We start from the raw sequence: 69,572 nt of genomic DNA on the forward strand, positions 1-69,572 counted from the left end.
GCAATTGCATGCCAACCCATAAGGTGCGGCAAGATAAACTGCACAAATAATGAATAAACATACAGTCTACCAATTATAATCACAAAATTTGTAAGAGTAGAGGGATCATCAACCGACGTGGGAACTCACAATCCATATCTGCTAACGATAAGCTTGAGCCGTTACACAAACACAAAGTGATAAAACTGAATCAGCCGACTAATTGTCAATTTTAAACTTAGTGAAACTGAACCAGACAAATATGTGTTTCTTAAACCAACCGAACCAATTCAATTATAGTTGTTTAGTAGTTATTTTTCTGAAATTTTGCAGTTTCGAAGTGACCCAAATCATACACGCCAGTTTATCACTCTATGGTCTCGATCATGCGTCCTAATCGAATCAAACAAGCTTGAGAAGAAAGATAAGCATGTAAACTGGAAAGAACTTTACCTTAAAAGCCTCAACAAGTACAGTATACTCTGCTTTGGTGATGGGAATATAAATGCTCTCATCCACGTTGGTTAGCTTGTTCTGAACGCCTTGTGCAACAAAATAGAACAGAAAAGTTAAGGGGATAAAATAAAGACTTTCTCTAGCATCATTGCAGTTTACATTCAACCTCAATGGATCATGAAGGTTTCAACACAAGACTTACTGAGGTTGAAAAAACGGCCAGAACCATCCGGAAGAGGCTCCACTTTTAGTATCTTTCTGACCTTCCCTTCATCACTGTAGAACAAATATTTTGTCTCTTGTTATCATAACATACTATGTTTTCAAACCTGCAGACCTTTGTTTACAAACAACTTACGACCTAAATATTTGGCTATTAAAAAGAAAATGGTCAGCATGTACACTCAAGAAGGGGGTGGTTTGTGCTACGAAAAAGATCGATGCGTCATTGTTTTCAATGTTAAAATCAAGCAATTTTGAGATCTAAGAAGAGCAAAATATTTGAGGAAACCAAAGATGCACAATACCTAAACATGAATACGACTCAACGAATGGTATATGTTGAGGATTGTTGGAAGAGGAGTCTCACATCGGTTCATTAAGGGGTTGATTATGGGTTTATAAGTAACGAATACTATCTCCGTTGGTATGAAGCCTTTCAGGGAAACCAAAAACAAAGTCATGAGAGCTTATGCTCAAAGTGGACAATATCATACCATTTTGGAGAGTCATGGTTTCTAACATGGTATAAGAGCCATGTCAATAGAATCCTCAAGTGTCGAACAAAGAAGTTGTGAGGCTCGAAGGTGTAGTCAAAAGTGACTCAAGTGTCGAACAAAGGATGTACTTTGTTCGAGGGCTCTAGAGAAGCAGTCTAGCCTCGATTAAGGAGAGGCTATTCGAGGGCTCCATAAGCCTCAGGGGAAGCTCTATAGTGTACTTTGTTCGAGGGGAGGATTGTTGAGGATTGTTGGGAGAGGAGTCACACATCAACTAACTAAGGGATTCCAAAAGCAAAACCATGAGAGCTTATGCACAAAGTGGACAATATCATACCATTGTAGAGAGTCGTAGTTTCTAAAAGTACAAGTTTAGATGGTACCTTTTTCCCTTATAGGGATCGTGAAAGAGTTCACAAGATTCGCGTGGGCCCAGGGCAACTAGACTTCCCAATTCTGTCACTGATAAAGAGAATACCTACATACAAAACAAACTATAATCTAATTGGTACATATCAGAAAATTATTATAAACAATAAAGACAAGGGAATGGTTTTCACGAAAAGTTCTTCACTGTCTGATTTAGTGATTTCAATTGCACAATGATTTAATCTTTACAAGACAGCATCTATTTTTGTTCTTAAAAATAATTAGAAAAACGAATGATGAACACAGCTCCCCAAACATGTCTTGGTATTTTCAATCTCATCGACTCCATCATGGAAATGATACTACAGATGCCCAATATGAAACCAGTGGAATAGTAATCAGCATTAACCTAGAATTTCACTTAAGCTAAGTTAAATATCAGCTTGTTTTTTAGAACCTGTTTTCTGCTCCAATCATATTGACGAACACCAGCTGCTGGGGCAAACTGAAGCAACACAAATCCTTCCCTGGATATTTTGAACGCCCCTGACTGACAAATTTTAAAAGATTAATAACCATAAAGAAAGAACTAACGAGGAAAAACAGCCTATCATGATTTAAAGCTCAGAATTCAAGTCAAACATACATCTAGAGGTGTGAACTCTGGTGGCCTAGGCTCAACTGTAAGAGCAGCCTTCCCTTTGTATATTGAATGACCAACAAAAAACCTTGGTGGCAATGCTGCAGCAGCTACAAACAAGCCAAACCATAAACACTTCAGAACCCGAGAAATCAAAACAACTAACAAGGAATAAACAAAGAACTTCAAGAAAAATGCCCCTGGATTTGGAGAGCTCCTTGAAATTGAATCAGTTCTAAGTAATCCAGTAAAATTTGAGGAATAGGAGATAAGCAAAAAGAAAACAAGGTCATAATAATTCAGTCCATCCACGGTTAAACAAAATCAGTCACAAACGGAGCTATATACTACATTTTCCTTCCAACATGAACCAAAATTTCCAAATAGCATCAATACTACAGGATACACGAAGTTCTTCCCGAAAAAACTTGAAAGGAAAGGGATAAAGAAGTACCTCCGGCGCGAGTTTGTGAGGAAAATGAATCCGTCTGAGAGCCGGATTCGAAGGCCGCCTGATGCTGCTGCGTGTTCCAGGAGTATTGACACTTTGGAGAAGATTTTGGTGTAGTAGAGAGAGTGAGGAGTGGGCGAAAGGAGTTGAGGCGACATAGTCGGCGGTTCGAAGAGGTTTCCGGCGAGAGTTCGGGGATTAATGGCGGAAGCAATGAAGAAGAAAGGCATTGAAGACGCAGCATGGTTTCGGCTTCGTCTTCGCAGAGGATTAGAGAGACAACCGGCGGGAGTTAGAGCGCCATTTTTTCACCGCCAAAGCTCATGGCCCTACAAAGTTTTATATCCTTTCGTAACCAAAATGTTCTATGGATAAGCGTAAAAGGTGAACCTATTTATAAGGCTCCTGTGTTCTTTATTTATAAGCCCATGTTCTTAATTAGCGAGCCCTCACAAACGAGTGTAGTCCTCCAGCCGCTTAACGTTTCGAACTCCTTCAATGTTCTACGTGCTGCTAGATTCTTTTTGTGTACTCTCGAGATGTTTATTGCCCAAAAGAATGTGATTCCTTGTTCGTTTAAGGCTAGGGGAAGACGATTGAGCCAAATTTGTTCGTAACCAAACCGACTACGCCATCATCCTACTCGGTTTTGCAGCTCAGTGAGCGACTCCCCATTCAGCCGGCACCAGCTATCCGCCACCGCCAACAGGTTTGCAGTCGCTTCTCCTCCTTCCTCGTGCTATCTAGGTTGAAACCTAACGCGGATTGACGTTATTTTCTTCTCTTGGTTCATGTGCTATCTCTTTCACCCTAAATTCGACGTCCTTAACTTTTGGCATTGTTTATTGTAGGTTATGATTTGTTGATCTCAATCAAAGATTGTTTCTATTTTGTCTGATGTAGTTTATCTGAACTGAATTTCTCGATTGTTTAAACCGTTTGTTACCTTCTAGGTTTAAACAATCTGACATGTTATATATACAAAGAAGTTTGATTGTCTTCATTTGGATAAGAAAAAATTGCGGCTCTAGCTTTGGTAGCCATTCAACCTGTTCAAGCTAAGGAAATTCCAGTAGCCTCTGGTTCTTAAGAGGACTCTTGTTAAGGTGGTTCTAACCTAAGAGAGTCTGAATATTGATATTTTGGTGTAGATTGGTTCATTGGTTGTATTTGGGACAAAAAGTGGGTGGAATCGGAGATCCGGGGAAGTGTTTATGGTCCCCAAAGGATTAGAGACAGGAAGGAATTTTAGAATGAGTTGGGTTATCTTTATGGCTTTTGTGGCTCGATTTGGTGTGTTGTTGGTGATTTCAATGTCACTCTGTCCCAGCAGAAAAGGCCTATCCAGGTAGGATAACTAGATCAATGAGGCTCTTCAATGGCTTTATAGTTAGGAAAGCTATTCGACCCTCTTATTCTAAATGAGAAGTTCACTTAGGATCTGTATTAGGATTGGCAGGTTCTTGCTCTCGAAGGATTGGATCGAGAGTTTTGGTGAGGTTAGGTAGATGATGGGTTTGAGAGTTACCTTAGAAATGGGGTTCATGTCGCATCGTTTTAAGAACACGTGGTTAGAGCACCCCTCCTTTAAATCCTACTTGTCTTTGTGGTGGAATGTCACGGTCCTATGTAACTTGGAAGGTTATAGTTTCATGGTTAGAACACGTGGATAAAGAGGGGTTCATGAATTTATTAATATACGTATAGTTGTATACAACACGAATAACCTTGATGCCATGATTATTACTCTTATCATGAAGAAAAAAACGTTGATGTCATGTTTTCTTAACAAATACAACTCTTAGATTATTATTATTTTCTTTGTTAAAAGGAAACAATATCTTTGAACTCTTTAATTATTGTGAATGTAGTTTAGCTTAAGATGAGAAACTAGCATGATCAAATTGAGATATTAATTTACGCGTCCCAACTCCGTCTTTCAGGTGCATTTATGTTCGTACATATTGTCCATGAAGGCCATAATTTTTTGTTCTCGACAAATCTTAACTTCCAAAAGGTTTGGAGGTTCTGCTGCCCATGAACGTTTTAACAGTTCTAAAGTTGAACTTTTTTCCAAACAAGTGTGTGAGATAATATTGGACAAGTATCCTGACCTCAAAACATTGAATAAACTTCACTCCAAGATTATTGTTAATGAACATCTTCGGATTGATCCAACTCTTGCTATTAAGCTTATGAGAGCTTACTCTGCTAATGGGGTAACAAGAGTTGCCCGATACATATTCGATAGAACTCTTGAAAAGAATGTTGTGTTTTTTAATGTCATGATAAGAAGTTATGTGAACAACAACTTGTATGTTGAAGCTCTTTCCATTTATCAAGTCATGTCAAGTTGTGCTTTTAATCCTGATCATTACACATTCCCTTGTGTTTTGAAGGCATGTTCTGGATTGGATAATTTGAGGGTTGGGTTACAAGTTCATGATGCAATAGTGAAAGTTGGTCTTGACTCGAATTTGTTTATTGGTAATGCTTTGGTAGCCATGTATGGTAAATGTGGTCGTTTAAGGGAGGCTCGAAAAGTCCTTGATCAAATGCCAAATAGAGATGTGGTTTCTTGGAATTCAATGGTTGCTGGGTATGCACAAAGTGGGCAATTTGATGATGCTTTGGAAATTTGTAAGGAAATGGATTCTCTAAAGCTGAATCATGATGCTGGTACAATGGCTAGCCTTTTGCCTGTCGTGAAAGCTGAATCATCACCGGAAAATGTTCGGTATGTCCATAACATGTTCGAGAAGATGGCTAGGAAGAGTTTGGTTTCATGGAACGTGATGATAGCAATATATGTGAATAATTCTATGCCAAATGAAGCCGTTAGCTTATTTTCACAAATGGAGGAATGCGGGATGAAGCCCGATGCAGTTACAATTGCGAGCCTTCTTCCTGCTTGTGGGGACCTTTCAGCTCTATTTCTAGGAAGGCGTCTTCATAAATATATCGAGAAGGACAATCTTCTGCCGAATTTGTTACTGGAGAATGCATTGCTTGACATGTATGCTAAGTGTGGCTGTTTAGAAGAAGCTAGGGATGTATTTGATAAGATGAAGTTGCGAGATGTCGTGTCATGGACATCAATGATGTCTGCGTATGGAAAAAGCGGTCAAGGCTATGATGCCGTGGCACTCTTTGCGAAGATGCTAGACTCGGGTCTAAACCCGGATTCCATTTCTTTTGTTTCTGTACTCTCTGCTTGTAGCCATGCAGGATTGTTGGAGCAGGGGCGTCGTTACTTCCATATCATGACTGAACAATATAGGATAGTTCCTAGGATAGAACACTTCGCATGCATGGTTGATCTATTTGGACGAGCTGGTGAAGTGGAAGAGGCATATAGTTTCATCAAGCAGATGCCAATGGAGCCAAATGAAAGAGTTTGGGGTGCACTTTTGAGTGCTTGTCGAGTGCACTCGAAGATGGATATCGGACTCATAGCTGCCGATTCTCTTTTTCAATTGGCCCCTAAGCAATCGGGCTACTATGTCTTGTTATCGAACATTTATGCAAAGGCTGGTATGTGGAAAGACGTAATGAATGTTCGAAACGCAATGAAGAAAATAGGAATTAAGAAAGTGCCGGGCATTAGTAATGTCGAGCTTAAGGGTCAAGTTCATACATTTCTTGCTGGTGATCAATATCATCCACAGGCAAAGAGTATATATGAAGAGCTGGATTTATTAGTTGGGAAGATGAAGGAGTTAGGCTACATTCCTCAAACTGAGTCAGCTCTCCACGACGTCGAGGTTGAGGATAAAGAATGTCATCTAGCTATTCATAGTGAAAAGTTGGCGATTGTCTTTGCTATTTTAAACACGAAGCATGGTACACCAATTAGAATTACCAAGAACCTTCGTGTTTGTGGGGATTGCCATGTTGCGATTAAACTTATCTCGAAAATAGTGTCACGTGACATTATTATTAGAGATTGCAACCGTTTTCACCATTTCAGTAATGGAATTTGCTCGTGTGGAGATTACTGGTGAGCGTCCTAGATGTTTAAGTAACTTCGGAGATCATTTGGGAAATGGACAAGCTTGTGATGCCACCATTTTTCTTGCCTTCGAAGCTTTAGGTGATATGATTTATCTTCTATAAGTATCTGTTCTCATAGTTTCCATTTGCATTTTTGGTGTGAATTGTGATGTATTTAATTTGAACTCCTTAAGTAAGAAACATAACTTTGTTAGTATCTGCATTCTTGTACACCATAACTTTGTTAATAATCTTGTTTTGAGTAGCTTGTTTTGCATGTTGAGCAGGTCCTTGATGATGAGGCAGACAGGTTATTGAATGTCGACTTCGAAAAATCAATATATGAAAGTACAAACGAAATGGCTCGCGAGAGAGCATATCTATTTTCTGCTACTACAAAAAAGGTATATGAGAACATTTTCACAGAGCATATCTCTTTTGAATATTTACAATTTCACAGAGCTTCCTCTTTCTTTAGTTTTTCATTATCTGATTATGATGATGCTATACCTTTTTATTCGTATAAAATTATTTGTAGTTATTGTTCGTTTGGTAATACAGTTTGTCAGTCATAGAGATGTACCTAGATGATCGAGGAGTTCCTCGTCTGTCCGTCTCTTAGGGATAAGAGCTGTTTCTTGTGGCTTATGGGGTGTGTGATTTATCGTGGGGTTTGTGGGGTGAAAGGAATAATAGTGTGAGATCCCACATCGGTTGGAGAGAGGAACGAAGTATTCTTTAGGAAGGTGTGGAAACTTCTCCCTAGCACACACATTTTAAAAATCAAAAACCTTAAGGAGAATTCCGAAAGGGAAAGCCCAAATAGGACAATATTTGCTAGTGGTGGGCTTGGACTGTTACAGATGGTATCAGAGCCAGACACCGAGCACAGATGCTGTGCTCCAAAAGAGAGTGGATTGTGAGATCATACATCGATTAGAGAGGGAAACGAGTGCAGAATGAGTGCTAGTGAGGATGTTGGGTCCCAAGGGGGGTGGATTGTGAAATCCCACATCGGTTGGAGAGGGGAACGAAACATTCTTTCTAAGGGCGTGGAAACCTCTCCCTAGTTGTTACAATAGTGTTTAGAGGGTTGGAATGGGATCCAAGAGATGTGTTCCTTTTTTGGATGCTCGTGGGTTCTTTCATTTTTTTTCAAAAAAAAAACTCCATTCTCTATGAAATGATGTTTTTTTTAATTAAAAAGAAAAGGCTAAAGTTTAACAGATTGTTTCTGGACACTGATATTGAATTCTTTCAGATTGAAGCAGCAACCAAATATTGTAGAGTAGACACATTGAAGCAACAATATTATTCTATCACTGCAAAGTATAAGGTTATTCTACTTCTTGCTTTCTTACTTTTATTGTGTCCATCTAATAATGTTGATTTTTCATTTTTTAAGGATCATGTTTTCCCTTTCCATTCTCCCTTCCTTGTACAGGGTTCGTAACTTGATCGTTTTAGTTATCGGGGAGGAGAGGGGTTCGTGTTTTGGGTTTTCATAATTAAATGTCGTTCAAACACGGGAGTGTTATATGGTTTTCACTCGCCTTTTATCATTAGCTCTTCGAAATCCATGCATATTAAAGAAAAATATTGAATGTGACAACTTTCTTGGGACATTGTTAAACGTCGATGGGAAAACAAGGACACAACTAACTCCAATTTGGATCGTGAAGATTGAATGTACAAATGGATATGAATGTAACTATCCTAGCTTTGCCTCCATGATCTAGGATGTGACTTGAGTATTTAAAAATATTCAGCAAGTAACCTCACTATTGGCGTAAAGGAATGCAAACACAAGCAATCATAATGACCTGTTTTTTCATAAAACATCGTACCCTCGGGCTCAACTAGTTCAAGCAGGGTTGGATGTGCAATATTTCTCTACACATGGCTTCCGCATGCGCACATAGATCCACCAAACATGCTCATATACGACTCCTTGGACCTGACTAGTCAACAAACATAAATATCGTAAGGTACGCGTTTCACACTAATTGTAATGGGGGAGTATCTCAATGCATGTGACGTACAAAATGCATTGTCATATTTTTGCAAGTCGTACCTTCATTCTTTTCTTGACATAGTGTTCCTATGAGACATACATAAATAATACTCATCATATTTTTCATAATTAACACACATGACTTTGTAATGTCTCATAGGCATAGAGCGGACATATTAACATAGTTTACATGACGATGGAGGTTCACGCATCATACAACATTGATAGCATGACATAGTTCTATGATATAGTATAATCATATCATAGTATAGCGGATAGCATAGCATAGTTTGTACTACAACATAACATATCTCATATCATAACATAACATACACAAGTCGAACAATTATAAAACACGACATATGTAGGAGACACTGGGGACATGTCATTCATACAACAAACAAGTGATCCAACTAAGCCAACATTGACCACTTACGTGGTTGACCTAAGTCAAAGTCACAATGCTCTCTAATTTATATGAGTCATAAACATTTATGCATAAATCCTTCTCAAGCATTTTGTCACTTGTATTCATAAAAACCTTGATTTCTTATAAAGGGCCTTTAGATGTAGTTGTCTTTTTTTTTTCTCATGGTTCACCCCTCAAACATGTTTGAATCCCCTTACGAGATCTCACATAATTACCCTTATGGTCATAAATGGGTCTCATATAAAGTTCCATAACATTTGGAGTACCTCGAGATCTTGAAATATCTCAAAATTCTTATGGGATATTCTAGTTATTTACCCCAATGTAATGACCGTGAAACTTTGCATAATCCCTTTAAACCATGAAATAAGACTCCTTAGAAGCTTTCATGCCATTAGAGCGGATCACAAATTAGTGTTCTATAACTATAGGGGCATTTTGGTCATTTTACACCTATCCTTGGTTTAACTCTTCAACCTAATCCAATAACTAAAAATTTCAAGCATAACCTTATCTAAGTGTGTATTAAAATTTGAGGAGCAATGGAGTCCATTTAGTAGGTTATTCTAAAGCCACTTAAATCCCAAGCAAATTTTTCGACTTCGTCCAACTCAAGCTCTGTTCAAACTTTGATCGGAACCAATGAGCTGCTCAAACATTAGGTCAGGTTCAGTAATCCAACAAAGGATTGAATGCCAATTATATCTCAAACATTATGGTTCCCAAAACTCAGTTTGAACTGTAAAATTGAACACTTTAACAATACTTTTATACAAAACACAGTTAAACATAATGCCAAAAATGTATGGAAATAGTGACAAAAGAAGCAAGTGGAAGCTGAAAATGGCGATGGAGTAGGAGTTGGAGAAACACCGACCAAATGTCCAAAAAGATATGAGAAAAGGCCAAAAGGAAACAAAACACGACCACATGACCAAACCCCATAACAGAACACACATGTTAAGGTTTCAGACAGGGAAAACGGTGGTCAATTTTCACTCACATTACCCTGCTTTCCTTTTGTTTGGGAATTCACTTTGGGGAGCTGTTTTTGGACATCAAATGGACCAAGAGAATCACATGTTAATTAGTACAAAAGAGAAAGAAATACCCAACAAAATCTCAATTTTATTTTACCTTGAATTATTGGTGTCCACCTCTTTAGATCCTTCATAAAGAGCCTTCTGTTGGGTTCTGAATGTTATCACGTTCTTGCCCTGTCTTTTGTCTCCCCAAATTTGGCCCTCTCTGTTTTCTAAATGTCTTATTCAATCAAATTCACTAAAGCAATGTCAACAAACGAGTCGGTTAATTATACAACAAATCTTGAGTAGAGTATATCCATTAGTATGAGACATAAGAGTTTACACTCAGACCGAACAATATGGTATCAGGTGTCGAACAAAAAAGTTGTGAGGCTCGAGACTATAGTCATAGTAAAGCTCTGTGCTAGACAGATAGATGACTGTTTAAGGGAAGACTCTAGCAATGTGCTCCAGAGAAGGAGGAAGTGTCTAGATAGTGCTAAATAGACAAGCGACTGTTTGAGGGAGAGCACTATCTCTATTGGTAAGATGGGATTCTAAAATGGGGGATAAAAAAAAATGTATGGTTTAAAATTCATACCCACATCAAGTTTCTAACCCAAAATTGCAGGTTAAAATATGTCACGCGCAAAAAAAAAAAAAAAAAAAAAAAAAAATCTTACCAAAATGCCCTTAACTTTAAAATCTTGTTTGAGTGGAGGATTGTTGGGAGGGAGCCCAGATTGGCTAATTTAGGGAACAATCGTGAGTTTATAAGTAACGAATACATCTCCATTGGTACGAGGCTTTTGCCCAATTTCTAGTCTGGCTTAGCCATGCCCTTGACTTCTATCACTCTTTATTAAGATAACAGTGTTGTAAATATTAATACTAAAAAAAACATCGTATAGAGAACATATCCAGAGATAAAAAATATCGTGTTGTGACTAAGATTATTTTTAATGGCACAATCGTTTGATCTATATAAATTTTTAGGCTTCGAATCTCTAACCATGATTAAAAAGAGACTTAGTTTATAAATTCTTACTTAGAGAATATTTAAGGTGAAAATGTAATTGCAGGGATAAAATAGATTTTTGATCCAGATTTAATTACGACAACTATGAATTATCGATTTTCTTGTCATGATTATATCAATAAACATAACTTATTCTACCATGCATAAGACGTCAAGTGAATTATAGTTAATGAATAAAAAATAATTAATTAATTAATTTTCTATCATTGGATTATAATTCGTTCGCTCAAAAAATCTGGTTGAAGGGTTATAGTAATACTAAATAGATCAATTTAGTTAAAAAAAAAAAAAAAATAGAAGTGCTCATTTTAATATTTAATATATTATATTTATTAAATATAAAGAGAGAAAATATATTTAATTTAAAAAGTTGAAATGAGTATTTAATATATTAAATATATTAAATATAAAGAAAAAAAGATTCTAACTCTTGGTTAATAATTTCAGCGGAAAAAATATATCATCAAATGAAAAAAAAGAAGGAAAACAAATTTATCAGCGACTCAAAGCAATTGAAACCATTCAACGCTCTACAACCGTGTGAGTCATCTATCATCCCGAATCGGAATTTTTAAAAGTGTTTAATCTCGAGCGACAATACCAAATCAAGAAAAACAATTTGAGGTATAAATTAGTGATTATTGAGTAAAACGTACTAAATAAATAATTATTAACTAGGCGCTAGTGCAGGTGCATACACACCACATGATTTGTACCTTCTCTTGAACATGACATAGTTGAATAAAGTGTAACATTAATGACTCTTTTTGACTTTTTGAACGCCAACTCTATAAAAATGTTCGGATTTCATCTGTAATTGTTAAACTAAAAAAAAAGAATTAAACAAAAAACGTTTAAACCGAGAAAACTACGTATATTTAATGTAAAGAAAGTCCTAAAATGGGTGTGGCTATAATCATTGTTAGGGACAAAAATGTATAATTCACAAACTCGACTACGTTTTAGGCTCGGCTAGTTTCAAGTATCTAGAGTGGAAAATGAATAAATGTTGGAGTCGTGCTGTCATTGTCCTTCTATACTTTTGTATGTATCGTGAAATTTATAGTGAGCTTTTTGTTTGAAAAATACGTGCAAAAAGTTGTGCAAAGATGTTAATATGAACGGAGATTCAATTGTGATCCTAATCACATGTGAAAACTTCCAATAATGTATCTCTCGGCCTAATCGAATGTACTTTCTTTTAAATTTTTATTTTAAAGCGGCCCTATGAGTATAAGAAATCGACTCAATATTTCTATTTCTAATTAAAATTGAAGTAATTAAGCATATAACGAAAAAATATAATCATTACAACAAGTCGATCCTTTATTAAGATGGAAACGAAAGAAATAAAAATAAATATGAGGTGATATTTTTACTCTTATTTTGTTTATTTATTGAAAATAAATTTAACTAATAAAAAAAAACCCCTTATTTTGGTCTAAAAAAAGATTGTAGATAAGATATAAAATAATTTCATAATTATAAGTGAAAATAAAATAAATGTGAGTCGACAATAAAATAAATAAATAAATTATTGCAAAACGAAGTAACAAATGAGTCGTTGTAGTATAGTGGTAAGTATTCCCGCCTGTCACGCGGGTGACCCGGGTTCGATCCCCGGCAACGGCGTTTTTGCTTTTTATTTACATTTATTTTAATAAACGGTTCGTTTAATACATTATGTGCAACTCCTCCTCCTTTGAGACGAGAAGTAATTTTATGTATTTATTTAGTGTGATTTTTTTTTGTTTTAAAAAAGAATAAAATAAAATTGCTTTAAATTATTTATTTTATCATTAAATAAACAACAAAGGTGTGAATTATGCAACTTTTTCTATCCAATACTTTTGACTTTAGTATTTATTCTTTCTTCATTTTTTTCATGTAACATTGATTTCAGATTTTTATATGTTAAAGTCACCAATATTATTCCATGAAAATTTTAAGGTTTGTGTAATCTTGAATAATATATAATTCATGTAAGAGATGATGATCGTGTTCGATTAATAATTTAAATGGTTTATAATATCTAAACAAGTTTGGGTGCATTATTTTAGTAACTCTATTGATACGATCCACTTTCTAATTGTTAATAATAATTTAAATTGAATATTTCCCAGAGAGATACGTGAGTAATGTTATCCTATATAATGAATTTGTATAAGGGAACAAAATATTTAATCTCTTTATGAATTTGTATAAGTAGAAAAGAAAAATGTTTAGAAAAATATTGAGAACTCAAAAACAAGACGGCGAAAAATTAGAAAAAAAAAGTGGTCAAAGTGAACCCTAGAGGGATATTTTTGTCATTTTTCTTCCTAGACTTGATTACGTACTTGTAAATGAAACCATACAAGATCAGTAAAAAAAATAAAAAACCTCTCGGATAAGAGACTTAATTATTTTCTTGAGTTTTTAGAACCTCTCGGATATGTGGTTGTATGCATCCATGCATTGTAAAAATTTTGTGGGAAGGAAGGAGAGAGGCTGATACAGAGGTAAGGGAGAAAAAAGGATGAGAAACGACGTACGGAGATAATTGCTCGAGTCAGGTAGAGAAGACGAAGTCCATGGACTTCGGGTGGTTGTGCAAGCAGTATTCGATTTGGATTCGACTTGACCCGAAGTCCATGACTAATGTTAAAATGCACATTTCACCGCCTCAAAATGTAATGACTAATATTAAAGTAGTTGAGTATGAGTTATATATCCGATACACTTAAAGAAAGACATGTCGAGAATTTGACTCATAACTTTGAAGACAACCAATAAGAAAGAAGAGAAAAAAAGAAAATGACGTCATAACCGGAAAATAGAGAATATATGAGATAAAAAAAAAAACGTTCGAGTATCGAAGAAAACCGAGAGAAGAAATAAAAAATAAAAAATAAAATATTTATGTGAGTATGAAATTAAATTTAAACAATTATAATATTAAATAATATTTGTCAAAAAAGAAATCCCTAGATTTAAGTAGTAGACCAAACACGGCGTCGTTCCACCAAATAGGTTTGGATTTTGTGCAGAGTTCACAAGACGACACGTGCGGTGTCGTGACACGAGGCATCGAAATCACTCCCATTAAAACCCTAAATTAATAATATTAAATCTTTTATTTTCTATATATATATATTTTAATCTTAATCTGACCGGTCAACTTTGTCGTTCTTACCATCAAATCTCAGCCACACCTTCCTCCTTTCATATTTTTTATATTACCCTAAAATCAAATTCAAAATAAAATAAATAAAATTATAATTAAATTTGTACTAAATCTTTCTAGTATACTATATAGGATCTAAATATTTATTAAACCTAGTCACCAATATGAACTATCTACTTAATATTAATTAAAAAGTTTAGCTTATAATTTAATTTCTCATAGCTATGAACTATCAACTAATTTATAACTAATATAATCAATATAAAATGAATAATTGAGATATAAATTTAAAGTATGAATGGTAATTATAGATTCATCTCGAGAACGATGAATTTAAACAGAAGGGGTGAAGATGTCTCTTTCGATCTAAAAGTGAAATGGTTGGATTTGCAAAAATTCTATCACAAATTCAACTACTGGGTCGAAGATTGAGTCGAGTCTTAGTCAAACTAACTCATGAGGCTTGATTTTTAATCGATAAAAATGTTGAAAGTGACACGTTATAAAAATTAAAATCGTACTCAAATGTCAGTTTTTTAATTTTTGAAGTTTAGTTTGATAAGTGACTGTTTAATTTAAAATTTTGTCACATGATTATATAATCATACCTAATTATTTGTTAATGAGTGAACAGATCTTGTTATTAAGTATTCAAGTTGTAATTAATGAAATGTATTATTACAATCATTTGAAACTATAATAATGACTACTCATCATTTTAGCTTTTATTATATATAATTAGAGAATAAAAAAATATATTTTAAAAATTTTATTTCATAAACTTCAAATATCAAATATTTGGTTAAATATTTTTAATTTTTTAAAGGTAGATTGACCCGACCAAACAAATGTCAATCTACAAATAAAAATCTAATTTTACCATTTGGGTCGGATGGTGTAACAATCCAAACCCACTTTTAATAGATATTGTCGACTCTCTTTCTAGTTTTCCCTTAAGATTCTTAAAACCCATATGGAATTGGGAGATTCTGATACCCTTATCGGTTCGTTTCCCTCCTCAACTAACGTGGGATTTCACAATTTACGCCTTTTCGAAGTCCAACATGCTGACTCACTGACACTCGATTCTCTCTCCAATCAATATGAGATCTCACAGATAATATGAATTGGTCGAGTTATCAAATCATATCAACACCCTTAACTAACGCACATAATTTAGATCGGAAGTTGGAAGAGGTAACATGGTTTGCTGGGGGAGAATGACACAGAGAGGGCCTTTAAGTAGGCAGATACACAAGCACATTTTCCTTAACCCACTTGAACTCATGCCCCATTTTGGCGACAGCCTCAGAAATAGACAGTATGGACGACGAACCACCTGCTCCTTCTCTCTCTCTCTCTCTCTCTCTCTCTCTCTCTCCCTAATCCACTCTCTATCCCGTCCCGATTTTAAATTCCCATCGACATGTTACTCGTTCTACCTCCAACATCGATACTTATTAGACACAAAATTGAAAGTTTAAGAGGTCAGTTAGTTGAAGGACGTAGTAAACACGCAAATTCGGCCGCCCACCGATTTCTCCCATGCAATTGTCTGCTTTAACCCCAGCAACCTCCTCTCTTTACTTATCTCTCTGTCCCTAAACCCTTCTCTCTCTCTCTCTCTCTCTCTCCGGGTTCTCTCCCTATATATACAAGTTCCACTTCATATCTCTCTACATTCATCCCCATAACGTCGTCGTTTCTCTCTCTCTCTCTCTCTGGCAAGAGTATAATGTCTAGCCGAAGATCCTCGCGTTCCAGAAACACCTCAGGGGCTCAAATCTCTGACGACCAAATCAGTGATCTTGTTTCCAAGTTGCAGCGCCTCATCCCTGAGATTCGCAATACTCGTTCCCATAAGGTAATTAATAAAAATCCCTTTTTTTTTTCTTTTTTTTTTTCTTTTTTCTACCGAGCTTATTAACTCTCTCTGCCGACATGTCGGCTTGTGGGTCTCCTTTTGTTTCCCTTCCACCAGCATTGCAGCTGGGGGAGTTTTTGATTTTATACCCCAAATTCTCCCCCCTCCCTTACTAACTATCTGATGAAAGTCCCACCTCGGTTAGTTTAGGGAATAATCATGGGTCTATAAACAAAGAATACTCTCTTCACTAGTGTGAGGCCTTGTAAGGAAGCTCAAAGTGAACAATATCATACCATTGTGGAGAGTCGTGTTCGTTTAACACATATGACTCGATGACTAAACTAATCTTAGTAACCCAATTCGGTCATATGATTCGATTCAGTTTGCAAATTGACATGTTATTGGTCGAGTCATCACTAATTCGAAAATAGGGTTACAATTCAACCTAACCCAACTCCATTTTTTAAAAGATTAAGGTTATAATCCTATTTTCGGATCAGTAGGGTTGACTCGTGATTTCATTGATCAAAATTCAACCTAACCCAACTCCATTTTTGAAAAGATTAAGGTTATAATCCTATGTTTTGATATTTGAAATTTAAGAGATTTTAGTTATTAATATAATATATATTGCAAATAAATATCAACAACTCAACAATACCGAGCTTGAGAGTTAAGTTGAGTTGTGAACTCTATTCAAGTTGTTCGGGTCACTAATTGAACTTAACCCAATCAACCCGAATACACTCTTGTATATTGAATAGTTTCGATTAATTTAAATCGAAAACTCGTAACGTTATTTGATTTGATTTATTGGTATAGGTATCGGCTTCAAAAGTGCTGCAAGAAACATGCAACTACATAAGGAACTTACATAGGGAAGTGGATGATTTAAGTGAGCGATTGTCACAGCTTTTAGCAGCAACAGAAAACGACAGCGCTGAGGCAGCGATTATTAGGAGTTTATTCATGTAAAACTCTTATTAATTTATGAATGTCCCTACCGCATTACGACGTCGTTTCCGTTTTATTTTTATTTATAAATATATATATATAATATTTATGATAGTTGGATTATTTAGGTAGGGGTTATTATTTATATATATAATGCCTATTTTGAGCGAAGTTTGTAGTATTTTTGACTTTTATATTTTCCCTTTTTATGTTCCCAAAAAATATTAATTTTTAAATTATTAAAATTTTGGTTGTTATTCACGTGCAAACCACGTGTTTTTGTATGTTTGAAAACAGTTACGAATACGACAGACGGTTCAAAGTTATTCGATTAAATAATATAAATAATAAAAAAGTAACCCTAGCTTTCAATTTTACTAATTATGAAAATATTTTAAAATAATAATAATAATAATAATAATAATAATAATAATGGTAAAATGAGGGCAAAATTTCTCCTACATAACAACATTTTTTATTTTTTATTTTTTAAGTTTTATTTTTTAGTTTAATGAAATAAAAATAATAAATGGAAGTATTTTAAAAATGGTTATAAATGGATTCCCCCTTCATTATCCTTTTTATATTCACTATAGATAAATGTTGTGGAGCCATAAAGGAAAGGACAATTCTACCCTTGTTTTTTTTCCCTCGAATTAAATGAAAAAAATATAAAAATATATTGTCTTTTCCACACTTAAAAAATAGACGAGAAAGACAGAAGAAGCTCCTCGAACTAAAATTTTCACGAACTTCAAAAATATCTTAAATTTTTATGTAGTGATTATTAAAAATATATAAATTTCCGGTGTACTTGTTGCTTTTGGTAAATAACTAATAAAAAGTCGTAAGCTTTTAATTTTATATTTAATAATAAGTTAGTAATCTATTCGACGACGTCTTGTAAGCTTCAGAGCTCTATTAAATACAAAATTTAATTTAATGTCTAAAAGATTCATTAATTTAAAAAATATTGAATAATTAGATATTTATTTAAGACCCCTCAAAAATTTATTTGAAATTCTTAAAATTTGAGAATTTGTTAATATAAAATTCCATCATTACAAGAGTTTTATTTAATACGTTAAAAATGCATAGTTGACAAATAATTTGAGGCATGTTTTATATATGCAAAAATTAAAGATTTTTTACACATTTTTTTTTTTTTTTTTTTTTTGTTATCACGTGAGTCGAATCAACAAACACGATGTTTTTATTTAAACACGCTAAATAAGTTATACTAGCTTTATAGATTGCCAAATTTTCAATGGTAGAATTTCGGAGTCAATAAATTAATTTTCTAAGCGTTAAATTATTTTTCTATGAATAGAATTCTTCCGAGTTGATAAGATAATAACTTCTAACCAGAAATATTTATTTAATCTACGGAGTTAGAGATCCATGGAGATCCACACCAAACATGATAGGGAGTTCTCATTTAAATGTTGAATGGAGAAGATAGTGGATATCTAAATGGGATGGGAGACAAAGATTATATTTTTTCGTCTCCATCTCTAATCATGAATAGAATCCTAGCCACTTACCTATTGGACTATAAAAGTTGAGAGAGGTCGACTCTCCTTAGAGTCACACAGCTTGAGGTTTCTAATCGCTGTCATGTTACTGTTGTGTTCAATGTCACGGTCATGCTTGTCCAAGGCGTGTTGCCTGTGGTCACATGTCGGATGTCTCGGTCATGCTTGTTTAGGATGTGTTGTCCATGGTCGCATGACTGTCCTATACCCATTTTACTTGTTTTCATGTTAGATAGGCCTTTAATATTCTTGTTGTGTCAATACAAGGTGTATGACCCGTCATCAAAATCATGTATGCACCCACAAGGGATAAAATGCTCCAAAAGGTACTATAAGAGGATGTATCTAGTGTCAATTCTTCCAACCTAGGTTATATGCTATCAAAAGAAGTTTTGCTTATTTGCTTTTAGCTTATAAAATTTCTTTCTTTAATTTTTTTTTTAACATATTTCCTCACTCACGTTTTCTAAAATAATTCTCTCAAATGTGACTTGAGGCTCGAGCATACGCCAACATTGTCCATGAAGTCCAAGTTTCACATGTCTAACTTGTTTGTTAGGTTAGAACAAGTGTCGCACAATCGTTATCCCGCTGTTGTAAGAGTACAATTGTGACAAGTGATATCAGAGTCGAGTCGACTTCCTGAATCGTAGTACAAAAACATGTTCGATGCAAAACAACTAGGCAATTCCCAGACTCACTGATTAATAGAGATTGAAAATTAGTTATCCGACCTTAGTGAAGTTCCTGACGGAATCAGACTTTTGGAGTCTCGCATGAATGAGATTGTTGCTAAAACCAATAGGATCAACGAGATGACGGGTTTTATTGAGGCAATGTCTATCCCGAAATTAATGATTAGGGTCGAGGCTCTCGAAAACAAGGCCACAACTACTGATTGCTTCAAGCGTAGAGATAGCTCGACGGGCTTTGTTGTCCGAATGGAGGAACACATCGAGAACTTAGACAATGTCCAATAAGCAATCATTCATATGGTCTCAGAAATGTCTGAGGATTTGAGAGCAGCCCTTGGAGTGGTCAAGGCTGAAGTGGCGGATTTGAGTGCAAGAATAAACCTCACCATGAGAGAAATAGGGAACCAAACTCAGCTCTGGGTGTAGTATTCAACAAGGTAAAGGACCTAAAGTCCACGCCCTTCTGTGGGGTTCGAGTACCAAGGCTCTAAAGAACTTTATCTTTGACTTCGAACAATTCTTTCGAGCCAAAATATCGTGGCAAAAGAAACGAAAGTCACTTTGGCTTCAAGGCATCTAGTTGACGATGCAAAGTTGTGGTGAAAATCCAAGTACATGGACATTCAAAATGGTCAATGTACTGTGGACACTTGGGAGAGCTTAGAACTAGAATTCCGCTCTCTGTTCTTCCCAGAGAATGTCGAGATAATCGCAAGAAGTAAATTAAGGGAGTTGAGGCATACTGACAATATCCAAGGCTACATTAAGCAGTTTTCTAGGCTTATGTTAAATATTCGTGATATGCCTTGAGAAAAACAAGGTCTTCAGTTTTGTTGAGGGGCTGAAGCTATGGGCGAAGACCAAATTGTACGAACAAAGAGTTTAAGACCTTTTTACGACCTATGTTACCGTCGTACAACTATTTGACCTTAGCAACGATTAATCCGAAGACGAAAGATAGAACTAGACTTTTGTAAGTTAGGGTAATAGAAATTATCGACCCAACTCCCCCAAGGATGAGGAGGGACGAACTTGAAGGCAGAGGAGGGGAATGCGTGTCCTCCCAACAGAGAAGTATAACTCCATGGCGGATACCTAACAGCCGGAATAGTAACACTCAAAGCCAAGGGTCCTCGTCTTACTTCATATGCAATGGGGCCCACCGAGAAATTGAATGCCCATTCGAAGCAAAATTTGGAATTGAACTTAGAAGTTGAGTACAAAGACTCCGAAAGTTGAACCACAACTAGTAAAAAATGTGAAAAAAAATCCCGCATGGCAGCCCTAAAGTATTTATCTGCCCTCTAGAAGAGAATGGGTGAGATAGAACAGCTAGTGGAACACGGTCATATATATGCTGAGGCCTGGGTCAACCACAGAGCATCCAAGAACACTATTGTCGACTTTGGAGCCACCTACAACTTCATGACAAAGATCGAAGTGAAACGCTTAAACATCATATCGCATCAAGATACAATACAGATGAAATCTATCAATTCAGCAGCCCTACTTGTCTCAGAGGTTGCGAAGAGAACTCCGATCAAGATGGGACGAACTGATTTTGTGATTGTCAAAATGGACGACTTCGACATCGTGTTAGGTGTGAATTTTCTACTTGAACACAAAGTTATTTTCATTCTCCTAGCAAAATGTTTAGTAGTAACAGGGTTCAACCCAACAATCATTCAGATTATCACCGGTCAGCCAAAAGGGGTGAAGATGATGTTGACACTACAGTTGAGGAATGATCTTAGCCATGACGAATCTATGCTTGCTGCCATTGTCGTAGTCGAAGAGGGAAACTTGAGTGAGCCAACTACACCTTGCGGCCACTACAAGAACACCACAATGCAAGGCCAGAAGGTCAGACAAGGAGTTTCTCCACATGAAGAGATAAATCACGAGATTGATTTTATGTTCAGGGATTAGATCGCCTACCACAAACAGCTGTCATACGGCTCATCTGAGCTAGCTGAATTCTACAAACAACAAAATGACCGTTAACAATCAGGCTCATTAGACCTGTAAAAACTCTTGTTAGTGATTACCCAAATCATGGGGAGAGACAACAAGCCAACACCTCTGCTGAAAGATGGAGACATAGACAAACCTTTGAATCAACTCATGTTTACGCGAAAATACCATTGAGACAGATGAAGATAAGGGCCAGTCGGAAGTGTTGGCCACGAAAATTTCAAGACGAAGAGAGAGTTATGATCAAGTTGAGGTCAGATCAATCTGATTTCAAAGCAATAAGGACTAGGGACTGGTGCGAAAATATCATGGACCAATCTATGTTATCCACAAGGTCGGGAAGACATCATATAAGATCCAATTACTCTCATGAATATAGACTAGCCCTGTAGTCCACGTCAATAACTTGAAACGTTACTATCTCGACTAAAAAGACACCAAGCACAAGGAGGTGGTACAACCTCATGCAAATGAGAAGATTTTTCCCGTGAAAAAAGTAGGAGAGACCACGACAAAGAAGATGCGAGAGTCAACGAACCGAGAAGTGGTTTCCAACAGTTCATAGCAGATTGGAAGAGGCTCTTCAATGCTACGAAAAAAGCTTAATATGATATACAATATTGATAACAAAAACGATGATTAACTTTGATATTAATCAAGTATAGTTGTACTAATAATCGATGTAGCTATTGAACATAGAACTTAAGGATAATAATTTGAACAAATGTATTCATTACCTTCTTGATATCTAATATTATTAAGAATCATATTTATGGACATGCATCAATATTTTAGTGATATTCCTTGAAAAGTAAGCTTTTGACATTTGACACTAACATGGATATTTAATAGCCAATATAATAAGATATAAGATAACAAAAACAAAATTCAATTCAAACTAGAAACGGTGTTCCTGAGTTGAATTGGGTCGATCGGATTAAAATATTTCTTAGACTTAATAAAATATTTTTGTTATAAATTTTTTCAACTCAAACAACTCTATTAAATAATTAATTTAACTTGATTTAATAATAAAATATTGAGTTGAATTAGTTCGAGTCATTTATTCAGTTGTAAAATATAGTTTTATTTAATTTGAAACTTTAAATTAAGATTTTTCATCTCAATTTTGATATATGAGAGTTGTTTGAGAATAAATTAATGAAAAAATAATTAATTAAAAGTAACAAAGATTTTCTTTTAAAAAAAAATAGCAATAAATTTAGGTGATTTAATTTAACTCGATTTAATTTTAAGAGAGGTAAAGTTTCATTTATTTAAACACAATCCGGCCCGAATTGAGTTCATTTAATTTTTTCGAGTTATCAAGATTTTTGAAGACTCTTGAAAAGAATGGAGGTTTAATATTTGGCTCAAGTCCACTACTAGCCGATATTGTCCTCTTTAGACTTCCTTTCGTGCTTTTTCTCAAGGTTTTTAAAATGCGTCTACCAGTTTTTCACACCCTTATAAAGTGTGTTTCGTTCTCCTCCCCAACCGACGTGGGATCTCACGATCCACTCTCCTTCGGGATCCAGCGTCCTCGATGGCACTCGTTTTCTTCTCTAATCGATATGGTACCCCACAATCCATCCCCCTTCGAGACCCAGCGTCTTCGTTGGCACTCATTCTCTTCTCTAATCAATGTGAGACCCCCTAATCCACCTCCTTCGGGGCTCAGCCTCGCTGGCACATCGCCCGATATCTGGCCCTGATACCATTTGTAACCGCTCAAGCCCACTACTAGTAGATATTGTCCTATTTTGAGAAGCATTCTTTATAAAAGTGAAAAGAGAAAGCCGAAAAGGAAAAGCTCAAAGAAGACAATATTGGGTAGTGGTGGGATTGGGCGGTTACACGTAAACATTTAAGCTCTTGACCCGATACTCATATTTGAACACATTGAAGTAAAGGATAAAATTTGGAGGGGTCTCGTGGCATTGGTATTTGGGCATTTAGACTAATATGGAGGTATAGATTTTGATGATACATTGGATTTGAATTGAAAAACAAAGGGAATGTCACGGAGTGGGAGAAGAAGAGCCGACAAAGCCAAGAAGGGCTTCAATCTGTGCTGCCTTGCCTTATCCGTGAAGGCAATGCAATATTGATGATAATGTTTTAAAATACAAGTCCAACAACAACCCTAATTGAATCCCAAAGACATGCCGCCAAATTTGCGTAATTTTCTTATCCTATTTCCCGCAACTCTCTCTGTCTTTTACTTTCTTTATCTCAAAGGTTTCTTCACAATTGTCTTCATCATCACATCTAGGGTTTCATTAACATCTTCGTAGCCAAGGTCTTACTCATAAACCCATGATCATTCCCTAAATTAGCCGATGTGGGACTTTCATCATCCAACATCTCCCCTTGAACAAAGTGTGCCTCCCCTTAATCGAGGTTCGACTCCTTTGGAGTCTTAGTCGTTTTTTACTGTCTTCGAGGAGGTTTGACTCCTTTGTTCGATATTTGAGGATTTACCAACCTATTGGCACGACTCTAATACCATGTTAGGAATTACGACTCTCCACAGTGGTATGATATTGTCCACTTTGAGCATAAGCTCTCATGGCTTTGCTTTGGGCTTCCCAAAATGTCTCACATGAGAGAGTATTCTTTACTTGTAAACCCATGATCATGGGCTTCCCAAAAGGCCTCACACGAGAGAGTATTCTTTACTTGTAAACTCATGATCATTCCTTAAATTAAAGGATGTGGGACTTTCATCATCCAACACTCTCAACTCCCTATTTGATCAAGTCCTTAAAATGGTAAGCATATTGAGTTCAAGGATAAGCCATCGTGATAGAAGTTTATAACTTATTCAAGACTAAGATGAGTCACATATGATCATCCTAAAAATATATTAACCTTCTCTATTAACGAATTTGTAAAGAGAGATTAAATATGTCATGATCTAGACTTACATGTCTCCAAATGAATGGTTTTGATCAAATCATTTGTAATAATTATAAAGCCGGTCGTATAAAAAATGTTATTTGGATCGTATTCTCTTGTATATCAACTATATATGGTTCAAAATTATACTGATAAAATAATTAAAATTATTATTAAATAATTAATTACTAGGTTTTACGACATAAATCCTACCTACCTGAAGCTATGTGTACATTGAAGATGCATTTCTATTTTCCATTCAAATGAATGGGCTATTACTCTGTAGAGCCACCCACGATGACTCTTGAACCAAAAGCTTTGATACACTATTGGGAAAGCAAATAAATAATGAGAAATATACAAATTTAATTATATATTTCTCACATCGGTATAATATTATCCACTTTGAGTATAAGCTTTCATGACTTTACTTTTCAAACCACCCAAAATGTCTCATGATACCACTTTGGGTATAAGCTTTCATGACTTTACTTTTCAAACCACTCAAAACGTCTCACACTAATGGAGATGATTATCCTCACTGTGTACTATGGTTCTATCCCTCACCTAATCAATGTGGGACTTTATTTACACCTGACGTGTTGTAAAGGAGGACAATCCTATTTGAGACTACTTCGGAATAGTATATGCACATGTCGGACAATCTTACAAGCTGAAGCTAGGACTTATCCGAATGGATCAAGATAACAAATTTAGAGGTCACTCCTCTAAGGTTGCAAATTCTCATTTAAACTTGTTTTTGGCAATCTAAGCCACCATTAAGATTAATAGTGTATTGCAATATGGAGTCTCTACTGCCTAGAAGTATCATCACATGAGATAATTTGGCTCAGTTCTTTCTTTTCAGAGTGTATAGCTTCTTGAACTTTTCTTAGGGTCTCGGTGTCCAATAATATCCCACCGCCAAGCTCACGACTTAAATAGGCACATTCAAGTAGTTTAAGGGTGAATAGTAGTTCGAAGCTTAGAAGAGACATAACGAACTAGTTTTAAAACTGCGCTCAAATATTCTGTCTAATGAAACCAACCCTTTTGATATTGTTTGACGTACAAGAATTTAGATATGTCTGGCACGATCGAAAAACCATTTGGATCTTATTAACTAAAGAAATCAAGCTTTGCACTTCAGTTCAACACCAATAAAAAAATGAAGACCCTTACTTCTAACACTTGTTCCACTTGGAAGACCTAAGTAGTTCAGGTTCAACTATTCTATAATCGGCTGGATGGAAACAACAGCTGAAGAGACTATTATATATATATATATATATATATATATATATATATATATATATATATATATAAATATTACGAGCAACCTATACATAAATAACTGAATGAACAACCAATCAATTGTCTCAAAGCATTCAAAAAGAAAAGGCACTCTTTTATTTACGACTCCAGTAAATAGTAAGCTTTTATTCATACCTTACTGTGACCAAATTGGTCTCTTTGGTTGATATTATTCCCCCATGGTCCAATGGAAGGCATCACATTGGAACCCCAATTCATAATCTATAAACGAGAATGTGCAGCAGCCTTCCACAGTTTCAGCATCGTCCAAACTTCTGGACAAGACGGTTCTCGATTTCGATTCTCTTCTTCATCAAAACAGCATACTTGGAAACCAGATCTTTAGCTCCAGCAGCCACTGATAGCTTGCAGGCCAGAGAAGTCTTCTCCAACTTGTCTTTGTACATGATAGATATGGGTACAAAACTGCCCTTCTTGTTGCACAACCAACCATGAGCAGCCCTCAATGCTGCCCCGAGCGATGCCGAATCTGGAAAAAAGAAAATTGGGCAAAGAAAATAACATAAAAACGAGATCGTTCAATAAGGATTGCTAGCTGAAAGGTTTGTAGAATTGCTCCACAAATAGAGAGTTAATTTTACAAATTAGAAAATGTCATTATAAAGGTAATATGTAATAGAACATACCAGATCTTTGAACTGTATAGACATCACAGCCAAATATTGAAGCTATGGAGGAAAGGATGGCCTCATTTGCTGAAGCTCCTCCAGTTGCAATGATTCGTTTTGGAGGTGAAGGCATCCCGAATCTTTCAGCATGAGCTCGCATCGACACCATTTGGCCTTCAATCAATGCTCGGACCTGAAGTATTAGTTCGTTTGTTGTTTTAACTAGTTCATTTCAGTAAGACTTCAAGACAACTGAATTTATGCAAATATCCTAACCTCTGAGGGAGGATCGAATTCCTCCACCTCATTTTCGGTCACTCCCTCAACAGTGTCGCCCTTGAAATTTTCAAGGCGATAACGATGAAAACCGACTGAAACCAAAAGAAGTAACTACCTCATCAGCCACAATTTTAGTAAAAGTATGAGCAATAAAGGGAGTCCTACCTGGAAGGGGTGGAAGAATTTCATGTTCCTTGTAGTAAAATCCAATCTTTCCACCTATAGTACAGCTCAAGATAAGAACGAATAAATAAAATCACTAATATTACAAGTTAAGAAAAGGACATGTCGTAAACCATTTAGCGGAGGCGTTTGCTGCAGAAATTTATTGAACGTATCCCAAGACTTCTCTGCATAGCGGTTGCGAACGTCTGAAAAAAAAAATTTGATTCAATTTAGAAGATACGATCATACAGAACAACTAAGCATAGAGGTTAAGGAAATTGCACCACCTTCACGTGTCAACGATCCGTTCTTGTAAACCAACATAACCATGTAGCTTTCAGGGTCTACAGGGTTGGGAAAAACATGTCCCTCCAGCCTAGGTTGTGGATCACTAGTGATCCCAAACACCTATATAGTATGCACAAACTGTTTACAAACTACAAGAATGAAGTAAGACTTGTAAACGCTTTGATTCATCAACGAAATGAAACGACTACAGTGTGTTTGGAACACATTCTACAGTGTAACTCGAACCACAAGCCCACATTATTCATTTACTAAAACAATAGATTGTTGAACTCACAGTGTCACTAGTGCCAAGACTAATTGCAAGATCCCCAGGAGTATTAAGAGTTAGACCTGAAAGTTCCCAAAATAAGGGGGGAAACAAAATAAAGTAGTTAAAAGAGAACATATATGCAAGCAAAATATACAAAACTTGGACTATACATGAAGAAGCCATTAATGCTTTTTCCCCTAATAGGTGAGAACCTTGAAATATGGAAAACCTAGCATCATAATAAGATTCCTTTGTGTTCGTTCTCACTCAATTAAGCGTATGTGGAAATGGTTTGAATTGCAACACAATAGCCACAAGTTCCAACACGACGTACCTTCATTTACTAATTCTAACCCGAAATAATACCAGTTATGTGTAGAAAGTAAATCGAACTGATCATGAATTTGGGTAATTGATGAACTACATAGAATTGAGAAATTTAAATCTATTTATGTCATACAGAAATCATTCATATCTTCATGTATTAAGCAGAGCAAGAAAAGATGATGTTAAGCACCTGCAAGGCTGTTGGGATTGTCTCCAGACCACTGAACAACCAAGCACTTCTCATTAAAGTTGTATCTACACCAAGATTTGTAAGAGCTTCAGCAGGTGAACTAACTACTTTAATAAAACAGGTAGTTTTAAAGCAAAATACTTTAATTATGACAACTTAAGTTAAAAGTCTGAAAAAAAATCACTTTGTTATTTGGTTCTACATTCTTGGAAGCGTTTTTGAGATGCCTCCCAAGCATAATTCACAAAATTTGACTTCTTCCAAAAGAATTTTATGTTACTCGAAACGTGAAGGTTTTGGAGGGCACTCCCATACATAGCATAAGTAATATGGAAATTATGAGATGCAACCTTCATAAACATATAGAGAGAAATTCCCTATTGCATATTCATGTCATACTGGTGAATATTTTTCTTGATTTTCAAATTTTAGGATTTTATGGAGCCAACTAAACGCATATAGAGCCATGTAAATTACTTTTTATTCAGAGAAGAAAAGCTCACAAAAAGGCGTGATAAAATGATTAGTTTCCACTTTGATCAATTCAATAGGACAGAGAATTTCATTGTGCTTATCTTCAAACAGATACAGACATCCATATAACTCTCCTACGTTTATGTCGGAAGTAATATGTAACAGCCCAAGCCCACCGCCAGTAGACATTGTCCTCCTTGAGCTTTTCCTTTCGGGCTTTCCCTCAAGGCTTTTAAAGTGCGTCTATTAGGGAGAGGTCTCCGTACCCTTATAAGCTTATAAGGAATGCTTAACTCTCCTCTCCAACCAACGTGGGATCTCACAATCCACCCCCCTTAGGGGTCCAGTGTCCTCGTTGGCACACCGCCTGATGTCTGGCTCTAATATCATTTTGTAACAGCCCAGCCCACCGCTAGCAAATATTGTCCTCTTTGGGTTTTTCCTTTCGGGCTTTTCCACAAAGTTTTTAAAATGCGTCTACTAAGGAAAGGTTTCCACACTCTTATAAGGAATGCTTAGTTCCTCACTCCAACCGATGTGGAATCTCACATAATCTTAATAGCATCCTATGAAAAACTTTTGTACTGTATTTTACGTTAACATATATCGAACAAGTGACATCATATGTACTACATTCGTATGTTAGAGACATTAGAATCAGGATTAATGAGAAATACTGTTATTATCCTCTTCTTTTTGCAGGTCTTGGGAAGAAAACTAACCTCTTAACAAAATATGGAGCAATATAACCAGCTACACCATAGGCAGGGGCTAGCTTCCCAAGTTTTTCCTCCAGACCAGGGGCAGTGGCCTAAGGTATTGGTGCAATTAAGAACAAAATCAAGAAAGAAGAACTTATGATTAAGAGAGACTACCAGGTTACATCAATTGCATAATCATAATTCAACACATTGTAGTACCTCTAATACTTTCTTAGACCAGACTCGTTGTCGAATATCCATCAAATTCATTCCAGCACCATCAGTTTCATCAATGGAGGCATAGGCTCCAATAAGAAGAGACGCCACAAAAGAACTAACAAGGGAAATCCTTTCAGTATTTTGATAAACATCAGGCTGAGTTTCATATATCTTCTTGATTTGGGGTCCAGTAAATCTTTCATGGGCTCGCGAGCCAGTAAGTTTAGACAATTCTAAACCTCCCCCGACAGCTTCCTCGATCGCCCGACATTGAGCAGTGGTGCTGCTATCCATCCATATGGGTGATTCCTTAATGGAAAAGGCATCAACTAGCTGTCCCAGTAATGGCTTTTGATGATCCAATGAAGATAAGATCGTAGAACTTCCAGTTTTCCAATAAACACTGCCATGTTGTTGTCCACTGCCAGAAACAGCAGCAATCTTCCCAAAATCCAGTTTCGATTTGGATAGCTTTTGAAGCATGAGATCCAGAGCCTCCACCCACATAGAAGTGGGGGAAACGATTCGACCATTGATGGAAGAATCACGGTAAACACCATCTTGAGTTTTGTAATGAGATAGTTCAGTATCAAAATGAACAAATTCTGAGGCAACAATGTTAAGATTGGAGTCTAACACAGTGGCTTTCAAAGACCTAACAGAAAAAACCAGTTCAACGAACAAGATCAAAGGGAAATTACAGATACATTAACGATTCAAACATCGAAATCAGAAATTTTCCAATTTCGACAAACTCAACCGCGAATGAGAGGAAATCAAAATCAAAATCATCAAAATCACTTACTGTGTAGAACTGTCGAATCCGAGAAAGTAAGAGTTATCGGGGAGAGATAAGTGCTCCATTTGAAATCCAAAATTTCGAAACCAAGAGAATCAGAGAGGCTACAGAGCAAATCAGCGGAACAGTTCTTAATTTATATATGAATTGTTCGGGTTTATTAGAACCAAGAAAGAGGATAATTCCTATTTAAATGCACATTCTTAATTTGGAAATATGATTCATTCTGAATTTTGTTTATCTCTAAATTAAATCAGTTCTTATCTTTTTTTTTTTTTTTTTTTTTTTTTTTTTCCTTTTCTAATTAATTAAAAAATTAATATTTGGTATGTTGTTCTCAATTTAATTTAATTTAATTTTGTAGTATGTGCAAGGACAAGAATGCAAACGGATAATTTTTATAATAAATTTATATCCGCATATTTTCAGTTATTAATTAACAAGCATCAATAATTATCCAACTAAATCCCTAAATTATATACTAATTATTTTTAAATTATTATTTTTTTGTAATTTTTTTGGAATATAACAATGTAAAACTAACACTATTAATCATCTATAATTAAATATATATATATATATATATAGATATAAAGTTTCCTATTTTTTAATTTAATATTTTAATAAAATATAATATTTCAAAAATAGATTATAGATATTCACGAGACTGGGATATAACTTAACAAGAGAATAGAAAAAAAAGACGTTTATTTAACTCACTTCAAATGAGAATTAAGTGAGAGGGTCAGGGTCGAGAACAACTTATATTTCTTGAGAACTCAATTCTCACCTAAAAATAAATGTTAAATTTGGAATGGAACATTGAATAATAAATATTTGTCGAGGCGTTCCTAATAGAAAAAGACCTACATTCATGTCCAATAAATCACAAACAATAGTCATCGAAAATCTTTGTCTAAAGAACATATACAAGGTCAAGCTTTAGTTATAGGTTTACCATCTTTTGTTTTTATATGCAACTAATTTAACTTATTTCGATGTTATTGTCGTCGTGGTGACTTCTGATACAATGTCGAAAGAGATGCATCAACCTTCGAGTTTGACAAAGCAAGAGTTTCACGTTGGACTGAGTGTGAGATTCTAGCGGTAGTTTTTGGGGATTCAAGCTCCTCCAATTCACCCAAAATCTCTGTCATTCGAGGTCGGGCCCTCGGTTCTCTCCTAAGACATTGTGAAGCTAAATTTGCAGCTACATAAGCTCCCTTTTTAGAATATCGTCCTTCAAGTTTGGTGTCCATAATTCGAAATAACCTTCTTTTATCACCTAAATATGGTGTTGCCCACTCTACAAGATTGTCTTCAGCACGTAAACCCGATAACAATTCGAGCAACACAACTCCAAAACTGTAAACATCGCTTTTAGATGTCAATCGACCTGAGGAGTAAACGACGTTGCAATTTAAACTGTTAATTATCATAGCTTTGAAAAGTTTGGTTTAAGCTCAAAGGGGACAATATAATATCATTATAGAGATACGAGCGTCGTTGTCTCTTATAAGTGGTATCAAAGTGATATCCCTAACTTAATTAGTTGTGTGGGTTGGAATCCGTTAGTATCGAACAAAAAAAAGTTGATGAGTCTATTGTTTAGTCGAATAACGGATTGTTGAGAATGCAAACAATGTTAATAAAATGACCTAATGAAACCGGTGTTTATAGAAACGCCTTGAATACAAAATACCAATGAGTCTTCTCTTGATAGGTTAAACGTCTCTAACTTTGCACATTATTTCAAAAGTTGTAATATTACATTTGAGCTTTCGTAAATGTTTTAAACCTATCTTGAAGTAAAAATTCGTTATAAATTTGGATGGAACTTGGGATCTGAAACTAGAGGTGTTCATATGATTCATTTACTCGAACAACTTGACTCTTTGTTGGGTTGAGTTTTTAGAAAATCAAAAAATTCAATTCGTGGGTGAAACTCTTTTGGTCTAGTCAACCCAACCAAATCGAAATAGGGTTCACAATCCAATCCAACCCAACCCAACCCGAAATTGGAGAGTTGGGTCATGAACTCCGTTCAGATCATTTGAATCACCATCAACCAAAACAACCCAAATTTCGAATTGGTCCAAAAAATTTCTCCAACCCAACTGTACCGTGCATACCCCTAGCTAGACCATGTGTGGCAGTGACCTAGAATGGTGTATTTACGTTGGAATCCTAATGTTCATTTTAGGTCACTACAGATTCTAGATCATACCAAAAGCTTCCAAAGATCATTGGGGTAGTAGAATGATGCAGAGATTAGGAGATAAGATAAGCATATCATGTTATGTAAATAAAAGATGAAATCATCAACATTGTGCAGAACTGGAGTATAGGGCAAGCGTTACGAACCTGTAGCGATATATTCGGGTGCAGCGTAGCCACGGGTTCCCATAACTTGAGTAGTAACATGAGTTCTATCTCCAGTGGGACCAGCCTTAGCCAAACCAAAATCAGAAAGCTTTGCATTAAATTCCTGCATTAAGGATGCACAAAATTATGAACAACAGTTGTAACAACATTGTATATCATTTGTGCAGAACAGAAATGGCTTTCTTACTGCGTCGAGTAGGATGTTCGATGCCTTGAAATCGCGATATATGACGGGCGATTCGGCTTCGTGAAGAAAGGAAAGCCCTCTGGCTGCAGCTATGGCCACTTTGATCCTTAATGCCCAGGAAAGAGGTTGGGAACCCCCTGCACAACAGAACTTGGCAAATCAACTTGGCCCCCATATCAAATCCAAACTCATGTAAAAGCACTTTTCTCGCTACGAGAGCTTATGCTCAAAGTGGACAATATCATACCATTGTGGAGGTTCGTTATTCCTAAAATGGTATCCGAGTCATGCCCTTAACTTAGCTATGTTAATAGAATCCTCAAATGTCGAACAAAGAAGTTGTGAGGCCCTAAGGTGTAGTTAAAAGTGACTAAAATATCGAAGGAGTCGAGCCTCGATTAAGAAGAGGCTGTTCGAGGGTTCCATAGGCCTCAAAGGAGGCTCTATGGTATACTTTGCTCGAGGGAGGATTGTTGAGAATTGTTGGGAGAGGAGTCCCATGTAGACTAATTAAGGGGTTGATCATAGGTTTATAAGGAAATACACCCCTTTTGGGAAAACTAAAAGTAAAGCTATGAGAGCTTATACTCAAAGGGGACAATATTATACCATTGTGGAGGTTCGTGATTCCTAAAATGGTATTCGAGTCATGCCTTTAACTTAACCATGTCAATAGAATCCTCAAATGTCGAACAAAGAAGTTGTGAGGCTCAAAGGTGTAGTTAAAAGTGACTCAAATATCGAACAAAAGGGTGTACTTTGTTCGAGTGCTCCAGAAAAGGAGTCGAGCCTCGATTAAGGAGAGGCTATTCGAGGATTCCATAGGCCTCAGAGGAGGCTCTATGGTATACTTTGCTCGAGGGAGGATTGTTGAGAATTGTTGGGAGAGGAGTCCCATGTCGACTAATTAAGGGGTTGATCATAGGTTTATAAGGAAATACACCCCTTTTGGGAAAACTAAAAGTAAAGCTATGAGAGCTTATACTCAAAGGGGACAATATCATACCATTGTGGAGGTTCGTGATTCCTAAAATGGTATCCGAGTCATGCCTTTAACTTAACCATGTCAATAGAATCCTCAAATGTCGAACAAAGAAGTTGTGAGGCTCAAAGGTGTAGTTAAAAGTGACTCAAATATCGAACAAAAGGGTGTACTTTGTTCCAGTGCTCCAGAAAAGGAGTCGAGCCTCGATTACGGAGAGGCTATTCGAGGGTTCCATAGGAGGCTCTATTGTATACTTTGCTCAAGGGAGGATTGTCGAGGATTGTTGAGAATTGTTGGGAGAGGAGTCCCACATCGACTAATGAAGGGGTTGATCATGGGTTTATAAGTGGATCATACCATTGTGGAGGTTCGTGATTCCTAACATTGAACGCATTGAGTACTCGTAATTCAGTACAAACCGGAAAACACACCTAATTGTAGCATTTGAGAGAGGGAAACAAACAAATTTCATGGAAGAATGTTTAAGAAACAGAGTCACTTTCAACATTCTAAATGGATACAAAACTTACTTCTGAAGAGATGATTCTCCAAGCTCCCTCTGGGCATAAACTCGTAAACCAGTAGCCGATTTTCGCCTTCCAAGCAATACCCAATCAGCTTAACAAGATTTGGATGATGAAATTTGCCCAAATAATCAACTTCTGTCTGAATTTATAAGCAGTTAGTAGCAGACACAAGCTTATATTATAACATAAAAGGAACACATGACAAAACATCAACTACACTACGCACCAGCCACTCCTTGTGGCCTTGAGAAGCTTCAGCCTTAAGCTTCTTGACAGCCACAACCATTCCCAATCCAGGCCTCGCAGCACCCAATGTGTTTTCATCAATCCATCCTTTGAAAACATAACCAAATCCCCCTTCACCTAGCAGGCTGTCGGGTCGAAAATTTCTGGTCGCGTTCTTCAGCTCATTGAAATGGAAGGGCTTCAAATTCGAAGATGACAATATTTCACCTTCTGTTCTTGGTGTGGGAAGATTCAACACATCATTATTATTATCATTCCTATCCGCCACTGAGTTAGGATTATAGGAAGGAACAATCGGATTATGTTTCTTGCTTGAACTTTGGGAGATTTCTGATCCATAAACGAAAACAAAACTTAAAATCCTCGTTTCTTTCGAAACAAAATAAAGAATTTGAAACTTCAAGGAACAAACAGCAGAATCTACCAAAAATTCCCAAGAACTAATCCAAACACAACATCGAATCAATGAAAAATCGAATGAAAACCCAGAAACCATAAGCACAGGGAAGATCAAAAACACAGAAATTAAGAGAACAGAAACTAAAATTGATAGAGAAAGAGATGGAGAGAAGTGTTACCGGAAGTGGGTCGGGAGCTGTGGGCGATTTCAACTTTGGCAGAAGAACCAAAGCAGTTACCCATCGAAAGCTGAAAGGGGCAGAGGAATTGGGTAACAAAAATGGAAGGTGAAGTCTGCAAGAACTACGTTTAAATAGAATACAAGCTACCAACTAACCTTTAAAAACCTAAAAACAACTAAAAATATACTTCTAACTAAATATTGAAAATAAGATAAAATATATTATTAATCAAATACGGAGATAAAATATACTATTAATCAAATCACAAAATAAAATATCAAATTGATGTCTTCCCAGACCTTTCGTGAAAACATCTATTAATTGCATTTTAGTTAAAACATAACACTGTTTGATGATTCCCAGTGTGTAACTTTTCTCGAACTATATGACAATCTATTTCAATGTGTTTCGTAAGTTCGTGAAAAACTGGATTGACTGCTATATGTAATATTGTTTGATTATTACAATACAATAATGATGGTTCGGACAGTGGAACTATCTTAACCAAGTTAACTCTAAACAAGTATTTGTCATAGCTCGATACTCGGCTTTTGCTGATGATTTAGACACGTTAGTTTGCTTTTTAAACTTTTAAAAATAATTGAATTTTCGAAGAAAATGCAGAACTCAGAAATAGACGGTCTAGAAGTTCGACAACGACCCGTTAAAATATCTTAATAGAAATGGTGGCAATGGGAAAAAAAGTAAAAAAAGGGGAAAGAAGAAAATGGAGGTTTTGAGTGAGTCTTGATTGGTGCAAGTCATGATCGCCTCCATTGTCAAATTGTCCACAAAATTCCACAGGGCTGGACCCTCCAAAATGGTCAAAAACTAAGAGTTGCATGCTACACAACAATTACACTCTATTTCCATATTTGCCCTCATATTTATACTCGGTATCTCTTCAATATAACACGTTATCTCGTAGAGACGTTTGTTTAACCTACATTAGAAAATCCTCAATTAAGTGAAAAATAGAGGAACGAGTAGAAACAGATTTTTTATCTTGGGCTAAATGGGTCAGGGACGAAACACGCTCGCATCATTTATATCTATATATATATATATATATATATATATATATAATTTCGTGGGGATGATGATTGAAATAGGGCAGGAATGAGGATGAAGGAAGATGGGGTCTATATTTCCTATCTTGGATGGCTCGTTCAACAACACATGATGTAACGACCCTATTTTTCTACTGAAATAGAGTCACTATCATATGTATGACATGACCCTTTTATGTGGAAACATTCATCTTCAATAGTTCATAAACAATGTCATGGATTTATACGTCAAAAATAAAATAGTCAAATCAATCCAAAAATATATAAGAAATGAGAATAAACAATGTCCAAATAATACATTGACCTAATTTAACCTAAGAATAATGAATAAGATGAAATGTAACTACCCTAGCACGGGTTCCAGGGTCTTCAATGTTGCCTACGTCATTCGTGGGTGCCTTATCTTTATTACTTGAAATGTAAAAGTAGAACATGACTTAGTGTTTCAAGAAATACTTAATAAGTGACCCCACTATTGGGTCCGTGAAAAGCAAATACATGCAACATGGTAGGACCAATCATTTAAAACATCATGTCATTCTCTTAGGCCACTTTCCAATATGAGATAAATTAGATGTTTAGTACTTCTCTACACACAGCCCACACGTGCGACTGTTGACCCACCAGGCGCGTTGGCACACCTCTTGGGGCCTGCTGATTGAGCTAGCACTCGCAGATGGGTTGTTGCCAAACACCTAGAGGAATAGCGGTCGTTGTATCATCATGGCAAACATAACGGTCATAATTAGTCTTGTAGTGTATGTGTCCATACTCATTATAATAAGGAAGTATCCTGATGCATGTGAACATATAGTTATACATGAGGTCCCCATTCGTTCCTAGCATAATAAAAGATGCAAGACAACCTTCATTCACACCTAACATAACTAACTTCCGAGACATGGCACAGAGAGGTTGTGCATCACAAAATTCCTTATTTCAGAACATATCATAGCATATCATGGCATGTCATAACATAATATAACTTATCGTTACTTAACATGACATTTCGTTTATACCATAATATTACTCATATCACATAGCGTAATATAACATAACATCACATATCACACATATAACACGTGCAGGAGCCACTAGGCATGTGTTATTATACATAAAACAACAATTCTTTCAACCAAACTAATAGTGGAGCTACTTAATTGTTTGGCCTAGGTCGAAGCTATTACGATCCCTTGATGCTAGCTTAACGTTGCTCTCAGAAATTTAATTCTCCCTAAGAAGTCCAACAAACATAAATTGACTCACTTAATTTTGCATAAAATAATTTAAGCTTGAATCCAAATAATTTAAACTAACTAAAAAAATAGTCATACTAACCTTAAACGCTACCAAATAGTTGAAACTATTAGAAAAAGGTCGAGTCATACTAACCTTAAACATTTTCGAAGAGTTAAAATTAGTAGGAAATGGTTCAAGCGTATTATGAAGAACTCTTCTTCAAAGCAACCTCGAAAGGAGTCGTGATCATTAACATGTTAAATCTATATTTTAATAATGTTATTAGGTTTTAGTACAAACACCAACGAGTTGAGATCAATTAAATAAGTTGTGGCCAAGAGATTATGAATTAAGCACGTAAAAGCATAAATAGTTATAGAACATGATCAATCAAGGCATTCAACATATCAAAATACAAAGTTGACTAGAATTGTGCTTATTATATATAGATGGAAAGGAAAGAAGAATAAAATTAATGTTGTATGTCGATTCTCATTTTTGTTGTAATCCCCACGTTCTTGAGCTTGTGAATCTTTCTCTGCTCCAAAAGCTCTCTTCTAATGCTCTAAGAATCGTTGAGCTCAAAATATACCATTTTTTCATTTTTAGAATTAACTAGAAATAATGTAGGTATAAAACTTAATGTAACATTGAGACATTATGACGCTAAAAAAAAAGGAAAATCGAAAAACCTAGCTATAAAAGTTGTGTTTCTTCTTAGTTGATTTTATTTTCCCTCTCTCATCCTTGAATCGTTGCAACTCTTGTTCCTTCTCTCTCTCATCCTTGAATCGTTGCAACTCTTGTTCCTTCTCGGTCATCCTTGAATCGTTGCAACTCTTGTTCCTTCTCGGTCGTCTCTCTCTCTTCCTTCTCTCTCATCCTTGAATCGTTGCAACTCTTGTTCCTTCTCGGTCGTCTCTCTCTCACTCATCTTGACCTTTGTTAGTTGCCATCTCAAGTTCATTTTTTTATTTTAATGGCCGACTTCGAGCTACCCAACACTTGTGTCATTCTTCTCTTGGTTTCTACGACCTGTTATGTACTTAAATCTTAATCAATAATGAGTTATAAACTCTTATTTGTGAGTGTTTGTCGTAATTCTATTTGTAGACTTGACCGTAATTTCACAAAATATAATTCTCCGTAGATTAGTAGTTCCCAAATGCTAATTGATTGAGAAATGTTTGTTTCTATTCAACCTCTCCCGGTCATGAACCATGGTTGTTTAATTGAACGAAATTCATAAAGAATAAAGGGGCAGGTGGAATAAAAAGGGTTGGAAGAAGTATTGATACTCATCCATAAAATGTTGAAACTTCTAATCTCCTATGGAGCAAAATTCAACTGCATACCTTTCAACGTTTTGTATCATTTTGTACGCTTTAAGTTTTGGTCTTAATATTGGATCTTCATTTCTCTTTTGGATCTAAAGTTTTAAAACCCTCAATTAACATGAAAATTGTCAGCACAAGATTTTCTTTGTGGCCTAAATTAACTCACTACTCAGCATTCAATCAGATACATGATATTACACGATTAGAAAGAAGGGAGATCATCTGATCCAACCTCTTTTATCTCCTTTACCTCCACATGAGCCTGCAGAGCTTTCAAAACGTCTCCCTCATGTCGGTGCTACGAAACTCAATCAACGTCCATAGTTTGTTCGTCTTTGCTATTGACAGACCAGAGCTTTATGGTCCGATCGTGGGAGACAGTTGCAATACACTGTCCATCTGTTATTGAACAAAACAATAATTGGATATAAACTTACTGACAACTCTTAGTGTTAATGGTTCATGTCACATCGGGTAACCATTCACATTAAAACAAAAGAAAAATGGATGAACTCTTTTATGGTTGAAGTCATACACAAGCAAATTCCATTCAAACACCTTCTAATGTTTTACTCGTCACAAAAAAAGTTGTCCTTCACAATTTCCTATAGCCTTAGTACCAATGACTGTGTCCAAAGGCACTTTTCCTATGTTTTGTTCCCACAATGGTAAATTCTTTGTGTGAGATATGAGGAAGACCTAGATCATTTGTTTTGGAACTCTCAGTTCACTTACCAACTTTGGAGTGGTTGGCTGAGATCGTTTGGCTTGGAATGGAGATAGCAAGGCTGAGTTGGAAGAGGTGCTTTTGAGTTCTCTCTTCAGGGGAAGGGTAAAATTTTGTGGTTGACTAGTTTCTTAGAAGTTCCGTGGGAAAGTTAGCTTAAAAGGAATAATAGAATTTTGGAGAGGTGGAGAGACCAGGTAAGTTTGAAGGTGACTAGGTTTAATTCCCCATATAGGCGTCAGTTACCAGATTCTTTTTGTACTTATGACTTTGATCTTGTTCTTTTGAATTGGAGTCCATTTTTGTAGTTAGGGGTCACGACTGTAATTTTTTTGTTAGGGCTCTCCTTTTTTGGTATGCTTTTGTAAATTCTTTCATTTCTCTCCATGAAAATGTGCCCCTCAAAAAAATACAAGATTCTAAAATTTGAAAGAAATCTTCCAATCTAAGTTGAAGAAGAAAGTGGAGCAATTACAAAAAAAAAAGAAATTAGTGACTGTGAACTGTACAAGATCACAAAAACAAATAAAAGAATTGTATATACTTGAAAAGACTCTTGTATTTCAAATGACACATGCTTTTGTTAATCTTCAAACCAGACATAGCCTTCAAAAGGCACAGGATATAGTTTAGACAAACAATTGGCGCTTACCCCGTATCAATAAAAGAAGGTCGTGCCATCAGAAAACCGACTGTGGGACAGTAAGACGTTATCCCTTCCCATACCTCCCCGCCTCAAACCACCCAAGGATGTCCCCCCTATCCCTCTCAAGTAGAATTCAATTCTAATCGGGATATCAACAGCCAGCAAGAACATGGAGGGACAACTTCAAAGGCAAACTAAATTAGTGATAATAGTTTTTGGGTTTTTGCAATCTGGAAACCCCAGCCACATTCTATCTTGTAGATTACAGGCAGGACAAACGTCATCAAACCTAACAGATTATCATCCTTACATTCTGAAATGCTTTTCAAGCACATTAGTTTATTTTACCAAGAAAATTATTGACATTGAATTTTATAAAAACATGTACGTAACTAGTGTCTATGTCATCAATTCCTTGCAATAGAGCTAAAGGAAACAACTCCATGCTAGAAAAATTGAGATTGTTAAAAAAGCTTTCCCATAGAAAACAATCTATCAGGTGTTACTCCAAGCAGAGAACGTACAGCAGCATAAGGTATAGTTTCTTGCATGATTGTACCTTTCACTCACCCCCCAAGGTAGCGTGAGGACATTAGTGATATCTATGAACCCAAGTTTATGCTAAATACAGGCGTGTGGAAAATACCATAGAAGAATGCAAAATGGTGTGCAACGATAACCTAGGTGGTAATATATGTAAATAATAGTAATACTAATAATGACCAAGGAGTTGATAAATAACTAACCTGAAATTATATCCAAAGATGTAACTTTTGCTTCGTGGCCAGAGAGTGTCTTCACAGGCTTAAAATCACGAGCAGACCAAATCTGGAAAAAAAAAATGAAGCCTTAAACTAAAGTGAGAGGAAGCAGCAACCAAATGACAACATAAAGTCTTGAACGATATTATATTATCCTGAAGTGTTCAAGAATACCTTTGCAGTCATATCAAATGATGCAGTTACCAAGAAGTATCCCTCTTGAGGCTCATATTTCACCTGTGAAATAAGGTTTGAGTGTGCAGGTATTATATAAAGAGATCTTTTCTTCCTTAAATCCCATATCCGACAGGTGTTATCTTCACCACCAGTAGCTAAATGATAACCATTGGGTGAAAAATTAACTCCAAGGACCTGATGAAAGCAAGGTAGCAGTCAGGAACAAACAAGTGAAATTTATTAAAATTAAATGTACGATCCCAATGTAAGAAAGGAAAGAGATTTACTGGCTTGACGTGGCCTTCTAAGGCAAGAACACTTCTACCAGTTCGAAGGTCCCAAACACGAGCAAGTGCATCAAGTCCACAAGATGATACTAAAGATCCATCATGGTGGAAGTCTATGCCATAAACACTTCTACTATGACCTTCTTGAAGAAGCAACTCTACACCAGTTTCAATGTCCCATAATCTCCACGTCTTGTCGAAGCTAGTGGTGCCCAAGTACTTACCTGATGGGTGGAAGGCAATCCGTGCAAGGCGGTCCAGATGGCCCTCAAATGTTCTAAGGAGAGATCCTTCAGTAGACCACAACCTTGCAGTTCGGTCAGCAGAGGCAGTTGCTAAACACTCGTTCACTGGAGAAAATATCACATCAGTAACCCGCTCTGTGTGTCCCTTAAAGTTGGAAACCTTCCTTACTTGAGGCATGCTCCACATTTTCGCAACTCCACTTAATGAACTAAAGAAATTAAACAAGAAAAATACAAAAAGCATCACATAGACGAAAACTTTCAGCAGAAAAGTAAAACGAAAGCTAAATACAAAGCCTATCAAGTAATGGAGTGGAAAATGAAAAAATCTTCACTCATACGTTAAATTATGGTTAAGTAGGAAGATAACAGTTAATCTATAGCCACAATCATCTTTTCTATTTCCTTTTTCTTTTTCATTCTGTTTCTTTGTTCATCTATCAGTAGGTAAAATGGGGGTTATATTGAAGAGGAGAAACTGGTATTAGTTAATAACTGCAAATATATGAAGGTTACCTAGTGGCGAGGAATTTTCCATCAGACGAGAACGAGCAACCAGAAAGTGGTCGATCATCTCCTATCTCACTGCAGTCCAGAACCAAACTTTCAGCCTGTCTCAGAGCCCAATCCATTTCAGCTTCCACATCTTCATCTGGATCATCCCTTTTCCTCTTAGCACGCTCAAGACGTGCAGCTGCTCTTACGATCGAATATTTTGCAATATCAATTCTTGCATCCAAGAGAGCCTTGGGCCCCTCAGTATAAAAAGGATATTGAAGCACTTCTTCCTCAGCCTCCTCAGTTCCACCAGTAGCTGCTGCCTCCTCTTCCTCATGAACTTTCAACAGCTTCTCTAACTGCCCTTCAGCATCTAAACGTGCCATTATTGACCGCAACCTGTCCCGCCTTTCCATTTCTCTTTCTCCAAAAAGTGTTATGGGTTCACCAAGACGACGAAGACGGGCTCGAACAGCCATGTCATTAGTAGGTACTGCTAGAGCAGAAGCACGGCGCTTCATCAGAAATTCCTGCATGGCTTTTTCCTGACGCTCTCTTACCTGTCTGCTCTCTTCTGATACTTCATATTCTGCAGTTGAACCTTGAGTGGCACGGGAAGGAGCCAATTCATCGTGTTCTGAGTCAGAGTCACTTGTTCTCATCTCCCCATTTTGTGCTACAGGGGGCCTGAAGAGGAGAGGCCGGCTCGGAAGAGGAGCCAATGGACGTGTAATTAGAGGAGGGGGGATGGGAGCAATGGAAGGCACAATTGAAGATGGAATAACTGTTGTAGCTGCAGGTTGCATTGGTTCTGCTGGATTATCAAGATCCTCATTTTCACCACCAGGAAGGATTTCAGGAGATTCCACAGCAGTTGATGCAGGGTTTTGATCATCAACATCCATGATAGCTCGTAAATGAAACTTCTAAACAAAACAAGCTTATCCCAGATATTAAGCTCTTTTTTTCATTCTCTCTCTACAATCAAGCCCCTAAAAATTAGTTAATATAACAAACGTGAGATACAAAGCCGATCACAGATAGTAAAACGTGAATTTCATCGTTAACTGAAAACCTCCAAAAGTAAAGGAATGTGAAAAATCAAACTAATCATGAAGAAAGTAGGAGGTAATAGTTGAGACTGCACCGTCTTCGTAATAGATTATCGAACATGGATTTGATGATAGATACAAATCACGAAAATAGAAATAAAATCCCTTTTTCCTACTCTGAACACGACACTGCAATACACAATTTCTAGACTCCCATAGTTGTACTTACAAACACAAATTTCTCTTATCATGTTTGCAGTAATAACACGAGTAGGAAAAAGGAATCATCACTGCTACGGCACCAGAATAGGCCAATCAAGAGAGTGAAATGAAATAGCTAAAGTTAACAGAGAGAGAAAGAGAATGAGAAATGGAGGGAGATTCGGATCTTGCAAAGGATTTGTACCGTCAGAACAGCATTCCCAGCCGCCGGAGATGGTGCAGTCTTGCCCTCGTCAGCAGGTGAACTTTCAGTCCGATTTGGGACGACGGGAATGTCAGACGGACACCAGTAACAAATTGAGAGGAGGAGGGGGGGGGGGGAGCGGGAAGAGAGGGAAGAAAAAGAACGGTGACGACAGCGGCGGGGCGGAGCTGCTGAAAGGGAGGAACCGGCGTGAAGAAAAGATGAAGCGCACCAGGAGAGATTGAGGAAGATGAATGGGTTAGGGACTGGGCACACCTAGGTTTCCTCCCGTTTTTTCTTTTTCTTTTTTTAATTATTTTATTTGATAATTTGGGCTGAATTATTGGGCCATTGTGGATGGATTTGTAATTTTTTTTTTTTTTCCTCCATCCTATTCCCATTATATGTTTTTAATTTCAATTATTTTTAATAATTTAGAAGTTATTAATAAATTTTGATAACTTTAAATTATTTGTAGCATATGTTGGAATTGTTCCACTTTCACATATTAATGAACCATTCCAAAAAAGAAAAAATATCCAATAATACACTATTAATTTATTGATTTAATTATTATTTTAAAATAAGAAAAAAATGTATATTCTTTTTATTATATATATATATATATATATATATATATATATATATATATATATTATGAAGATATATGTCTAAGTCAAACGAATTTTAATAGTTATTTTTTAAAAAAGGAAAAATTATGAAAATAATCTCAAAAACTTCGATGTATATATGTTTTTATGTTATAAACTCATTTTACATTTTTTTTAAACTAAAACAAGCGAAACATGTTGTATGATATTACTAGACTTTCGGGAGCAATTCATTCTTTGTGAACCCATCATACAACTCTTCGTTGTACCTTGCTCTTATGATGAGAAGAAAAAAAAGAAGGCGTTAAGGAATTCTATTGGCTTGGGAGACACTTTTCGAAGGCGTTAAGGAATTCTATTGGCTTGGGAGACACTTTTCTACTAAGAACAAATGATGGAAGGATTTCCGAATACACGTCACTCAGAGAGATTGTCCAAGTTAGGGAACAGAATTTGGCTTTGCTCCTTCAACATCGTGAGAAGTGATTGTGCGAATGGCAAAAGAGAACTCAAATGGCAAAAGAGAACTCAAAAGGAACCATTACACAAAAACAGACAGATTTAGCAGAGTTGTTCTTGTCAGTTTCCGCCATAACCAAACGACAAACCACTGTGGTCAATTTGTGACGTTGATCCCAAAACCATGGTGGCCTTTGTCTGGTGGTGCGATCTCTTCAGACGTTAACAAACACCTTCATGAAGCAAAAGATTTCCATTGAATTTTAAGGAAAAAAACCACCGTAAAGTTCACATCGCCACCGAAATAACAGTGGCTGTTCGTGTCAATTATTTTCACAATCCCCCAAGACTTCCAACAGGTGCAACGAATTGAAAATATTGCGGAAAAGGACCTACCAATGTTCCAGTTGGTGCAGGGAAAATTTGATAATATGAAAAATCAACTGTCTACGACGCTATTTAAAAGCTTATTTAACTCTCCCAGTAAACTCCAAGGAGGAACAGATCTCCTAAGGCTTAAGAGCCAAGGCCAGACCGATCTTCACATTCTTTTCAATAGCCCGTGTGTCGACTTCTCCTGAAATGGTGAACAACGATTTTGGGCGCCATTCGTGCTGGATTAGAGCGCTTGTCCTACCATAGTTGTTCACCCGAGCCTTCACTGATGTCAGGTGATCAAGAGCATGCTGTGTGCCTATTGTAAGAGTATTCTCGTTGCTCGAGAAGCTGTGGGACAGCTCGGCACCAACCGCCGTGTTGCTCAATGGGCTAACAAGGTGGTAATAGGAAGCAGTGACAGCATCACCTTTGTCATTCCTGTAAACCGTCAACAACAAAATGCATATCATTTGTATGGTCCAGGTTATGACAGAAGGGCCCATAAGTTCTATTGGAAAGAACATTGTTCTGAAAAATTTCCAAATTTAGAGTTGATCATCTTTTCAATAGAGCCAAAAATCTTCTGATAGAAAGAATCCTTTCTTGACAAATCTCTCGCTAAAAATTGATTTATCCGAGTAAAAGTGCTCCATTTTTGTTATAATATTTCGAGAATGAGGATAAAAAATAACTGTTGGAATGCATTCAACAGTATAAAAAAAAAGAAGTAAAAGGAAAGAGCTTGCTTTCTTACAAGGTAAGGGCCGCAATAAGATCAGAGTGAGTGTAACTCAAGCCAGCGTTCAATTTAGTGAGGTTTCCTGAAGCAGTGTCGAATGACAAATCCGTCCCAAGTGAGAGTTTGTCATTTCCAACAACGCCCGAGAAGTTAACAATGGGGCTGGCAGTCAGACCAATGCCAGTGCTTATTCCAGCATATTCATGTTGATATAGGAGTTCAACCTGAAATGGTGATCATAAACCAGATGCTTACAAGAATCTCAATCTGTGCCCATACTAGGGGTGCAAATTGTTTTATAAGTAATGTTGCACGATAGTTATACTTTAATCTACTTTAAGATACAGTCTAATATGCAGTATGCTCATTAAAAAATGAAAGTAAAATAATGCATAAAAATTATTAAATGTTCAAAATAGTTGAAAATATAAACTAATTTAACTATTTTCTTTCAATAAAATTATATAGTAACAGGGAAAAAATGCTTGCAAGAAACTCGTTCCAACAACTTATCCATGAGAGACTCTATCCCCATGTACCCCAGACGAATTTCTCAAAAGATGGGAGTTGTGAGATTCCACATCAGTTGGAAAGGGGAACGAAATATGCCATATAAGTGTGTGGAAACCTCCCACTAGTAGACGCGTTTTAAAATCTTAAGGGGAAATCTGGAAGGAAAAGCCTAAAGGGGGCAATGTCTGCTAGCGGTGGACTTGGGTAGTTACCGGAGTTCTTTTTGGGGGTAAGGATGGGGGTGGAGAAGCCATCCCTGTTTCTACCAATTATTAGCAGACTACAGGAGATCATCAATTTGTTTTGTCCCAGTAACATTACATAATTTGAGAAGTAAATTGATAACTACCTTTCCAGATCTCTGGTCAGGAACACGAAAGCTGAAAATTGTCTTCAATCCTGGAGCAGGTTCATCAATAGTAATAGTAGTGTGAACCTATATTAAAAGCAAAAATAACCTTTTAGCTATAAGGCTTCACATCAGCAGCTACACAATCGTTTTTTTTCTAATACAATCCAAAGGAAACTACTTACATGCCGAACACTTTGCGCATTTCATTATACAAACTTATTCAGTGAAACTAACTATAGTTTCATAACAAATGGAAACATTATCAAATGTTTACTCATTTATAACTTACATTGGAGTTGGTGTCAACTTTTACATCAGTTGTGATATTGTTGTTCTTTAGCTGAGTGCTTACATCTGCCAAAAATACCTCACCTTTCTTAACTCCAGTTGAACTGATAGCCTGAAAAACAAATCAAAGATAAAGTTCAGCAATAATATAAGAGAAACACAAAGATTAAAGATACATGCCATACCGCATCATTTAAGGGTCAAAGAATCGAACGTTTGTCTCATAACAAATGCCTAAAAGTTGGCCATACATTACGTCGTAAAATTAGATTATGGCAATTACTATATACACTAGTATTTTACATATGAAAACAATAACAACTTTACGAACATCTAAACATAATGAAAAACTTAGAGAAATTAGAGCTTATTGTTTAGACAAATGGTAGTATTCAATATATCAAAAATTTTATGAGTGGCAAAAACGGGGATTTCCCTTGGGAGTGCTTGTCAAAAAATTGCATTCGGGTGAAGTAATTTAAGAAAACCGTGCAACCTATCTAACGCAATAACGAATGTCCCCAATTCCTTGGAAGAAGAAAATGAAATACGAACAACCGCCAAGAAAACGAAAAAAAGAACGTACATTGCTAAATCTAAATATTTTCAATTCGTTGTTCAACAACCTCCACAAAAATTACGAAACAAACTTGACACGAATTCCAAGAATCCTTCAGCTCTTAAGCACTCGGTACAGAGAGATTAAAAACAAGATCGACATCGGGTCTGAAAATGACAATACTAGTAGAAATAAATTCTTGAATCTAAGAAACAAAGATTACAGCCTTCCGACCTACCTACCAAGAAACGAATATTAATTACATAGAAAGAAGCGAGGTCAGTCGGTCCGTCGGTCAGAAAGTCGGTCAGCCAAACACAAGCGATACACAAAGCAATTACAGCATAAAGAATGAACAACAATTTGCGATTGCAATAAAGAACAAAGAAAAAGCAACAAACTCCGATTGTAAATCCAATCAAAAAAATTCAGAAACTCACAACTCCACCGGAAGTGTAAGTAGTGACGGTGAATTTATGGTCGCTCTGGTAATCCTTGTAGAGAAGATCTACGGAAAAAGAAAAAAAAAAAATCATTTCAACGAGAACTACATACAGAAAAGAAGAGGAACAACAAAATGAAGAAGAAATGAAGCAACCTCTAGCTCTCTTGCCGATGTCGGAGTAGAGACCTGGACCTTTCCCCATAGCTTTTTCCGAGAAGACGAGATTGAAGAGCTTTGGTTGAGCGCAGAGGGAGAAATGAGGAAATCGTGGTGAAGCCTGGCCCTTGAAATTTGAGGAAATAAAATAAAAAATAAAAAAATGAACGCATAAGGAAGAACAAGAGAGAGTTTATCTGGACCGTTGGATGTTGCATTCGGTGGCGACGCGGCTTGGTGACCGTTGATTTGCGGTCTAATGAGTCCTTGAGAATCGGAACATTGGACACGCATATTCGTTGTTGCAGCAAACCCTTGTGGTTTGGATTTCATTTTCTAAGCTAATATTATGGAATTAATTATTAGGGTATTTCCATTTATTAAATTCGTTTAATCTCATTACAAATCATAAAGATGGGAGCCACCTCATGTATCTACCTATGTGGTTCCTTACTCTCATCCGGACAAGATCACGGTTAGAGAATGGATGAAGACCCATTAGCTACACCCATAAAGCTCGTACAAGGCTCGTGCATTTCATGGCTCAACTCTAGTTCTACTTGTTAGACGAACACTACTCTCCATAATGGTATGATATTGTCCACTTTTAGCCTAAGCTTTCGTGGCTTTGCTTTGGGCTTCCCCAAAAGGTCTCATTCCAATAGAGAGAGTATTCTTTGATTATAAACTCATGATCATTTTCTGAATTAGCTGATGTGGGACTTTCATAGGTCAAATTGTCCTAAACTTCTTGAATAATGTAGGACTTATTCAAGAAGTTTAGGACCTATATTAAGTGAAAATATTAGTACCATCGAAATTAGATCGAAAATCAAACAAAAATAGGTCAACCTCTCGAAACTCGATTTGGTGAATCTAGTCGTGTATGAAAAAGGCATATTAATTATGATAATTTACAATTTAGAAAAGAAAAACCAAAGCAAAATGGGTTTGTATTTTACTTAAACAATCTCGTTTAATCATAGTCATTGTCGTAGGCTAAGTATAAAATAACGTCATTTTTCATTGACATGACTCTCCACAATGATATGATATTGTCCACTTTGAGTATAAACTCTCGTGACTTTCCAAAAGGCCTCATATCAATAGAGATAGTATTCTTTAATTATAAACTCATGATCATTCCCTAAATTAGCCGACGTGCGACTTTCATCCAACAGTTTTCACGAGGTTCTCTCTATCTCTTTCTTTATTCGTTCGTTTCCACATTGAATTTGTTGGTTAATTTTTTGGGTTCACCATTCTTAGATTGACGATGAATTTTGAATCAAATACCTATTTTGGCTCATACCAAATTAGATAAATATAGTTCCATTGTAAAATCAATTGGCAACGAGACGAGTAATAAATATAGGATCTTATAAATACCGTAACTCTTATATCATATTTAGTACTGAATTATAGTTTACCATATATGTCATATTTGATAGTTTATTATAGTCAAGATATTTGCCTTCTATTACTGTTTATTATATATATTTTTCATTTATTGTTCTTTCTATTTATTACTCTCTCCAAATCCTCGTAATTTATTTGATTATAAACAGATAACTTTCACACTATTTAGGCGTGATGATTTTAACAAATATTCTCATTATCGTTAATGAATATAGACGAAGTTATAAACAAGTTAAACGAGGCGGATGTCTCGGATGACATCCAGACTTGGATCAAGATTGAACTTAAAAAATAAAAGTCGATCCATTCTTAATTCTTTTGTACATAATATCTTTGTATAAATTCCTCGAATATGGATAAACCATGGATCAACAACGATAGGTTATCAGGTGATCTTCATTAAAAATGGGTAACGTCACTGGGAAGGATCAAAGTTCATGTGGTGTTAGGTTCGATGGATATTCATCAAAGTGAAGGTTAAGATTGAGACGTTTTGGTTGCATGGCTTGATACTCTTGTTCAGCTCACAAAAGATAAGATATGTTTCTCGAACTTTGGTGAGTAATTAATTTACTCAGTAAATAGTTAACTTAATGTTATTAACAAGCTTTATTAATTATCTTTCGAAATGTTTTAATTTTTATTTGTAACAGGTTGTTTGTAGGTTTTTGGTCTAGATCGGATCCTCGATCTAATCATTAAGCTTTATCCGTTGGCTTTGTTTATGCTTACTACAAATTTTCGACTCATATGTAAGACACGCTCTCGGTCAAATATGGCTCGTCTAGTAAACTCTTTTAGCAGCTTGAAGTAGTACCCAACCCGATGATCAGGAATACTTAATGTTCACAACTTAGCACATAGCATTTCAATCAGGGATTCCGCGAGGATTAGTAAACTTGTTTAGGACCTTCGATATGTTACTTACTTATATCGCTCAACTCTTTTCTCGCGTATCACACCATTAAAGTGGTTATTTCTTCCCAATTCCTTTAATTTAATCTATATCAATAATTTTTAAGGTCAATATAGATCAATATCGATAAAAACAAGCCAAAAGAAGTCAAATAGGACAAACCAGAGCTCGTCACACACCGTCACGCGCTCACCATGCACCTTCCACCTTTGGCCACATGTCTCACCTTGTTTTCAACCTTAGGATACTGCCTAATTCCAAATCATTCATGTGGAGTCGATTATCGAAGAGACTTCAATTCTTATAACACTCTTCTCGTCCAAATTGATAGACAATTAACAACAGACAAAGAAATAGACAACAACATAACTATCCAATCATACATGTGTGTTTATAAGAATAAATAGTTCTGTTTGAACAAATCAGATCTCGATCCATTTATATTTATGATTTCATAGCATTATTCATATGACTTGAGAACTCGATCAATTTGAACTATCCAATTTAAACCATTCTGAATCCGATCAAGATTGAGTTGGGTTAAATTTTCTTTTTTCGGTTTGAGTTGAGTTGAATTTGAAAAATCGAAAAAATTAGTTCAGTTCATCAATCAAATTTTGTCTGGTCGGACTAAAAAATAGAGTTACAACTCAATCCAACCATGCCATACTTAGATTATTATGAATATTAAGAATATTTGACATTTATAACCGATGTAAATGATGATTACGACTCTAAATATTTTATATTAGTTATTAATGTAACATGACGGTGAACAACTGACCCAACTCAACCACACAATCTAAACAAAACCAAGGAATTTACTAATAATTTGAATTGGTAACGATCTTGTCGCCATCTTTTTCTATGAACTTTCTAATTTTAGGCATTAAAAATCCATTATTGGAAGCCCACAATGAGTATATAAACTCAACAATCCTTCCTCATAATCATCAATCATCAAGGCAAAAGCATTCGTGGTTGGCCTAGATCATCTGGTGATTTTGGCTTTGGGGTTCTCTCGAGAGCTCACTCATCCTCACCAGCGGTTCTAGGTCAACACAAAAAGGAAAAGAAAAAAAAAAGAGAGACAAAAAAGCATAACAATGGCCGGGTTTAGAACGTTGTTCGTCTTCTCGTTGTTGTACTTTGTCGCGGCATATACCGATGCCAATGTCGATGACCATGATGAATATTGGCTCACTCGTGCTAATGAGGCTAAGAAAGTAGCCCAAGATGCCTACAATCCTAACCCAGAAAGCGTCACTGAGCATTTGAACGTCGCCGTCCATCTGTAAGTAGATCCATAATAAAAAAAGTGTTTGTGAATAAATGAAATAATATGAATATCATGAAATGTCCTGTAACGAAAATATGGTTTGTTTTGGCAGGGCAATGGTGGGTGACAATAGTACAAGAAGGAGTCTCAATAAATATAAAGGACCATGTTTGAAGACAAACCCGATTGATAGATGCTGGAGATGCGATAAAAATTGGGCTAAGAATCGAAAGAAGCTAGCCGAGTGCCCGTTAGGGTTCGGCCACCAAACCATCGGCGGAAAGAGAGGACGCATCTACGTGGTGACCGACGCATCTGATGATAACTTGGTTGACCCAAAGCCAGGAACCCTCCGCTATGGCGTGATTCAAAAAGGTCCACTTTGGATCATTTTTGGACGTAGCATGGTCATCCGGCTAGCACAAGAGCTGATGATCTCAAGCGACAAGACCATCGATGCTCGTGGCTTTAATGTACACATTGCCTATGGCGCTGGCCTCACCATTCAATTCGCCCACAATGTTATCATCCATGGCCTTCACATCCATAATATCATCTCCAAATCCGGTGGCTATATTAGAGATTCCGTTGATCATTATGGATTTAGAACACAAAGCGATGGCGATGGTATCTCCATCTTCGGCTCTTCTCATGTATGGATCGACCATGTTTCCATGTATGCATGCCAAGACGGCCTCATCGATGCCATCATGGGTTCCACTGGCATCACCATTTCCAATAGTCATTTCACTCATCACAACGAGGTAACTAATTATTTCATTTATGACATTCTGCTTTGTTTGTGACATACTATTGTGGGTTTGTCGTGGTTCCTAACATGGTATCACACCCCAATGTGGGTTTGTCGTGGTTCCTAACATGGTATCACACTAACATGGTATCACACCATCGTGGGTTTGTCGTGATTCCTAACATGGTATCACACAGTATGGAATCACACTATTGTGGGCTTGTCGTGCTTCCTAACACAATATCATCTATATATGAACAGGCTATGTTATTCGGAGCAAGCGATAGCTACAAAGAGGACGAGATCATGCAAATAACGCTCGCATTCAACCACTTCGGGAGGGGATTAGTGCAAAGAATGCCAAGGTGTAGATTTGGGTTCTTCCATGTGGTGAACAATGACTACACCCATTGGCTAATGTATGCCATCGGAGGTAGCCAGCATCCAACCATCGTGAGCCAAGGCAACCGATTCATTGCGCCACAGAACATCAATGCAAAAACGATAACAAAGAGAGAGTATGCAGATGAGAGTGAGTGGAAGAAGTGGTCGTGGAGATCGGAAGGGGATTTGTTTCTGAATGGTGCGGTGTTTGTTGGGTCGGGAGACCAAACCAAAGGGAAGAAGAAGGACTTGACGAGGTATGACATGATTTCGTTCAAGCCAGGGTCTTATGTGAAGAGACTTGTACGCTTCGCGGGAACACTTGAATGTCGTGTAGGCAAACCATGCTAGCTTTTTCTTTTCTCCTTTTACCATTTTTTTTCTTTCTTTTTTATGTTTTTATTCTTGTTGTTCTTCCTTTAGAACTAATAAATTCCAAATTTTCTAAAGAATTTTATATAATTCATCCCTATCCTTATCCCTCTCCCTTCTCATGATGTACTTTTTTATATTTAATTTTAATAATTTATGTATGGATCAATAATATCTTTAATTTCATCTTATTTCTCTAACCTTCATATGCCTCTTTTGTTTGACATCTTTTGTTTGACATCTTTGTCAAGAATTTATGGTCGGGTAGTGCATTCACTAGATTCGTCTGTCGGGTAGTGCATTCACAATGGTGTCATTCGATAAAAAATAAATCATTTGAATATCTCATTTTCTGTCAGGAATAGGATATAAATCCAATCACTCAAACTCTAGCTTGGCCACAAATCAAATACAGCGCATTTGATTTGTATTGGGTTAGGGTGAAGTTTTTAACCGGTTTCATGTCATGATTTTGACTCTAGGTTTCCTCGGGCCAAACGGATATTGGCCCTCGAGTGCTAAGGCATAAGGAAGCTTGACTGCCTATTCTAATGCTCCTCCTCTACCTCCAAATTCCTTGAAATCTCTTGAAGAGGTTGTGAAATGATTTATAAGGTCCAAAATCAACTATGAACTTGTGAGGACCGATCAGTTCAAGTGCAATAAAAAATGGCTTGGGGATGTTAACAAATTGGTCGGTTTAAAGCTTGTAGAAATACTTGTAGAAATACTTGTAGAAATGGCTTAGGAATCGCTTGTAGAAATAGTAGAAATCATTTAGTGGGTTATCTTAATGTTCCTTAAATCCCGAGTAATTTGGTCGGTTTAAAGCCTTAACTCACGGTTCTTTGGATTTTTCTTTCATATATCCTTGTGTCATACTTCGTTTAGGGTTCATATGAAAATCCAAGCGATTCCTAAGTATTTCTTAAGAAAAATCCAATGTGGCTACTTACCTCGTTCGGGACCTCCATTCTTGAGCTTCCGATATCTGAATTACTTCCAATTTTCTTCCACAGACTCCTTATTGTGTCTAGTTTCTTTTTGTTTACCGTAGCCTAAGATATTCACCTCCAAAGTTCGTCCAAAATCATTCTTCTCGCCGTAGCTAAAACAGGGGATTCATCATTGGGCAACCAATTTTGGGGGTTTTCAAGGCCCGATTTCTTCATGGAACCTCTTCCATATCCTTTTCTCAAGCTACATGAATTAGTTTAGAGGACATTCTGTGAGTGTGGGACCTTAATTTTGAGAGATCGTTCTCGGTGTGCAACTTCCCGAAACGTCGGATTTTCGATCTCTTGGGTAACTTGTTCTACGACGTTTCGACTCTCGATTCCTTCATCAAAACTACTCAAATTCTTCCTCTGAAGCTAAAGAAATCCTTAATTTGAAGGAAAAGGGACCATAGATAGGATTTCATCACTTATCCCCAACTTAAGCCCGAAATCGATTTCCTTCAATTGGGCACGCTCCCGAGGTTATTTCTCTTCGTGGTCTTCAACGGAAACACTCCGTGGAGGTGCAGAAACTTATTGGGATCGTTCTTGCTCGACGAATCGTCGTGTATCCCCGGATTGCATTTTCAAGCTTTCCTTTAAGTTCTTCAATGGGGGATTGAATTGGGGAAATGGTTTCTGGGCACTTTCAGCACTTCATTCCTTCATAGAACTTGTGGGTAATCTTGCTTAGAAACTATAGAAATACGTTTGGGGAGAAATGGTGGAGAATTGCTCTCGAATTTGGAAGAAATCAGAGAGTAGGAGACCCACAATCTAAACGCTCATAACTCTTGAATGGGCTCTCAACCTTGCTCGATTCTTGTTCCATATTGTTGCCCCAACTTCAGACTTTATAGGAGAAGCTTAAACTGACATTGAGAGCTCCTGAATCGTCGTGAATTGGCGGTTTGGATTTTATGGAATATCCGCCGGAAATATCTACTCCGATCAGAGCCTCACCGACTTTGGTTTTGAATACCAGCCATTGGATGTAATGATCTGTCCGTCTTGTAGATCATATCCAATTTTGGAGGAGATCCAAGCTGAGATTCAAGGTTTGAAAGATTTTGCTCAGATGGTCACGTAGATGCTCTGATTATGATTAGAGGGGCATTTTCGTGATTATCCATCCTTTTAGGGGTATTTTGATAATTTGCCACTTTTCGAATATTTTATTATTATTTTCTTTGAAACTCTATAAATTTTCTAAATATTTTTCATCGCTTGTTGGTCATTTTTCTTTTCTTCCGCACATATTGCATCACAATATATCATATCATAAACAATTCAATTTATCACATATCTCATACCATAACATATTTCATATCATATGACAACATATATATATATATATATATATATATATAAATATATCCATCATACACATATCGTATCATAATCATATCATAGCGTAAACACTTCGTGGTCATATCGTTCCCTTACTTATCATAGCCTTAACGTCTTATATCTATCACAGTCATGTCGTTACATGAACGTACCTTAGTCATATCATCACATGAACGTATTCTAACGCTATTGTTCTGTCAATCTATCACAAACCTATCCCTTTCTACCCATATCCCTCACTACACATAACCTAACCATATTCTTTTATCAATCTCTCATATTCATAGCACTTCGGTATGTAACCTAACCTTAACGTTTCATGAACGTATCTTACTCCTATCGTCACATTTCGTCTTGTGCATCCTTATCGTATCCTATCTCAAACATATCATTGAACACATCGTACCGTAATTCACATATTCTAACATATACATAACATATGATAAGCATATCAATCCACAAACAACTCACACATATCAATATATATGACACGTGCCGAACCACGAGGCACGTGTCAACATCAAATATAACTATGCCGATAGTAAGACCACTTACTTGATTAGCTTAAGTTGATGTCCAGAAGTTATCATTAATGAAAGTTCGATTCTATCCTTTGAAATCCAAGCCAACCTAGGTGAGCCCAGGGCATCAGTTTCAAGTTTGAACTCTATCAAATTATTTTTTTAATTTACATTGGTCCATTGTTAAAAGTTTTGAAATGTTATATATCTATAATTATGTTTTTATTAAAAATCTTATTTTATATGGTTTCTCTTGTATAAAAAAGTTGAAAGAGTTATTTAAGTCATTCTGTGCTTTCTGTCCTCTGTATTTGTTTTTCTTATTTTTTTTTTCTTTATCTGTATTTACTATGTGGCCTTTTGCTTTTCTGGTTTTTCTCTTTATCTATATTTACTCTCTTTAATTTTGTTCACAAATTTTCTTTGCCATTTTATTTTTAATCTATTTATTTGTCTACTGATATAAATTTATTGATCTAATATTATTAATCTAATGTGATTTACTAGAATTCATATAAATTATTGGCATTTAGTTTCTAACTCAACTAAACAATTATAATGATTTAATGAAGATTTAACCATGATTGGCTGTGATTTCTAAAAAAAAAATAGGACAAATAAAATTAAGATTTAATATATATCTTACTGATCATATCTATCTCCACGTAAATCTTGTCTTGTGAATTGGGTAAAGTCATTCTCATTTTTTCCTCAAATTAAACCTGTCAATTATTGTTTTTCTCTTTTTTTTAGCTTAGGTGGGCTGAGGAGAGATAATTGGGGAAGGAATGAGAGGTTACTAGAGAGAAAGGAGGAAGATTGTTTCTCTTTCTTTTAATAGCAAAACGAGGAGACGTAATCAATTGCAAAACCGCCCACTACTTCTCCGCAGGAAACAAAGGAAAAGAAAAAGATAAGTTTTGTATGTTTTACATATCTTTATAACCATCATTTTCAAGCTTCAAAGGAACACAATTGTTTTCCATATCTTTTTTGAGAGCTACTTCGGCTTCACGAATGGCTCGACACGAGGGGAGCAGCGGAGCGGTTTCGATGAGCACGGTGGCTGTTGCAATGGCGTTGTTGCTGCTGTTTGGCTTCGAACATGGCGATGCTGCTACAACTTTTGTTGTTGGCGACTCGAACGGATGGAACCTGGGCGTGGAAGGATGGCCTAATGGGAAGGTGTTTAGAGCCGGTGACATATTAAGTGAGTTTTCAACTCTCGTTTTGATAGTTGAATAGTAACTGATGTTTTACTTGCTTAATCGTATCTGTTAAGAATAACGCTCTGATACTATGTTAAGAATGAAAAACGCTCTGATACTATGTTAAGAATGAAATCCGGAAGTGAGATCGAAAGTCGAAAATATTCTACTAACCAAATCCTGGAGATAAGATAAAGCCTTGAGGGTAAACCCGAAAGGGAAAGCTCAAAGAGGATCTGGGTCGTTACATTACGGCTATATAAAATATATTCAAATAGTATCCGATCGAATTCGATCGAATTCGCAGTTAGGTCGCAATGAATACATACTTTTTTTTTTTTTTTTTTTTTTTTTTTGTAGGATTCAACTATAACTCGACAGTTCACAACGTGGTGGCAGTGGACGAGGGGGGTTATAGAAGCTGCATAGCTCCCAGAGGCGCCAAAGTTTTCAATTCAGGCAAGGATGAAATCACGCTCTCAAGAGGAAACAACTTCTTCATATGCACCACCCCAGGCCACTGCCAAGCTGGGATGAAAATTACTATCAATTCCCTCTAGTTCTTGACCACCCCGTATCCCTCTAGTTCTTGACCACCCCGTATCGTTTACACATCGATCTCGATGTAAATGTTCTAAGTAACGATGATTTGGAAACATTGTGGAAATAAAATAATTGATAATAATTAAGTAGTTATATGTATCTTATTATTATTTTTTCTCTTTGTTTATTTATATCGAAAAATTAGGATAATAATGTTAATGCACTAAATTGTTTTATTTTTATAAATTAATATAAACAAAAAAAAAATTAATATAAATTAAAACGGGTATGTTTCCTTAAATTTTTTCTATTAATAACTTAAAACTATTATTTATAATAAAATAAGTTCAATTTATTTAATGTGTAAGTTTTAGTTTTTGATTAATTAAATTTAAAATTTGTTCATTTAATGCTTTGATAATAATTTGTTCATTAATTAGTACCGCGGTTTACATTTCACAATTCACAAATATAGAAAGAGAGATAATTAATTATATATAAATATAAATAATTAATTAGGAATCTTGATTTATATAAATATAAATAATGAATTGATTGTATTGTTTCTTTTTTTTTAATATTTATAGATCGTATTTGAAAATTTTTATAATTATTTAAATATATATTCTATACATTAACTAGGGTTGTGACTTAAGAAAATCAACGAATCTTTATCTAGAATAATGTCATTAAGAAATTTTATTATCTTACATCGTCATGTTGTCATGCATCGTCGTTATCATATAACATCATCATAAAAACATCATATAATATCATATGGCATTATCATATAACTCAATTATGTCATCATACGTTATACATTATACACCATCATCATATAATATAGTCACAACGTCATAAATATAAAGCATAAATGACACATACAAGGGCCACGAGGGTCTCATGCATCAACCAAGTCGTCCAACCTATTTACTTGTCTTCCGTCCCTTGAAGTTGCTCCACGGAGTGTTTCCGCTTAACTTGTGAGGACCGATCAGTTCAAGTGCAATAAAAAATGGCTTTGGGATGTTAACAAATAGGGAGAGGGTACTATTGTGGGAGTCTCTTTTTCCTCTCAACAATTGAACAAATAGGGAGAGGGTACTATTTCTCCACTTTCGATTCATAGTTACATTACTTATAGCTTTCTTGTTCGTAGACAAAGCTAATTCGGAATTGTCTTTCATTCCAAGGCATAACTTGTATCCATGCGCTTCATATTCGCCTGGTGTTCGCTCCCAGGCTCCCACAAGTCTTGACCTTGTGTTCAAGTCATAGCAAGGAAGATCTCGTGTATTGAAGAACTCTTGCATGGTTGAGTACTTCAAGGAGTCTTACAAGCTAGGGTCTAGCTCTATTGTTCTCAATACCTCTATTAAGGAGAAGGTCTAGCTCTATTGTGTTGGTGACGGGCTAGATCATCTTTGGGCTAATAGGCTAAAAATCATCACTCGTTCCCTCCAGCTAGCTTGGTCATATTTGCAAGCTAAGGCTAGAATCAAGCTAAATGAGGAAAGGTAAGGTAGCTGAATCTGGTCTCTATATCTTTCATTCTTTGAGCTTCTTGTTTCTTGTTGCTAATCAATATCTCAATGGTTTATTAGTGCTATAGTTTGCCTGAGGTGTCCCGACATGTCGTGGCTCACATTCATTAAGTTTTTGGATCAAGCCAAAGGTAAACAATCTGCCCAGCTTATCTTTTGTTCTTGTGAGCGCATTAGAATCGTAAGAGACAATTAAAAGGTGTAGCCCTATTACTTCCGAGTGAATACCAAACTATCCTAGGGACCTAGAAAACCACCACGACAATCCTCATAGACAAAGGTAATTGTCTAGACCGATAGCAACCAATAAAGTGTTTGTGGAGCTTCCACTCACTTTTCACTTTGGTATGATATCGTTGAGCTAGACATGAGACTGGTTAGGGATGTGTGATCCATCCTATGGGTGGGTGTTGATTATGCAGGTAGTCAACGAAGCTAGCACGTAGAGAGGGATCTTGGGGAACCATATGGCCTGTTGGACAGGTTTGCTAGCTAACCTACCATGGATGATGAGCAAACTAACACTCACCATGTTCTCCCACCTAATACAGAGATTTCTTTAATGTGGCACCTCAATATCGGATGAGCAGATTAACACTCACCATGTTGTCTCCTCCTAGGTTAAGGATGCAATCAGAGTCTGCAAGCAGGTTGCTTATTGGGTATATTTATGTACTCACTTATTTCGCCTTATTTTTCAGGTATTTGCACCAATCGAAAGGGAGGAGGGTTTGAGAGCTGGGCAGTCACATAAGGGGTCATTTCGGAGCATTAGTCCGTCTTTGTGTTTGAGTCTTTTGTACTCCATTTTATAATTGTATCCCAAACCCATTTTTCACGGTTTGTAATAAATTTAAACAACATCCACCAATTTGGACTTTATTATGTATTTTAACGTGGTGTTGTTTGTGTTAACTGGATTTTAATTTTACCACATTTTCGTGACAATAATTCCTATCCCAACCCTATTTATATACTATTTATATACGTGATAAAATTCAAAATAATTCTTATTATCAATGTATGGATCGAGAGTTTATAAATTATCATCAAACTTTTTAACGTTAATTTTGAAAGTTCATAAATATTTGGTTACGATATATTTTTGAGATATTTTTTAGAATTTAAAAGATATTATTGAAAATGTAAAAATATTTGAAAAATAAGCGGTGGGCAAGAAATAACACAAAACACAAAGTAGCATTGTTGGATGGCGTTCCCACGCTCATGTTTATTCACCTTTCTATCTCGCAACTCACCCACGTCCTATCACCACGACAACACAACACAATTCAACATCACCCTCTCACTTTTTCTCTCTTTTCTTTATTTCCCTCTCTCCAAGGCTAAATTTGTAATTTTCATTTCACACACGCTATCTTACATCAGATAAAACATAGTAGCAAGTTTACACTTCACGACACTTGATACCTCTGACATTTCTCACGTGCTTTTAAGAACGAAAACTAGCGTGTTTTGTCATCTCTCACATATACTCTAAGAAAATTTTCAACGGGTTTTGAAAATCATATATACGGTTGGTATAAGTAGTAACTTTTAACTATTCTTAGAATCGACCTTATTCAAACGTCATGGAAGTTCATGAAAAAAAAATATATATATGCACAATTTCTACTGTATTATAATAGCAATATTATACATCATATCAAAATTAACTATAACAAGATTACCCTTTTATTTCCTATTTCACGTTATTATTCTTTTTCTCGAATAGAAAGTAAAAACATATGATTCAGAATAGAAAGTAAATATATATAATTATCTCACTATTCTCGAATTGGTTCTTTCGATGAACTTTTTTTTTTCTTCTTATGGTTCGTCCTTGTTTTTATTAGTTTCTTCACTTTTTAGATTCTATTTTTTTTAGTATTATAGTCTGTCGTACTCATCTCCTCCTTCCAATTTATTAATTTTTGTAACGTTTATACAAGAACCTAAGTTTAAATTTTTTTAAATATGAAGATATTTGATAGTAATTGTTAAATGAGCGGTTGAAACCAAGAGTGTAATTCTTAGATTTTTTTAAAGTTTGTATTGGGTTAAATTTTTTTAAAATAAAAATTTTAAGTCGGTTAGGGAGAAGAACGAAATACCCTTCACAAAGAGTGTGAAACCTTCCCTATCAGACGCGTTTTAAAGCCCCAAGGAAAAGTCTAAAAGGAAACATCCAAAGAGAACAATATCTGCTAGCAGTGAATCTAAGCCGTTAGATATTTTATTATACCGTCTTTAAATACATTTGAATAAACTAATAAAAAAAACTATTCATATATTTTATATTATTTTTAAACACATTATTTTATAATAGGAATAAACTAACAAACAACCATCCGGTTTGATTCTAAGAATATGATTTATGATAGGTTCAGGATGCATACATTTGGGTTGTGTTCAACGTTAATAGATAATGCATGTATTTAAATACTTTTAAAACATATTGTGTTCATTTTACGCGTTCTTAACTGCATATGTTTAAACTATAATTTTTTGTCTTACGAACGTTTTTCTTTTTTAATTTAAGTTATAACTTATTTATTATGTATTTGTTGCAATCTATAGTAAATTATTAATTTACATTTTTATCGCTCTTCAAATAATTTAGGGCACTCCAAAATTATTAATGTCGTGCATAAATACATCTGTTTCGTTAGTTAAAATATTTTTATACCAGTTTTTATTTTTGTTATGCATTATTTCTTTAAATCAATTAATTTTTTTTTATTATTTTTGTATTTTCCTTACTCTTAGAAAACCAATTCGAATTGATGTGTATATTTATCTTTAGTACTATTTGTTTGAATAATTATGGATTGATTTGTGTTTGTTTGTGAACTTTTAATGTCTTTTATCTAATATTATACCTAATAATTATGAATGGTGGATAAATAAATATATTTTTAAATAATTAATTTCTTTTTAACAAGCTGACGGTTGGGTTGGGTTGAGTTACCAATCTAACCAACCTGAACTTTTGGGTTGGTTCAAAATAATTCTCTAAATCCAATCTGATCTTCCTAACGGTTACGTACGAACAAATTATATACTAATTTTAAATTAAAGTCTCGTGGGAACAAAGTATTTCAAATATAATAAATATTTATTATGGAAGTGAAAAAAAAAAAAAAAAACATTGAAGGCTTTTAAAAAATGAGAAATGAAAATTAGAGAAATTAATGGAATCTGGGAAAGGTGAAAGAGATTGAAGGTTGAAAATTTAAAAGATGCTTTGAATTTATGAAAATAGCTAAAAAAAGAAAAGAAAAAGAAAAAGAAAAAGAAAAAAATAAAATAAAATAAAAAGAAAAAGAAAATAATTGTGTGTTCAGAGCAATTAGCGGTAGTGGACATCAGGATGGTACTGATCCCTTATTTCACACCAATTTGCCTTTCCCTCAACTTGCCTACCTTTTATTTTTTTACTTAATTTACTTTTTTCATTTTTATATTTTAATATATTCTTTATTCTATTTTTTTATAAACTTATCTAGAAAATTTAAATACGTCATGATCTAACCTTGTAACAACCTTAGATTTCTACTGACTTAAAGTCTCTACCGTCGTCATCGTAACATATTCTCTTCATTCATCGTAAAACATTATCATAGACTTACATGTTTGAAAATGTCTTTAAAGTAACATAGCAAAATGTTAAATAAAAAAATAAGACATTAAAAGTAAAAACATCATATACTGACTTAAAGTCTAAGAAATGAAATACCACTATCTATGCACGTGTCATGGTCTCTACTTGCGATGTTGTTGTTAGCCGTATAGAGGTGTCTTGCCTTTACTTGAAATAGAAGTAGCTAATGGCTTGAGTATTTTAAGAAATACTTGGTAAGTGACCCCACTGTTGGGGTCAGAGAATGCAAACACATGCCACTCATAATCTTGGGACCTATTGTTAAAACTATCATAAGGGTGGCCTCAAGTCCAGACAAATTGGATGTGTAATACTTACCTACATATGACCCAGATATGCAAGTGCGGATCCCCAGGCGGTTCGCACCTCCCTGGACCCATCATAGTCGAGTTAGCTGTCTGTATCGACGTCTGAAAGTCAGTAGGACCCCGAGTGTCATGTGAGACATGATTTTCATCATCATCATAGTGTACGCGTCCCTAATCATCATCATAAATGGGAAAGTAACCCGATGTATATGAACACGCATAATGCATGAGGTCTATATAGTTTTCATTTTTAAAATATCCTTTTGACACAACCATATGCATCATTCACCCATTAACTAAGGTAACATGCATACATTGATCTGTATGTCATTGGTCTGATCCAATCTATAACATTGAAAGGTTCGATGACGCATGGACTTACCTTGTAGTTTAATCCAAACTTTTGTATGTCGTTCATCAAGCCATCTTCATGCATACCTTGATCAGTTTCTTATATTTAATAAATAGTTGCATGACCGGATCATATCCTCTTATCAAAGTTAATGTACTCAATAGAAAATGCTAAGGTGTCAATACTAATGCTAGAAAACCTCGAATACTTAATTGAGTCTTAATTCTCAACTTTCTCACTCCCCTCAAGGTGACTTGCTTTCTTCTTTTAACATATTTTTATAGGGTTAACCCCCATTTGGTACCTAGTTTTGTAATGAAGATCTTGGTATAGACTTTTGAGCTATTATCCCTTAGACTCTCTCCTGAGCGACCTATGGGGTCCTATGCTCTATGAACAACTCAATCATGACCTATGCCTGAGGCTTCGTACGTTCCTGGCGACATAGTCTAATACTTGCATCCAAGGCTTCATGCGTTTCGTGTGATACAATCTGCGTACCTATGTCCAAGGCTTCATGCGTTCCTTGTGACATAGTTTGAGTACCTACGCCTAGGGCTTCATACGTTCCCTGCAACGTAGTCTGTGTCATACGACCATATTGCACTATTCATTGGTAGGTTTTTAGGATATCTCGGGTTCCCATTCTAAAAGTTATATGTTAAGTCTTGAAGCATAACCAAGAAAAAATTCTTAACAAGTATTGTTAGAAATCACGACTCTCCACAATGGTATAATATTGTCGATTTTGAGCATAAGCTCTCATGGCTTTCCTTTTGGCTTTCCCAAAATGACTCGTACCAATGGAGATGTATTCCTTTCTTATAAACCCATGATTATCCCCTAAATTAGCCAATCTGTGACTCCCTCTCAACAATCCTCCTCTCAAACAAAGTACACTATAGAGCCCTCGAACAGTCTCCCTTTAATCGAGGCTCGACTCCTTCTCTGGAGTCCTCAAACAAAGTATTCGACACTTGAGTCACTTTTGACTACACCTTCGAGACTTACAACTTCTTTGTTTGACATTTAAGGATTCTATTGACATGACTAAGTTCAGGGCAAGGCTTTGATACCATGTTAGGAATCACGACTCTCCACAATGGTATGATATTGTCCACTTTGAGCATAAGCTTTCATGGCTTTGCTTTGGGCTTTCTCAAAAGGCCTCATACGAAGGGAGATGTATTCCTTTCTTATAATCCCACGATCATTCTCTAAATTAGCCCATCTGTGACTCCCTCTCAACAATCCTCAACAAGTACAACTTAATCTATCTGAGTTATAAACATTTCTTTTTATGTATAAACCTTTTATAAGCATCTTGTCACTTGGTATTCATAAAATCCTTGTTTCTACAAGGTGTCTTGAGGGGTGGTTACATATTTTTCCTCTTGGTTCATATTCCAAAGTTGTCCTAATCTACTTAAGATCTTTCATACTTAACCTTAATATCGAGTCTCATATAAATTTTCCTAGTATTTTGAGTATTTTAAGGTCTTGAAAACATCCTAGAATTCTCACAGGGGTGTTTTGGTAATTTACCACACCAAATCCTGGTTTATTTCTTAACATATGCCAATGGCCTCGTAACTTTGAATAATTTCTTTAAACCATGACATAAGGCTCCTCATCAAATTTTATGTCATTTAGAGATCACTTTGGTCATAAGCCAATAATACATAATTATAGGGGCATTTTAGTCCTTTACACCTAGCAACAGAATCTATTTAGTACGTTCGTAGCTTACGCGCTTCATTAAAATCAACAATCATGTGGACACTAATGTTGGAAGATCTTAAATACTTAACCTTAATTTCAACTTTCTCATGTCATTCAAGATGACTTGCTTATCAACTAGATCAATACTTTAATCAAATTTAGACCCAATTTCCACCGTTGTGATCCTCCCAAACTTGATTTTGACTCTAAATAAGGTAATTGTGGTCATTATAATGTGGTATTTCACAAATTTAAGCTGAATTTATATTATAATTACGAAATACTAATGGAAGATGATGAACCACCTAATAGGAAACAACGACTGGCGATAGTCGGAGCACTTTTGAGGAACGGGAGCTAACATATTCGTATTAGGGAGAATGTCGAAACGAAGTAAGGAGCCCTACTGTCATTGGTTAGAATTGTATGTTGTATGATGACACGTGTTTGTGGTTTCGCACGTGTCATAGGCCATTTATGCAAATTGTTATGAAATGATATGTAAATGTTATGCGATGTGATTGTTATGTTGTATTTGATGAGCTGATATGCTCTATGATATGTTATGTTATAAGATGATATGTTGACAACATGCTCGAGATTATTATGGTACTGTTATGATACATGATATGATATGTGCACGTTATAGATTGTTATGTTTGAAAGCATGAAAACGTTATGACATGACTGATATACGACATAAATGATATACTATGATTGACATAATGACAAACTAGTATGAAATACAAGCCAACATACACATGAAAGAAATGATAAATGATATGAGAAATGCTATGAGAAATGATATGAAAAATAATATGATATGTACGAAGGCTAGCAGGGTTGTATTAATGATAAATAAAATGGAAAAATGTTGGGACCTCATGCATTTTTGTGTGCTCATGCATCGTAGGATACTCATATTCCTTCACGATAGTATGGACGCGTACGCTATGAGGCAGGTGAACGGTCATTATGTTTACCATAATGCTATCGTAACGGCCGCTACTCCTAACAGGTGTCCGACATCAACAGCTACCAGAGAATGTTCGCCCGACCAGAAAGGGACCAGGAGTTGTGCGAATCGATTGATGGGTGCACACTCGCACGTGTGGACCGTGTGTAGGAAAATTAATTATACATCGAAGTTGCTCGCTAGGATAGTCGCGGTAGGAAAGTAAACTATTATGATAGGTCCCATTCATGAAATTGTATGTGTTTGCATTTAACTCCGATAGAGGGGTCGCTTATTGAGTATTTCTCAAAATACTCTAGCCATGTGCTACTCTACATTTAAGGTAAAGGCAAGGCGCCTCTGTACGGTTGACGGTGACATCGCAACTACAAGACCGTGACACATGCTTAGAATAGTTTCGTATTTAAATTTAGTAGACTATAGGTTAGTATAGGTTAATTGCATTTTCATTTAGTAGCATATAGATTAGTTTAGGACATTTTTGCTTCCCTTTTTATTTCAAATTGTATTAGTTTGTTTAATGGCCTTAAATGAAGCACGCAACATTAAGGTTAATTTTATTATTTCCATATTAAATATTCATGATATGCATACAGTAGCAACCTTAGGTTAAACAGAAAATTTAGGGTCGTTACCGTTGCTAATGAATAAAATTATAATTTAGAAATTGAATTAAGTTCAAACCTTGTTATGAATCATGAACCTCCACAATGGTACGACATTGTCCACTTTAAGCATAAATTCTCCTACCTTTGCTTTTGGTTTTTCAAAAAAAGTCTCCTCCTAATAGTCCTCAACAATCCTCCCCTCTAGCAAAGCACACCCTATAGTCTTCCTCGAGGTCTCCTTCTCTTGATGCCCTCGAACAAAGTTGGTTCGATACTTGAGCCACTTTGACTACACCTTTGAGGCTTACAACTTATTTCTTCGATACTCGAGAATAACATGGCTAAGTTAAAAGCATGACTCTGATAGTCAGTGTTAGGAACAACGAGTCTCTACAATGATATAATATTGTCTACTGTGAACGTAAAATCGAAGCATTAAATAGATATTATCCCGAAGGTAGCTAAAGACTAAGCTTCTCGTTTGATATAAATGCTGTTTGTTTAATTTCAGTGAATACAAAATCAGAGAAATAAATACATATATATATTACGGATGAGAAAATTAAATCTGGAAACATTGGATATACATATGGGTATGCGTTTGCATGATGAAGCTATCACTAAGTTTGCATTTAATACCCATTTTCTCTTATGGTCAACAACACATGCAAAAGAATCCAAAATCATTTATGGAAAAATTAATAGCTTTTTAATTCAATATTAACTTTATACAACTGTGTGACAGATATACATATATGATTTCAATATTCATAATTTTATTATAATAACAATTGCCAGCTTGGATTATAAATATTATGACTCGACTTTTATAATTTAAAAAACACGAGTGTTAATATATTTAGTAAGATACTCTCTTGTTGGGGTTCAATATGCACACAGATATACGATACTAACGAACAAAACTAAGAGACTAATTTATTTTTAAAATAGGGGTACACGTTCATGACTCTTCTTAGATCATGATCGTCTAGCTCAACCCTAATCGGCAAATAACAACACTTGAATACTCAACTTGTGGACATTTGTGATCGATTCTGAAAAATTATGGATTATCAATAATGGTCTAAAACAATGTTCTGGTTCTCTGTATGAACTATGGTAACTAATTACTCGAGCACAAGATTTACAATTACTATAAAATCATCTTTCATCGTACCAATTATGCGAAAGTTTCGAGTTGAAATCAATCCCAAGAATTTAGTGAGGCAACTACTCAACGTCCACAAATCTTCAAGTTGGTGCGCTGATTTGGTGGAATCGAGAGTAAAAAAAAATTGTGTGGTTGAGTCGAGGGGACGAGACAGCAAGACAACAATTTGGCAACGATGTCATGGATTTACACGTAATAAGATAAAATAAAACCCTTAAATCAATCCAACACATGAGAAAGCAGTAAAACAATGGTTTGATCTAACATGAGGGCAACGAGATAAATCAAGTGCAACTATTTAACACAAGTTCCATGGTCTTTAATGCGACGACTCTGTCATCCGTACATGGGTGTCCTTTACCTAAAATATAAGATTAGCTCAAGGTTTGGGTATTTTAAGAAATACCAAGGAAGTGACTCCACTATTGAGGTCACGAATCCAATCACATACAACATGGGAGACCTATCATTTAAAACATTATTTCATTTCATTCTCTTATGCGGCTTTTCAGTCTGGCCTAAGTTGAGTGTGGGCCCACCGAGTGGATACGCACACCCCCTAGACCTGCTGGTCGGTTGGCACTCGCTGGCAAGAGGGGCGGCGCATCATAGATTTTCTTATTTCAAAACATATCATGGCATGTCACAGCATATCATGACATACCATAAACATAACATAGTACATCACGACATGTCATAACATATCATGGTCTAACATAACAATCATAGTACATCATGACATCTCATAACATAACATAGTTTATCGTAACATATCATGACATTTAATTGATACATAAATATTATTTGACATATAGTGTAACATAACATAATATCACACATATAATACATGCAGGGGCCAATGGGCACGTGTCATCATACATAAAGTAATTCTTCCAACCAAACCGATAGTGGAGCCACTTGTCATCATCATATACAATTACTTACCCGATTTTATTTTATTTTATTATTATTATTTTGTATTATTTTGTATTTCCACTTGTCATCTAGATTGATTGGGTTATCTAGTCATATAGACATCCTTAATAATCACAACAACTTACCTTTTAAATCATTTTTGTGGTGAATAACTATTAGCACAAATTTCAACCTTACCAAATATGACCAAGATGCCCTTCAAACTACCCCTCCCAAATCTCTATCTAAACTTTCACCTTTACCTATAGCCTATGCCCAACTGCCCATCACCGACCAATGACTATCGTCAACCGCTTCGACCAGCGATCACCATAACCATCGACGCCCACCAATGTCTCTCATTATCGAAGATCACCGACCTCACTCTACCATCATGACCATCGACTATGGGTGGTAGTCGGTGATTAATCATACTGTTCTAAGTACAAATTTGAACTTTAATGTTTATAATAATCTTCGTTAATAATAATTTTATCGAGAGTAGAGAGAATGCATTTTGAATATAAATCAAATCAAACAAAAAAATTTGTATAAAAAACACCGAGTGCATCTAGTGTTGCTATAAAGAGGTTTCTATAACGTCTAAAAGTCTGGATTTTGAAGTGCCAAAAGGTCCTTTCAATCCTATGCTTTTCCTTTTCATGTTTCTTACAACTTACCATAATCTAAAATTATTTCCAAACTAACTACGTTAGACTATGTTCGATTATGCATTAATTACTTTTATTAGAGGAGAACAAAACATCATTTATAAGGGTGTGGAAACCTTCCCCCAGCAGACGAGTTTTAAAGCCTTGAGAAAAACTCCAAAGAGAACAATATCTGATGAAT

General features: G+C 35.9%; 8 protein-coding genes, 1 non-coding gene and 1 pseudogene across 9 annotated transcripts in view; 5 read left to right on the top strand and 5 right to left on the bottom strand.

The window, feature by feature from the left end:
* The window catches only part of LOC111805284 (single-stranded DNA-binding protein WHY3, chloroplastic), a 3,590-nt gene extending 267 nt beyond the window's left edge, over positions 1–3,323 (bottom strand). Inside the window, exons 1-7 of the mRNA XM_023690277.2 lie at positions 2,618–3,323; positions 2,170–2,273; positions 1,981–2,073; positions 1,538–1,632; positions 638–711; positions 433–521; positions 1–38 (exon numbers count right to left, since the gene is read on the bottom strand). The exon at positions 1–38 is cut by the window's left edge and continues 267 nt beyond it. Of these exons, the coding sequence (XP_023546045.1) occupies positions 1–38; positions 433–521; positions 638–711; positions 1,538–1,632; positions 1,981–2,073; positions 2,170–2,273; positions 2,618–2,858 (734 nt within the window). The 5' untranslated portion in view covers positions 2,859–3,323. The remainder of the gene's footprint in view (positions 39–432; positions 522–637; positions 712–1,537; positions 1,633–1,980; positions 2,074–2,169; positions 2,274–2,617) is intronic.
* Positions 3,324–4,565: 1,242 nt separating this feature from the next.
* On the top strand, positions 4,566–8,394 carry LOC111805271 (putative pentatricopeptide repeat-containing protein At3g49142). Its single transcript, XM_023690260.2, is given in 4 exon segments — positions 4,566–4,588; positions 4,590–6,707; positions 6,895–7,011; positions 7,869–8,394. Coding segments are annotated over 2 exon segments (2,052 nt in total). The 3' UTR covers positions 6,619–6,707; positions 6,895–7,011; positions 7,869–8,394.
* Positions 8,395–12,675: 4,281 nt separating this feature from the next.
* On the top strand, positions 12,676–12,747 carry TRNAD-GUC (transfer RNA aspartic acid (anticodon GUC)). Its single transcript has one exon. It is a non-coding gene; the product is annotated as a tRNA-Asp (tRNA).
* Positions 12,748–15,657: 2,910 nt separating this feature from the next.
* On the top strand, positions 15,658–17,302 carry LOC111805293 (transcription factor PRE6-like). Its single transcript, XM_023690288.2, has 2 exons — positions 15,658–16,145; positions 16,971–17,302. The coding sequence occupies exons 1-2, from the start codon at positions 16,017–16,019 to the stop codon at positions 17,121–17,123; spliced, it is 282 nt and encodes a 93-aa protein (XP_023546056.1). The 5' UTR covers positions 15,658–16,016; the 3' UTR covers positions 17,124–17,302.
* An 8,292-nt stretch (positions 17,303–25,594) lies between these two features.
* XK-2 (xylulose kinase-2) lies at positions 25,595–30,027 on the bottom strand. Its single transcript, XM_023690292.2, has 11 exons — positions 29,870–30,027; positions 29,065–29,719; positions 28,867–28,955; positions 27,671–27,735; positions 27,178–27,233; positions 26,882–27,002; positions 26,726–26,800; positions 26,595–26,648; positions 26,427–26,521; positions 26,169–26,343; positions 25,595–26,011 (listed from the first exon to the last, which is right to left on the bottom strand). Exons 1-11 carry the CDS (start codon positions 29,926–29,928, stop codon positions 25,779–25,781), a joined length of 1,677 nt encoding a protein of 558 aa, XP_023546060.2. The 5' UTR covers positions 29,929–30,027; the 3' UTR covers positions 25,595–25,778.
* A 688-nt stretch (positions 30,028–30,715) lies between these two features.
* On the bottom strand, positions 30,716–34,893 carry LOC111786677 (putative serine/threonine-protein kinase PBL3). The gene is made up of 6 exons (XM_023666909.2): positions 34,772–34,893; positions 34,174–34,523; positions 33,951–34,086; positions 32,436–32,572; positions 32,228–32,351; positions 30,716–31,259 (listed from the first exon to the last, which is right to left on the bottom strand). Exons 1-6 carry the CDS (start codon positions 34,833–34,835, stop codon positions 30,865–30,867), a joined length of 1,206 nt encoding a protein of 401 aa, XP_023522677.2. The 5' UTR covers positions 34,836–34,893; the 3' UTR covers positions 30,716–30,864.
* Positions 34,894–38,473: 3,580 nt separating this feature from the next.
* LIS (WD-40 repeat family protein / small nuclear ribonucleoprotein Prp4p-like protein) lies at positions 38,474–43,509 on the bottom strand. The gene is made up of 6 exons (XM_087128177.1): positions 43,220–43,509; positions 41,780–42,753; positions 41,019–41,472; positions 40,729–40,926; positions 40,540–40,621; positions 38,474–38,819 (listed from the first exon to the last, which is right to left on the bottom strand). The coding sequence occupies exons 2-6, from the start codon at positions 42,664–42,666 to the stop codon at positions 38,728–38,730; spliced, it is 1,713 nt and encodes a 570-aa protein (XP_086984303.1). The 5' UTR covers positions 42,667–42,753; positions 43,220–43,509; the 3' UTR covers positions 38,474–38,727.
* Positions 43,510–44,527: 1,018 nt separating this feature from the next.
* On the bottom strand, positions 44,528–47,876 carry LOC111789287 (mitochondrial outer membrane protein porin of 36 kDa). Its single transcript, XM_023670006.2, has 6 exons — positions 47,717–47,876; positions 47,559–47,626; positions 46,561–46,671; positions 46,269–46,355; positions 45,422–45,630; positions 44,528–45,105 (listed from the first exon to the last, which is right to left on the bottom strand). The coding sequence occupies exons 1-6, from the start codon at positions 47,763–47,765 to the stop codon at positions 44,799–44,801; spliced, it is 831 nt and encodes a 276-aa protein (XP_023525774.1). The 5' UTR covers positions 47,766–47,876; the 3' UTR covers positions 44,528–44,798.
* A 3,135-nt stretch (positions 47,877–51,011) lies between these two features.
* On the top strand, positions 51,012–53,031 carry LOC111787704 (pectate lyase-like). The gene is made up of 3 exons (XM_023667733.2): positions 51,012–51,348; positions 51,446–52,097; positions 52,346–53,031. Exons 1-3 carry the CDS (start codon positions 51,161–51,163, stop codon positions 52,817–52,819), a joined length of 1,314 nt encoding a protein of 437 aa, XP_023523501.2. The 5' UTR covers positions 51,012–51,160; the 3' UTR covers positions 52,820–53,031.
* Positions 53,032–56,726: 3,695 nt separating this feature from the next.
* Positions 56,727–57,477, top strand: LOC147790394 (basic blue protein pseudogene; annotated as a pseudogene).
* The last annotated feature ends 12,095 nt before the right edge of the window (positions 57,478–69,572 follow it).

The sequence above is a fragment of the Cucurbita pepo genome, chromosome 11, assembly GCF_057944985.1.
Source record: "Cucurbita pepo subsp. pepo isolate OVF chromosome 11, ASM5794498v1, whole genome shotgun sequence".
NCBI lineage: Eukaryota > Viridiplantae > Streptophyta > Magnoliopsida > Cucurbitales > Cucurbitaceae > Cucurbita > Cucurbita pepo.

Coding starts and splice junctions, on each gene's coding strand:
- LOC111787704 (XM_023667733.2), top strand. CDS start 51,161: ATGGCCGGGTTTAGAACGTTGTTCGTCTTCTCGTTGTTGTACTTTGTC. Junction 51,349..51,445: donor TTGAACGTCGCCGTCCATCT/GTAAGTAGATCC, acceptor TTGTTTTGGCAG/GGCAATGGTGGGTGACAATA. Junction 52,098..52,345: donor ATTTCACTCATCACAACGAG/GTAACTAATTAT, acceptor ATATATGAACAG/GCTATGTTATTCGGAGCAAG.
- LOC111789287 (XM_023670006.2), bottom strand. CDS start 47,765: ATGGGGAAAGGTCCAGGTCTCTACTCCGACATCGGCAAGAGAGCTAGA. Junction 46,356..46,560: donor AAGTTGACACCAACTCCAAT/GTAAGTTATAAA, acceptor CTTTTAATATAG/GTTCACACTACTATTACTAT. Junction 45,106..45,421: donor CTTATTGCGGCCCTTACCTT/GTAAGAAAGCAA, acceptor GACGGTTTACAG/GAATGACAAAGGTGATGCTG.
- XK-2 (XM_023690292.2), bottom strand. CDS start 29,928: ATGGAGCACTTATCTCTCCCCGATAACTCTTACTTTCTCGGATTCGAC. Junction 26,801..26,881: donor CGGATCGTTGACACGTGAAG/GTGGTGCAATTT, acceptor TTTTTTTTTCAG/ACGTTCGCAACCGCTATGCA. Junction 26,649..26,725: donor GCAAACGCCTCCGCTAAATG/GTTTACGACATG, acceptor GCTGTACTATAG/GTGGAAAGATTGGATTTTAC.
- LIS (XM_087128177.1), bottom strand. CDS start 42,666: ATGGATGTTGATGATCAAAACCCTGCATCAACTGCTGTGGAATCTCCT. Junction 41,473..41,779: donor GGAAAATTCCTCGCCACTAG/GTAACCTTCATA, acceptor TAATTTCTTTAG/TTCATTAAGTGGAGTTGCGA. Junction 38,820..40,539: donor ATCTTTGGATATAATTTCAG/GTTAGTTATTTA, acceptor GTTCAATAACAG/ATGGACAGTGTATTGCAACT.
- LOC111805293 (XM_023690288.2), top strand. CDS start 16,017: ATGTCTAGCCGAAGATCCTCGCGTTCCAGAAACACCTCAGGGGCTCAA. Junction 16,146..16,970: donor GCAATACTCGTTCCCATAAG/GTAATTAATAAA, acceptor TTATTGGTATAG/GTATCGGCTTCAAAAGTGCT.
- LOC111786677 (XM_023666909.2), bottom strand. CDS start 34,835: ATGGGTAACTGCTTTGGTTCTTCTGCCAAAGTTGAAATCGCCCACAGC. Junction 34,087..34,173: donor AAGGCCACAAGGAGTGGCTG/GTGCGTAGTGTA, acceptor TTATAAATTCAG/ACAGAAGTTGATTATTTGGG. Junction 31,260..32,227: donor ACCCGAATATATCGCTACAG/GTTCGTAACGCT, acceptor TTTACTCCTCAG/GTCGATTGACATCTAAAAGC.